Below are 72,089 nucleotides of genomic sequence, written 5' to 3' on the forward strand. Positions count from 1 at the left end.
CATTTAATCTTCTATAATATGTACTGTGATAGTTCGAGTGTTAATATACTTTTGAAAGAATCACATGTATATAAAAGTATCCGGCACATTCTTCAAAAGTTTGACTACATTCATTAAGTCATTAAGAGGAATGATATTAGTATTCTTAAAGGTTCATACAAATGATAATGTGGCTGACCCGTTCACGAAGCCCATGATGCACAACAAGCATGATGATCATGCTAGTAATATTGGACTTCGTTATGCTGCTGATCTTTTTCATTTGTAATTTAATATTTGGATATTTTTGGAACATTAAGCAGTTTTATATTAATGAACTGACATACTTGATATGGTCGTTTTCATTTATATCACTGTGTTCTATATTAGCATGTTTAATCCATGAATAATTGTTGATTATTCAAAATCTCCATAATCGGTCATGTTATGGGAATAACATGAATTAAGATTAATGTGAAATTTTGGTTATATTCATTGATGATGAATAGTTAACTTGTTGAGACCAAAATTCATATGTATTCATTGATGATGAATATTGGAATGACCCAACCATGAGATGTCACTACATGGATCGTAGTCAGTAGTGAATCTTTTAGTGATTATGTCTTTGTGTCCTTAGACTTGAGATGCACGCCCGTCTTGATGAGTGTAGCAATGTATTTTGATATGGTTAAACGCTGTCCTGAATAAGGCTGTTATAAAGGCCATTATTGGGTATAATGTAAAGCTCGTGATAGATACGTGTATGCAATATAGGATTTGTTCCTCTAAAATGTTTGGAGTTAGATACTTTTTGAGCTCCTCGATGAATGAATAAGATATTTGTGTGGCCGCACCCAGATGTAATTAAGATGATACTTAATTAATTTGGTGATCTAATTCAGTTCTAAGATCGATAAATAAAATTGTTAAACAAATGAGAATGACCGATGATCCATATCTCAAGTTTAACTAAAGTATCTGAAACAAAAGGACGAATGACATTTAACACTTACCATAAACAGTTTCGAGAAACTATCCTCACGTGAATTTGGGGACAATGACGTGTTGCTAGACGCTTATCATTGTTTGTATAGTTACTTGGTGTTGTGCCATGCACAAGTGGGAGTCTGTAGGATTAATGTGCAAGGTACAACATATAACTATATGGCCAACCTCATTTGAGCCTTCGGGGTCACACACATATACACCGAGACGTCAAATAAAATATATATATGATGTATATATATTACTCAAGTAACAAAATAGTAAATCGAAATTAATTCATTTACTATTCATGTGAATAGTAAATGAAATGAAATTAATTAATTTACTATTCAAATAAAAGTGACATGATAGAAATTATTAATTATAAGTTTCATAAACTACCCCTGAAGTATTTGTAAAATACGACTTTATGATATATAATTGATCTAATAATTTGGATTTACGTTTCATTTTCAAAAGGTGAATTGAAATTAATTAATTTACTATTCACATGAAAATGACATGATTGAAATTATTAATTATAAGTTTCATAAACTATCCCTAAAGTATTTGAGAAATACGACTTTTTAAAATATAGCATTGTATTTGAAAATGATCTTGATTTCTTTTGATTTGCTTTTTGCTATCAAACAAACGAATCTTGATTTCTTTTGATTTACTTTATGCTACCAAACAAATGGGATATATTATATATTCATATACGTGTATCATATTACGAAGTAATTTTTGAATCATTCTAATGCTTTCGATGAACTAAAAGGAAAAACACATATTACATATTTTGGGTTCATAATATTAATCAAAGGTTGATTGATTATTACTTGGGTTTGGACTAGCATCCATTGACGTTGTTTGAAGTGTAGTGTGGACTATCCAAAGAGACGGTCATATTTTTGATCGTAGGTTTCTCTCCTTCAATCAGTTTCTTCAAGAAAGGTATATCGTTTACTCATCTTATGATTTATATTCTTGACAATTATTATGGTGTAACTGGATTTTTGGGATCGTTAATCATGTGCATGTTTCATTAAATAAGTGAAAATTTAATCTTGTTAAATTTTGTTCATAAAATAATAAAAGATTATTATTTTAACTATCCGCTGCGTTAATCTGTTTTGGTAAAAGTACACACGATTTTCCAACAGTTTTTGCTACCTTTTCTGTTTTTTTTTTCTTTTAAAACCGGCGAAGCCTCCACCACCAAGACATCCTCCGGTCGCCGCAAACACTGCACAACCACCACACAACCACCATACAACCTGCAGCAAACACCGCACAATCCACCTGAACCACCCTTCGACCATCACCATTTCTACCGCTGCAGATCTGAACTAACCTGTGCCATTCAAATTAGCAAAACTACATTGTCTCATAGATCTAAAATTGAGGTCTCTGAAGATTCATCAAGCAAACCTTCAATGACGTCTGATTTCACTGTGACGTGTTCATGAACTTTAAAACAGATTAAAAAAACTAACTTCTTAATTTGCACATATTTATATTTCTTCTCGGTTCTTTTATGTAAGATATATGAAATGTTGATGTTGAACCTGAACTAGAATCAAACTTTTTATAATTTTGATTTTGTTTAATATATACTCCGTATAGTACTAATTATTAGTTTTATGTTTTATGTGCATAGAGTTTTTTTGTCTAACATGTCATACTTAAATATCACATATGCATACTTAGTATTATGAGGAGACTGGTTTCCACATCAGGTGCATAATCACAACCAGCATCACCTTCTTAATAATTAACGTCATCAAAATTCAAAAAACTGGATAAGCACATGTTTATTCAATTTCATACCAAATATGATAAAAATACACTGAAGTTAGAAATAAAGAAAGCTAAATGCAAATATGTATCATTTTCAACTGCAGAAAGAGAAATTTTCAGTAGGTAATTATTGAGTAATTTGAACAAAAGAATAACATCATGGAAGTTTCATAAGCATCGAACGACACAATTAATTTATTATAGTAGATAAACATACCTCATCATTAAGTCTGTAATTTGCAGGAATAACACCGTTTGTCGGATATGAAAATCTTAAAGGAAACACCATTTGTTTTTGTCTTTGGATGTTTGTTTAGGTTGTGAGCTCTTGCTAGGTTTTTCGTTTGTACTTGAGCTTTCAGATGTTTTCCTTTTTGTCGTTTCTATGTTTCTTTTGGGACTTTATTTTTTAGATGAAGTTAACCCTTTTTGGTTATAAAGTTTGATATTTTTTCGCTAAAAAAAACCTCATAAAAATGACATGTAACATGGCCTATTAAATAGTAAACGTCATAACCACGCAAAAGTTCACTATTTTAGTTGATGATTTAGAACAATCTGAATCTTTCTTTATGTCTCACACCAACTCAAAAAGAAACAAACATTAACAAATGTAAAAATGTTGTGTAAAAAGTGTAGATTGGCAGGGACACCTTAATCATGTGTTGCCTTTGACAACCCACCAAGCCAACCCCGTAATAGCCGGATGCCTGTAAAATACCTCCCCTCAATACCCAACAATTGCGTGCAAGCCGAGTGATTCGAACCTGCGCCCCATTTTTGTGTAAGGGGTAAACAACTGCGGGCCCGGGGATCATAAGCAACGGGTACCACTGAAGCACTGCTTCGTTGGTCAAATGTAAAAATGTTGGTACATCTTGCACTGGTGCCTTTGTGAGACCGACAGCTTTGTAATTTTCATCTATACTTTTCCTTATCAATGCCAAGTTCATCAACTTGTATTCGCAACACAGTTTACTAATTCAAAAATATTACCAAAATTTCAAATTTGTACATCGCCTCATCGGTGATGTTTTAAACATTAATACTTCTTTTTGCAAAATATACATTTCTATAATCACTGCCTACTGGGTTCGTTCACTCTTAAAGTAACGAATCTATTTACTTGAAGTTATTCACACTTCTAAAATACAACCATACTATTACTTGATGTATATCATCTAGCAAATTAATCATACATTTAACCTAGGAAAAAAATATTTGCATAGTAAACTTCATAAATAGAGTATTGGCATAAATGGAGATACCTGGATTAGAATCTATGGTTGTTCTTCACAAGCTTTTGATGTCAATCTTTAAACGACCACTTGCCTAAAAATGCCACCATCACGGCCTACGAATTTAGAACCCACACCAAAAATCACTTAAGTCGATTACCACAACTCATTGGTCAAACAATATATACTCCATTCTGTCCCATATTAGTAGTCCTGAACAAAAAACCCATAGTTTAAGAAATTCATTCATTTTGTTTATAATTAAATTATTTATAGTTGAATAGTTGATAATTGATTTATTCAATGAAATAAACTTTTTTACTTAAAGATTTGATTTCATTTACCTACAATGGGTTTTCCATTGTTTTTACCTAAATATACTCCTGAATATGTTTGTTTTGACTTGATACTCCTAGATTTATAAATTTATACTTAATGATTGTAAGTTTGGTTTTCCAATGTGTTTACCTAATTATGTTTAAGAATATAACTTCAATTATCTATTATTTTACTTGTGTTATGTTTATACACCTTTTACAAATAACCACATATGTATGTTAGTCAAAACATTTTTTAACTCCTACTTTTATTTCTTATAAACCAAGTATAGGAGCTATTTTGTACTTATCTGCTGTAAAGATAAGCATATACACTTCACACGATTCATTAAGGTCAAAAGCGTTGTTGACTGTGGAAAACATTTCTATTTACAGGGTTGTAATTGCCCATTTATGGGTGGTGACCGGAGCGGTAAGGACATGTGTCCAAAGCTAAAATAATTGTTGGAAAAAGAAGCTGCTGAGAAGGGAAAGTAATCCAATGATGGTGGAATGAAAAAAGAAAAGTACTAAAACCAGGGATCGTGCAAAAACCGGTGGACGTTCTGTTTTGGATGATAAAGCTTCCAACAAGTATTGTACTCCACCAAGGTGGACTATTGCTGAACTAAGCTTTCTTGTGACTTTACATGAGAAGAAAGCAGTTGCGGTAAACCCTTGCTTGAATGTGAACTTAGTGGAGAGGCTCTTAAGAACTAAGGACCGAGAGCTTGTGGATACTATGTTGAATTGTATTATGGATTAGAATGCGATATGTGGATACCTATCTACAGGCAAAAATGGGACTCGGGGGAAAAACCAACTACTTTGGAAAGATCAAGAAATCTGGTGACATCTCTTGAAAAGGTAAGCTGGTTAGTTGAGTTGGAGTTTTAATTTCAAAGAACGAATGGTTAGACTATTTTTTTTAAATTAAGTTTAAGTTTGATGGGATTTGAAACTGAAGTTAATTCTGGATGATTGTAATATTATTTGAATTTTTTATTATGTATGATATGGTTTTATTTTATCTTTAAAATGTTTGTATCATATCATACTTTGTTTATTTTCAAAGAATGTTATATTACTCGGAATTACTCGGCGAGTACTCGGTTTGGATTTTTTAAGGAGTACTCGAGAACCTCGGAATACTCTAATGTTGACCAAGTTTGACTTTGGCCGATTTTTCGAGTAATCCTTAGTTTGACCGAGTACTCGCCGAGTTATTCCGAGTAATACAACATTCTTTGAAATTAAACAGAGTATAATATGATGTAAACATTTTAAACATTAATTTAAACCATATCACACATAATGAAAGATTCAAATAATATTACAATCATCCGGAAATAACTTTAGTTTTAAATCCTATCAAACTTAAATTTAATTTTAAAAAACAGGCTAACATTCATTCTTTGAAATTAAAACTCCCAACTCAACCGACCACCGTAACCTTTCTGAGAGCTGCCACCAGATTTCTTGATCTTTTCAAAGTTGGTAAACCAGCTGTTTTTCCCTCGAGTCCCATTTCTGCCGGTAGATACGGTGTCCATCTAGCGCCTCCTGATCCACAATACGATTCAACATAGTATCCACTAGCCCTCAGTCCTTAGTTACTTAAGCGCCTCTCCCTTAAGCTCAAATCTAAGCATGGGTTTACTACGGTAGTCTTCTTCCCATGTAAAGCCACGAGAAGGCTCAGTTCAGCAGTGGTTTGATTAGCAATTATACCCTTTCGCATAAGGTTTGCTTTATGAATCTTCACATACCTCATTTTTACTGTAAAAATTCCAGTCGACATAAAAGATTAAATGTATGAGACAATGTCGTTTCGTCACTCTAAATTATTTGTTACGGAGTATGTAGAAAAAATTTATATTAAAATCACATAGTAAATAAGCTTTGATAAAAAAAAAACACTCTTCTTAAACTAAAAATACGAATGATAAAGTATTCAAATCAAGGTTGAAAGAGTCAATTGGGACGGCCGACGATTAGTCGGATCCGGTGACTAGGCCGACCTGATTTACATAAAAAGGTTTATAAAGTTCGTTAAAAATAAGGTCAAATCGGTCGAAGTCGTTCACCATTCCTCATGTAAGCAACAACAGATGACTTACCTGGTGCTTAAAAAGTTATCAATATGCTTAAAGGGTTGTAAAATGGCCAGAAAACGGAACAAGAAAAAGTAAGTGTCCGGCGTAATAAAAATTTATGGAGAGTAGCAGCGCCTGGAGGAGTTTCGGTTGTAGGAAATTGATGAAACTTTCAAGGTTTGTTTGAAAAAGCTAGACGATTCTTGTGGTGTTTGTGTTGTTACGTGATTTTGGAAAAACGGAGTAGATCTGAAATGTTAGGTTCCGGAGATATTTTGTGGATGCAAGATAGTTATAAGTGATGGAGGTGGAGGTGGAATTAGTGTCAGCCAAATGGGGGCGGAATTACCTTCGTGTGAAACAGCTTTGCCCCTTCCCTTATGATCTCGTACAACGTGAACTGAAACGTTATCCAAGTAAAAACTTCACACTCATATGAACGAATGTTTCAGAGTTTATAGATGGACTGGTTGGGTGTGTTAGCTAGTGATACAAACTAGGGTTGGGTTAGAATCGGTCAGTTCATTATGGGTCGAGATGGGTAGGTTGGGTTGGGTAAAGGGCTGAGCATGGGGCGGGTGGGGGCGAAACCCACCCCTATAACCAATAATTTAGTTAATTGAAAATTCTAAAAATTCGGTTTGGTTAATAACGGTTTGGTTAATTCGGTTAAATTGGTTAAAAAGTGGATATTAAACGGTTAATTTGGTCAACCATTGACCGACTAAAAAAAATTCATGGTATTGTGTCTAATACTATGTAAAACAGCATTACAATATAAAAGTATGTCTTGTCTCATATATTGAACCCAACATAAAAGTAAATCAAAATTTCATGTTACATAAACAAACGAATTTATAAAAATAGATCAAATAAGATAATAATATGATTTATAATGTAAGGATCGTATAGTCCAAACTCAATGTCCTGCAATATAAGCTCAAGGGTTCATCATTTTCTAATACCAATTGGTGATAGAGAGACTTCTCCTTAGACTTATTATATAAGTACATTTGTTTTGTCCCATGACCGATGGGGGACTTTGGTTTGCACCCTTACAAACCTCCCCTCAAACCCAAGTCCATTTGGGCCTCCCCTACAACGATAGTCCGGATCCAACATTTACCCCCGCCAACTCAGATTTCTCAACCTAGTCGGATGGCAGGGAGATTTCGATACAAGGCTTTCAGGATCAATTCATCGTGCCATGGTCCCCTCGAACGATAGCTGGATCCACTCATCGCTGACAACACCGAGGGGTGCGCCACGTCACACCGTGCGCTCAGCGGTGCGCCCTACTGCGTCGTCAACCACATTGGGACTATAGCTAGGGTTGTTCATCGGTTTGGTTTTCGGTTTTCGGGTTATTCGGTTCGGTTTTGAAACTGATAAAATCAAAACCGAAAACCAAACCGAAACCGAATTCAAATATCAAAACCGAAATCAACACCAAACCGAATTCAAATTCGGTTTTCAATTTGGTTTCGGTTATAACCGAATTTTTTGTTCCTTACGAGATGAATAAATATTATCGTATTAACTTTGTAATATAACATACGAAACTAATATATATAATCGAACGTATGTATACAAATTTACAAATACAATAAATTTATAATATATCATAATACATAATACAATACATATTATACCAAGAAAATAAACAAAATCAATAACTAAGAGAAAATCGATTTGAATTGGTTACATGTATAGGAATGTGGAGAGAAATAAACTTTGACTTGAAAAGGTAAATTATCTACTTAAATTCTATATCTAACACATGTATACAATACTATTAATAACTTTATATATATATATATATATATATATATATATATATATATATATATATATATATATATATATATATATATATATATATATATATATATATATATATATATAGTAACGTCCAAATTGAATTCAGTTTTCGGTTAACCAAATTTAGAAATTTCAAAACCAAGAAACCGAACCGAAAACCAAATTTGAATTCGGTTTTCGGTTTTCGGTTTCGCTCGATCCAAAAACCATTTTACAAATTCGGTTTGGATTTTTTCGGTTTGGTTTCGATTTGGTATTCGGGTTAAACGGTTTTAACCAAACCAATGAACACCCCTACTATAGCCTAGCTCTGATACCAGTTGTAAGGATCATATAACCCAAACACAATGTCCTGCAATATAAGCCCAATAGTCAATCCTTTTTAAAAATCAATTGGTGATAGAGAGACTTCCCCTTAGACTTATATACATATATTTGTTTTGTCTCATTACCGATGTGGGACTTTGGTTTGCACTCTTGCATATTACAGTGGTGAGAAATTGAGGACCACTCCTATCTATGATACAAATCATATAGTAACAAAGTTCAGTTATCTATTCATTAACGATAAAAATTTTGTATAGGTTGACATCGCATTTAAAACAACATAAATGATATATGCAAATGATATATACATGAAGTTATAATCCAACCAGTTTATATTATATATATACACAAAAAACATGAACTTAACAGACATATACATAATACATAATAGCATAATAGAACAGTAAACATACTTTAGTGAACTTGAAATCGTGATTAACTAGGAATCGTCGATGAACTTCGAAACGTTTTATTGAGAATATGATGAATACTATATTGAAGAATGGTGAGCAGAGGAGTCGTATGATTGAATATATACAAATTGATTTCTATTCATAATCAAGCTATAGAATTTTTGTATGTAATAGAAAATCAATATTCAATAGCAATTCTAATTATAAGCTGTATGAAATATACTAGTTTACTAAGTTTGTTGATCATATACACGCTTTTCTAATTTTGTAGATGATTGGTTTTTAATATAAAAAATCACAATCTGTAAAGGATTTGATCAAATGGTCATAAATGTAAATAACTAATTAATAATTGAGCGGATGAGGATGCGGTTAAAATGGTGCGGTTATTGCTTACTTCCACAACCGACCCACAATTTGCGGTTAATAAAAATATGTTAACCAAACCCGCGGTTAATTATTCTGTATGGTTAATTCGGTTCGGTTTTATCAGTTAATACGGATACGGTTCGGTTAATGCGGTTTTTTGCTCACCCCAAGTTGGGTTGACCCACAACTGTTTTTTTTTTTTTTTCATTTTCTTAAAGTTCTATATATATTTAATGAGATGTCAGATTTTTTTTTTCAACGAATAAACGAAGAACTTTTATAAATAGAAATGGATTTTGTCCAAAAGATGAAAACCCTTTAAAGCATACAAACGCAAGAACTTTCGAGCTTGACAAACCATAAACCAAACTAAAGCTCACAACTCTAAATAGGATACAGTAAAGAGCAAAGTGCTACAAATCAACCTAAAACCAACACATACAATAGAAACGAAAATAGTGGGTAACCAATCTTCAAGACGAGCACGAGATTTGAAACCATCTAGAACACCCAAAAAGCAAACAACATGAAATCTTCAATCTCGAACATCAAACATCCTTAATGAATTCACCAAATGTTTCTCTTTCGGTGCCTTGTACCGGTCTATACCTTTTCCTTTGCTTTCTAGAGTTAACCGTCTCCATAGGCGGATCACTTGAGCTAATTAGAGTTGCATTAATCAGTTCGGTCGCCATTTTTCACATCATCTCGTCGAATGCCGCGAACGCCTCTTTTGACATCGATTTTCATTTATCCGCTTCTTCAAACATGGGTTTCTTATCATTAGGTTTATACTTATGATAGCAAAAACAATAGTAAATACAGGTTTCTTACCAATTAGGTTTATACTTATGATAGCAAAAACAATACTCGTCGTAAATGCTACAAAATGAATCCGATTCACAGTTTAAATGATCTAGGAGTTTGTATGCATAAAAAATGCGTTGACTCCTATTACTTTTTGTCTAAATATTGATTTAATTTTTAAAAGTAAGTTGGTGTGTCTAATTTTGTGCAGTATTAAAATTTCTCACTTTCAGTAACTTAATGACCAAATTAACCCGTGTCTTAGGCTAATTTATTTTTGTTTACACGTTTGACTAGGGCTGTGCGTGGTCCATACCCGAACCGGGCCAGGCGATACCCGAACCGGACCGGAACCTAAATTTTTATGAAAATAGGAACCAAGGACCGGACCATAAATATATGGTTCGGTCCGGTCCGGTTTTAGCATTGGTCCAAACGGTTCGGGTAAAAACCCGGCCCGTTTTATCATTTTGAAAAAAGAATATATATATATATATATATATATATATATATATATATATATATATATATATATATATATATATATATATATATATATTATTTTATTCTCATATTTAAAATGCACTTCATATAATTATCAAAATATGACATACATAAATGACAAAACTTAACATATAGATAAAACTAATCCAAGTATAAAATCAAAATTGTAATCAGAACTTCAAAGGAGTATATCACGATAATAACTAATATAATAATTCTTGTTTACAATATGTACCCAATCACAATAACTAATATGTTATTTTTTTACAATTGTTATCACGTACAAGTTTTGATTATTTAAAACCTACTATGAACATAATGAGTATCGAATGAGGAAGAAAACAAGAAACACACGAATACAAGATACATGCATACTAAACGTAATATAGTATTAAGAAACCGTAGATTGTAATTCGCAATTGTATTGAAAAAAGAGAAGATATATAGTAACCTTAGAGTTTTTAATCGAGTATTAAAGCAAAGAAAATTAATTATACATAGTATGTTACAATATATATTTAGTACAAATTATTACAATATATATATATATATATATATATATATATATATATATATATATATATATATATATATATATATATATATATATAGAGAGAGAGAGAGAGAGAGAGAGAGAAAAGAAGAAGATTATGCACATATATATCGGTTCGGTCCAAAACCATGGTTTTTTCGGGTATGACCCGGACCGGACCGAAACCCAAAATAATCAAAATATATGGACCAAGGACCGGACCAAATATTCTAGGGTATTTCGGTTTCGGTTCGGTTCCTCCTCGGTCCTCGGTTCTTTTCGGTTCTACCCGAACCATGAACACCCCTACGTTTGACCGTTAGCGATTAAACATAAACCAAGTCTACCCATTAGTTAGCAAATTCAATCCAAACTTCTACCTCTAGATTTCCCTAAATCGTTACTAATAAGTAATAACCAACATTTTTATTACATAACTCTTGTTTTCAATGGAATTTTCAGATGCCGAGATCGTTCGGTGCAAGGAAGAGCCGATGAATATGGGAGCCTACCGTTACATTGCCCCTCCTCCTCTTGCTACCGCTATGAAAGCACTCGATATAGGTAATTTAGACATCATCAAATACGTGGGGCGGCCCCCATCTGCTGCTACGGCAACCAGTTTCTACACCGCTCACTGGAAAGAACAATCTTGAAAACGCCATAACATCCGATTCCCTCTCTAATCCCACAGTCAGCTAGAACCCGTTCGCCTGTACTTTGTCGATTTACACACCTGGTTGCACCTTTTTCGGTTTCCAGTTCTTGGTTTTCAAGTTTAGACTGTAGTTTTATATACCATCCGTGACTGGTTCTTAAGATTTAATGTAATACCATTTCGAACCATGCATGTGATATCACAAGCAGTGAGTGTACTTTTTGGTCAAAAAGTGGAATCTGTTTGTGACATGGCAAAGTCAGTTTCTAACCTTCGTAAACCTATATGTCAAATTTTTGTAGGGTGATTTGGTAAAATCTGATGGAGAAAAATAAATAAATAATAAAAATTTTAATCTTAAAAATCTGATTAGTTGGTATCTGTCTGACGAAATATATTGTTTTAAAATCTCAACTAACACCTTCAACTGACGCCAGATTAACGGGCATCAACTTCCGTCAATTCAGTCCAGCTTGACTCACGGTAGTTTTTGATGCTCCGAAATAAATGGTCCAAGCGCACAAACTATTTTACTTTTCTAGGAAAGTGAAAGCATAGTACCACTTGATCTTACTTTAAAAAGTTAAAATTAAACAATTGATTATTGCACACATACGTGACAAATAATTTTATATACCCAAGAAAACTTTGTTGGTAAATTTGAGACAAATCCATTTTCGTACTGTATAATGTAAAAAAAGGTAGAGAACTAGACATGATCAAAAAAGGGTAGAGATGATCATTTAAGAATAAAGAATATACTTAGAAATTAGAATCAACACAACTACACAATAGAACATTAAAAAAACGATTTAGTCATATTTCTACTTTTGTTTGACTCACAACACTTATCATTTAAATTTGACAAAATTACGCTACTTGTCTTTTCTTACCTTAAAAATCACTCGTCCTTTTCCCAATTTTTTTGACAATCCTCGTCCCTAATATATTAACGTTCAATGATTCTCATCCTTCCGTCCATTTTCATTCAATTTCAACATTTAAGTGCAGCCATGTGCCAAACATATAAGGAACTTTCGTCATTTTATATATTTCTTCTCCATTTTCATTCTCTTTCATCTTCTATTCTATTTTTTTCTTAAAACATTAACCATAACTAAATCAAATCCAAATTAACATATAATCCCTAACTAATTCAAATTCATATTAACAAATTAACTTTAACTTGCAACAAAACCCTCATCTTCACAAAGACTGGTATATATTATAAACCCAAAACGTAAAATGTAACGACCCGTCCTTATCCACCTGGACGAAGTCATTAACATTTGGTCCCATTGCGATGATCGACTCCAAGTAATGTCCTTAAAATGAGCAGATGCACAGCGGAAGACTTAATTCGTACCTGAGAATAAACATGCTTAAAAGTGTCAACCAAAAGGTTGGTGAGTTCATAGGTTTATCATAACAATCATTTCAATATATTAATAGACCACAAGATTTCATAATCATAAACATAATACACTCGCAAGTGTATGTAAAGCATTCTAAGTGGTTGAGCACTTGGTAACCATACTTAACATTTAATCAACGTCGCATATTCCCTTTATTATGAAATCTCACTACACCGTACCAAGTGTAGTCACGAAACGAAGTACTGTGCAACCGTTGAATACTGGTCGTCCAGTCCGGTTGGGGTTGTCAGGCCCGATAGATCTATCAACAGGATTCGTGTTTACAATACCACATGTAAATAGTAGTTACCAAGCTACAGGGAAGTATGCCAGTGGTACAACTCAACGTAGAATATATTTTTAAGTACTTGTGTCTATTTCGTAAACATTTATAAAAGCAGCGCATGTATTCTCAGCTCAAAAATATATATTGCAAAAGCAATTAAAAAGGGAGCAAATGAAACTCACGCATATAAATATTGTAAAACAGTTAATAAAGCATTTTGCATGTATTCTCAGTCCAAAAATGTAATGAATAAAAAGGGAGCAAATGAACTCACAATATTGTATTTTGTAGTAAAAATACATATGACGATATTGAACAAGTGCAGGGTTAGCCTCGGATTTATGAACCTATATCATTTATATATATATTAACACACATAATTGTAATCGAACAAATTTATATATTATTTTTAGTGATATATATATATATATATATATATATATATATATATATATATATATATATATATATATATATATATATATATATATATATATATATATACATATGTTATTTATGATTTATGTGTTCCTTTAATAATTTAAATATATTCATCTTCTATATTTTACTTAAAAATATATATATAAAAATAGAGTTAGATTATATGTATTAAATATATTAATATAGTTAAATATATTTTTATATAATATTATTCATTTTAAAATACTACTTATACTAAAATAATGATAATAATAATAATTCTAAAAATGATAATCTTAATAAAAATGTTATTTTTAATGAAAATAATAATTAAAAATGATAATTTTCGTAAAATTGATAATTTTAAAAATAATAGTTCTTTTAATAATATTAATGATAATCCTAATCTTCGGAATCAATTTCTAAACTTATGATTATATCTTTTATGATTTTTAATTCGTAATCATAACATACGAATCTCATATTTATATTAGTATCATAATTTTATCATTATCATTTATAATACTAATAATAATAATACTCTAACAATAATAATAATAAGTAGTATACTTATAATTATACCTCAACTTTAGTAAACATGTGTATGAATTTGTGTTTGGTTGATCTTGAAACCCAAGCCCAATTCAATGAGCCCGATCCCAAGTCTAAGAGTATAGATTCAACTTGTTGGCCCAAGTTATGGGAGTTGGATTTTTAACCAAAATCACTCGACAGGAAAACGAACACGTTCACATATTCATTCATCATCATCACAACATCAACATCATCTTCATAATATCATCTTAGAATCCCTTAATCCTCTTTATCATTATTATTCATATAACATCATCAATTTGTTTTAATCGTGTTATTATTACTATGACATAAACATTATCATCCATCATTATCACTTTTTATTATTATCACCATCATGTAAACCATTCATCATCATCATATTCATTATCGGTATATCATCATCTTTGATCAACATACATCATACATGACACCACAAACCGTATAATCACCATCGTCATGCATCATCTATCATCATTGTCATTCTCTCGGCTCATCATGAAGAGAGTTCTCGGCCCAAAATCAAATGGGTCTCGGCCCAACATCAAAAACCCAATTAAAAATCCAAACTATAAACAAATACGGCCCAAGCATATTATGCAAGATTCCATTTTTTGTTTCCATCTCGTTGAACTAGTAAGGAAAAAAAAAATCGTTTTCATGACCCCATCAAACTTTATTACTCCACCAACTATGTCAATCCTACTTTAACTTTAATAATTTAAACCCAAGATATTGCATCTTCATTTGCAACCGATAGAAAGAAAAGAAACAAGTGGGTTTTTGGAGCCTTGAATAAAATTTGACAGAAAAAGAACACGAAACAGGAAGAGCAACAACAAAACAATAAAAATAAACAAACTCGATGGTTATGGTGGTTGTCCATGGTGGTGGTTGCACGAAGGTAGAAGGTGGTAAGGATCATAGGTGGTGATGGAAGGTTGTGGTCTAGTGACGGTAGCCGTGAAACAGAAAACAAATCGTACTGCAGCAGCACAATACAGTGATGCACACTTAAATAAAAAAATGGCGTTTTGATTGTTTAAACAACTGAAATCATTTAGTGACCCAGCAGGCTGCAAATGTAATAGTAAAATGGTGTTGGGTTTGTTGGTGGTGGTCGTAAGAGAAAGAAATAAGCTAAGGTGATTTTGGTTGACGGTTTAAGCTAGGGTGGTGATTGTTTAGCAGTAGCCTGATGATATTTATTGTTCACAATGGAAAGAAAATAACACGTGTTTTGTTGGGGTTGTTTTCGGGTTTGAATAATAGAGATGGATAGAGAGAGGAAGTGAGTGGTTTTGGGTCATTAACCAAAACAGAAAAACGGAATATTAATCGTGGTAATGGCAGTCAATATGGGTTTTGTATTGGTGTTCATCAATAATAGAAAGATAATGGAAGGTGGTGGTCGTGAGTGGCTACGGTTAGTGGCGGATGGGGGTGGTGATGGAAGTTCTTGGTGAATATGGTGTTGTAGGGTGAAGGGGTCAAAGGTGGTTGCCGGTGGTCGACATGGTGATAACTAGTATGGCCGGAGGTGACAGGTGTTTTAGGGTGGCGGTGGCGTTTATAGGTTTTAGGGTGGACGAGCCTTGTGTCGGGCAAAAGAATTTATGTTCAATTGTTACCCGCTAGATTTTCTTTTTGTTGCCTCACAATCTTGGTGATGATATATATATATATATATATATATATATATATATATATATATATATATATATATATATATATATATATATATATATATATATATATATATATATATATATATATATATATATAATTAATAATAGCACTATTAAATTAAGTATAAGGTGGCAAAAGAAATGGTAACCAGCTGTTGTATTCTTGATCTATTCCCACCGACAGTTATATGGGTATTATATTGGGTTCCGTTGTAAATTAGTGGCGGATAAAATGTCCTCTGAAAAATCCCATATTTTTAAATTAAATGTCTTTATTTATTTCTGTCATTATGCTATAAAATTTGATTATTAATTGTTTAAAAATTAAATTAATCATCAGCCCCCAACTCCAAGTAAAATATCATATGTGTTAAAACTTATCAAATAGATTCTAGATTAATAAAGTTATAATTTATATGACTTCTTTTTGGATCACCATTTATTTAGAGATCACATAAGTTTCTTTTTAACTCGCTCACTGTCAATCAAATGACAGTTGAGTGTTACTTTCGTTTACTAAATAATTTCGAAATCATAAAATATATTTAATATACTTTTGTATCTACATATATAAATATAATAAATTTTATTATTTCTTATATTATTTTATAATTTAAATCATATATTAAATCAACTATATATCAAAGTATTATATATATTTATATATTTAAATATATATGTCTTTATTTATTTATATGTAATGGTTCGTGAATCGTCGGAAATAGTCAAAGAGTAATTGAATATATGAAACAGTTCAAAATTTTGAGACGCAACATAATGGATTTTACTTATCGTGTCAAAAGTATTACATCGTGTCGAGAGTTTGGTTTAAAATTAGTCAAAATTTTCCGGGTCGTGACAGTACCTACCCGTTAAAGAAATTTCGTCCTGAAATTTGAGTAAGGTGGTCATGGCTATCAATAAAAAAAAATGTTTTCATTGCGAATATGAGTTGATAAATAGAGTTTTATCAATATTGAGTAATATAGATAAAACGATTCGATTATGTGAAGCGTACGAGTGAAGCTGTCACAAAAGATTGAGATAGAGATTTAACTTTTGACATAGTATAGGTGGATTTACGGAATTCATGGAATTTAAGAAAATCTTCTTATCAGAGAGAAAATGTAATAACACGATTTATTAGCAACTGTTGGAATTACGGAGGAACCTAAATATCAAAGGAAATATTTTCGTGATATACTTAGAGCTTAAGTAGAATGAAAGAGTTACGTAACATGGCATATGATGAGGGTATGATCTGTAAATCATCATCACGTTCCATTAGAAATTTATCATGACTTACTGTAATATAACCACGTTGGCCCGGCGTCATTATATTATACTAACTCATGCTTCAATTCCCTACACTTCTCTAGAAACCATTCATAATTCATACTTAGATTTTACAGAAGTTTCCAATATAATGGAATACAGAAAACACTAAGAGGTAGATAATTTCGGACAAGAATATTTATGAAAATATCTTCAGAAATATCAAAGATATTTATGATGATATTTTGGAATTTCTAAGTTCGAAGGTTGATGAAGAAAAATTTTCCGCAAGATTTTAACATGACCTCGGAGCAAGATATTCGTTTTAAAGGTTTCAGCAGATACTGAATCATCTGGATTCGTTAAGTACAGGCTTAGTCTTTGTGATTTGTTCACAATCTCCTTCTTGGTTTTCTAAATCTTTTTTTTTTCAGTACCAATTTTCTATTGAGATTTTCCAACACTCCATTCTTTATCATCAAACTTTTGGTCATTAAGACCATCTACAACATGCTGCTTCGTCAGCATTTTCAAAGGTAACGGATCTGGGTCATCGGTTATCAACCGAGGTGGTTTCAGGAGAATTGTGTTTTTAGATGATTAAACGCTGATGGTAATATGGTGGAATATAAAAGGTTACCCGGTAACAATAAAGAGTACACATATATATATGTCAAGGTTATAATAAGGTTAGTCCGACTGAAAAGTTGAAGTTGACTTGCTGGAGCTGTGACAAAATTGGATACTTTGGAAAGGGATTGCAAAGTGATTTCCGGTAGTAATATCGCCAAAGGAGCTAGCACAAATACTTGTTAAACCTTTACTCAGGTTCCAAGAGTTTTTCAGGTGCGTAACTATATGCATAGATCTTTTCTTCCATAGATGAAGTGCGGTTGGTTCTTCTTCTCGATTGAGATGTTTTCAAGAATCATGAAAGGTTTGAACGCAAATTGTAATCGTCAAGATACGAATGAGGTTTAAGATGAAAATCAAGTGGCAAACTTGAAGAATTGTTTAGTTTCATATGTTAAAATCAATATTTTAATTCATTTTAATTGTCCAAAGTTAGCAGTCCAATAGTCCAATTGTCCAATAGTCCAATATATTCATATATAATTTAATATATAATATTCGAATTAATTAATACGTATCGTGACCCGTGTACCGGTCTCAGTATTGATCACAACTCAAACTATATATATATTTTGGAATCAACCTCAACCCTGTATAGCTAACTCTGTCATTTGCATATAGAGTGTCTATGGTTGTTCCAAGATAAATATATAGATGGGTCAATATGATATGTCGAAACCTTGTATACGTGTCCCATTATTTAAAGTGCGTAAAATAAATACAGAAATTAAATGACGATAAATAAAATTGCGAGAATGTAAATTGCGAGAATGTAAATTGCGATAATTAAATTGCGATAAATAAAATGTAACCAGTTAGCCAGGAACAGTTAGCTAGGAACAGTTAGCGTGGATTCTTAACAATATTTCAATTAGTTAGTTCGTTTGTTTCTAACAAATTTTACTTTGTCCAATGTTTTCTTCATTATGCCACTTGTTGAATTCTGATAGGTCAAAATCCAAATATGAAATTGAACGAAAATGGATTCTGTGATGAACGGATACGTATATCTATGGATATAAGTAGAGTAGTGACTGATTGTTGAATCAGAGTCGAAGAATGTACAGTGCAACTTATTAATGTGAAATCTAAATATTCCTTGGGTATTACCTACCCGTTAAAATATTTTCACCATTAACAGTTTGTACAAACAAATTTTTAATTACAATCTTTATGAAAATATACTTGCATATATATTTTCTTCAGATGTAATCATGGATTTAATGAGTTAATATGATATTAATCTCATTTGATTTACTGTTAGAACAAGAATATATAATCTCTAAAACATTAGAGATTACATAATCGTCATGTAGAATAAAGGTAATTGATATAGAACGATACATAGAACGAAAATAAAGTAGATAGGACGATACGTAGAACGATGATTATGCTCGAGGTACAGAATGAGATGTTGAGGCATGTGATGTTGAAACTTGGGTTGGTGATACTGGTGTTGATGCTGGTGGTACTGTTGGTGCCGGTGTTGACGGTGATGCCTGCAAGTTGTGCATCGTACTCTTCAAAGCTACTACTCGAGCATGAAGTTTGTTGACTTCTTCTATTATTCCGGGATGATTGTCGGTCGGAACGAGCGAATGAATAAGGTTTAGAATTGTGGATAGAATATAATTGTGGCAAGATATTCGGGCAACGAGAGTGAAAATAGTGTTTCGAACAGGTTCGCCGGTAAGTGATTCAGGTTCTTCGCCAAAAGGTGAATTCGGTTGGTGGAAGGGATCGCCTTTTTCTCGTCTCCATTGGTTAAGTCGACTACGAACACATCAGATGTATTGGGGATGGCTGATTGGTTGATTCATTCCGGTCACACTGCTTTCGGAGTTTGAGTGAAAATCCATATCGGAATAGTTGTCGGAATAACTATCGAAATCCGAGGAATTCGAACTGGTTGAGGGATTCATCTCATATGATCAGATGAAGGATTTTCGATAAGAAATAGATTATAGGATGTAGATTAGTACCCTGCAATACATAATTTACATATGCATATATAATACTAAAATCCCATAAGTTACGGAGGAATCTACGGAAGCTGTCAGACAAAGTCTACAGTAGCAGATACGCTAAGATATGAATTTTATCTATACACTATTCATGCAGTCAATGCAGTAAAACGTGTCTAGACTAAGAATGATAAGCAGGAAATTTTCGACACGGAATGATAATCAAAACTTTTGACATGCAGACACGGTCGAAGTTCAGACTCACTAATGCATCTAATCAACTATTAGTTAGACACACTAATGCAAGACCTGGTTCGCTAAGACCACCGCTCTGATACCACCTGTAATGAACCGTCCTTATCCACCTGGACGAAGTCATTAACATTTGGTCCCATTACGATGATCGACTCCAAGTAATGTCCTTAAAATGAGCAGATGCACAGCGGAAGACTTAATTCGTACCTGAGAATAAACATGCTTAAAAGTGTCAACCAAAAGGTTGGTGAGTTCATAGGTTTATCATAACAATCATTTCAATATATTAATAGACCACAAGATTTCATAATCATAAACATAATACACTCGCAAGTGTATGTAAAGCATTCTAAGTGGTTGAGCACTTGGTAACCATACTTAACATTTAATCAACGTCGCATATTCCCTTTATTATGAAATCTCACTACACCGTACCAAGTGTAGTCACGAAACGAAGTACTGTGCAACCGTTGAATACTGGTCGTCCAGTCCGGTTGGGGTTGTCAGGCCCGATAGATCTATCAACAGGATTCGCGTTTACAATACCACATGTAAATAGTAGTTACCAAGCTACAGGGAAGTATGCCAGTGGTACAACTCAACGTAGAATATATTTTTAAATACTTGTGTCTATTTCGTAAACATTTATAAAAGCAGCACATGTATTCTCAGCCCAAAAATATATATTGCAAAAGCAATTAAAAAGGGAGCAAATGAAACTCACGCATATAAATATTGTAAAACAGTTAATAAAGCATTTTGCATGTATTCTCAGTCCAAAAATGTAATGAATAAAAAGGGAGCAAATGAACTCACAATATTATATTTTGTAGTAAAAATACATATGACGATATTGAACAAGTGCAGGGTTAGCCTCGGATTTACGAACCTATATCATTTATATATATATTAACACACATAATTGTAATCGAACAAATTTATATATTATTTTTAGTGATATATATATATATATATATATATATATATATATATATATATATATATATATATATATATATATATATATATATATATATATATATATATATACATACATATGTTATTTATGATTTATGTGTTCCTTTAATAATTTAAATATATTCATCTTCTATATTTTACTTAAAAATATATATATAAAAATAGAGTTAGATTATATGTATTAAATATATTAATATAGTTAAATATATTTTTATATAATATTATTCATTTTAAAATACTACTTATACTAAAATAATGATAATAATAATAATTCTAAAAATGATAATCTTAATAAAAATGTTATTTTTAATGAAAATAATAATTAAAAATGATAATTTTAGTAAAATTGATAATTTTAAAAATAATAGTTCTTTTAATAATATTAATGATAATCCTAATCTTCGGAATCAATTTCTAAACTTATGATTATATCTTTTATGATTTTTAATTCGTAATCATAACATACGAATCTCATATTTATATTAGTATCATAATTTTATCATTATCATTTATAATACTAATAATAATAATAATACTCTAACAATAATAATAATAAGTAGTATACTTATAATTATACCTCAACTTTAGTAAACATGTGTATGAATTTGTGTTTGGTTGATCTTGAAACCCAAGCCCAATTCAATGAGCCCGATCCCAAGTCTAAGAGTATAGATTCAACTTGTTGGCCCAAGTTATGGGAGTTGGATTTTTAACCAAAATCACTCGACAGGAAAACGAACACGTTCACATCTTCATTCATCATCATCACAACATCAACATCATCTTCATAATATCATCTTATAATCCCTTAATCCTCTTTATCATTATTATTCATATAACATCATCAATTTGTTTTAATCGTGTTATTATTAATATGACATAAACATTATCATCCATCATTATCACTTTTTATTATTATCACCATCATGTAAACCATTCATCATCATCATATTCATTATCGGTATATCATCATCTTTGATCAACATACATCATACATGACACCACAAACCGTATAATCACCATCGTCATGCATCATCTATCATCATTGTCATTCTTTCGACTCATCATGAAGAGAGTTCTCGGCCCAAAATCAAATGGGTCTCGGCCCAACATCAAAAACCCAATTAAAAATCCAAACTATAAACAAATACGGCCCAAGCATATTATGCAAGATTCCATTTTTTGTTTCCATCTCGTTGAACTAGTAAGGAAAAAAAAATCGTTTTCATGACCCCATCAAACTTTGTTACTCCACCAACTATGTCAATCCTACTTTAACTTTAATTATTTAAACCCAAGATATTGCATCTTCATTTGCAACCGATAGAAAGAAAAGAAACAAGTGGGTTTTTGGAGCCTTGAATAAAATTGACAGAAAAAGAACACGAAACAGGAAGAGCAACAACAAAACAATAAAAATAAACAAACTCGATGGTTATGGTGGTTGTCCATGGTGGTGGTTGCACGAAGGTAGAAGGTGGTAGGGATCATAGGTGGTGATGGAAGGTTGTGGTCTAGTGACGGTAGCCGTGAAACAGAAAACAAATCGTACTGCAGCAGCACAATACAGTGATGCACACTTAAATAAAAAAAATGGCATTTTGATTGTTTAAACAACTGAAATCATTTAGTGACCCAGCAGGCTGCAAATGTAATAGTAAAATGGTGTTGGGTTTGTTGGTGGTGTTCGTAAGAGAAAGAAATGAGCTAAGGTGATTGTGGTTGACGGTTTAAGCTAGGGTGGTGATTGTTTAGCAGTAGCCTGATGATATTTATTGTTCACAATGGAAAGAAAATAACACGTGTTTTGTTGGGGTTGTTTTCGGGTTTGAATAATAGAGATGGATAGAGAGAGGGAGTGAGTGGTTTTGGGTCATTAACCAAAATAGAAAAACGGAATATTAATCGTGGTAATGGCAGTCAATATGGGTTTTGTATTGGTGTTCATCAATAATAGAAAGATAATGGAAGGTGGTGGTCGTGAGTGGCTACGGTTAGTGGCGGATGGGGGTGGTGATGGAAGTTCTTGGTGAATATGGTGTTGTAGGGTGAAGGGGTCAAAGGTGGTTGCCGGTGGTCGACATGGTGATAACTAGTATGGCCGGAGGTGACAGGTGTTTTAGGGTGGCAGTGGCGTTTATAGGTTTTAGGGTGGACGAGCCTTGTGTCGGGCAAAAGAATTTATGTTCAATTGTTACCCGCTAGATTTTCTTTTTGTTGCCTCACAATCTTGGTGATGATATATATATATATATATATATATATATATATATATATATATATATATATATATATATATATATATATATATATATATATATATAATTAATAATAGCACTATTAAATTAAGTATAAGGTGGCAAAAGAAATGGTAACCAGCTGTTGTATTCTTGATCTATTCCCACCGACAGTTATATGGGTATTATATTGGGTTCCGTTGTAAATTAGTGGCGGATAAAATGTCCTCTGAAAAATCTCATATTTTTAAATTAAATGTCTTTATTTATTTCTGTCATTATGCTATAAAATTTGATTATTAATTGTTTAAAAATTAAATTAATCATCAGCCCCCAACTCCAAGTAAAATATCATATGTGTTAAAACTTATCAAATAGATTCTAGATCAATAAAGTTATAATTTATATGACTTCTTTTTGGATCACCATTTATTTAGAGATCACATAAGTTTCTTTTTAACTCGCTCGCTGTCAATCAAATGACAGTTGAGTGTTACTTTCATTTACTAAATAATTTCGAAATCATAAAATATATTTAATATACTTTTGTATCTACATATATAAATATAATAAATTTTATTATTTCTTATATTATTTTATAATTTAAATCATATATTAAATCAACTATATATCAAAGTATTATATATATTTATATATTTAAATATATATGTCTTTATTTATTTATATGTAATGGTTCGTGAATCGTCGGAAATAGTCAAAGAGTAATTGAATATATGAAACAGTTCAAAATTTTGAGACGCAACATAATGAATTTTACTTATCGTGTCAAAAGTATTACATCGTGTCGAGAGTTTGGTTTAAAATTAGTCAAAATTTTCCGGGTCGTGACATAAAACATAAAACTTCCATCGTACATACATCAACCATGAACTATCGTATTCAATTCACAAGACATTGTAAACGATAAAATTGATATTAGTTTGTAGTTATCTATACCTCCTCGTTTATAGCTAATTATGTTGTATTTGTATTTTTCCAAATCATGCATCTGTACTATATATAGTTTAATCAATCGGATACCACAAACTGTGGGATTATTATTCATTATATGGCATCAGCCTAAACCCTAAACCTATTTTTTCCTTTTCGTCTATGTTCTCATCCTCACGATGACTACAACTTCTTCTTCAACGAATACCACCGATGGCTCTCTTTCTCAACACTGTTCTACATATGCTCACTATTAGTTGTCTGCTACCAATTATCTTCTTTAGAGGCATCAGATTCTGCCAATCTTAGCCTACCAAAAATTAACAGGTTACATTGACGTGACTCTTCTTCCACCACCGGCAACTATCGAAACTGATGGATCTTCATCAGTTAATCCAGCGTATACTACATGGCTAGATGGTGATCGGAAGACTTTGATTATTCTGCAATCCTCTTTATCAGAGGAATCAATGGCCATAATTATCAGACTCCACTGCTCGCATGATGTCTGGAACGCTCTCGAATTACATTATAGTTATGATTCAATTGAACGAACGCATACCCTTCGTGATGCACTTCGTCTTTTACAAAAGGGATCCTCGTCTGTCGTTGAATATGGTAACAAGAATTTAAATCCCTTTGTGATCAATTGGCTGCTATTGGACACTCAATTAATGATATCGATAAAACACATTGGTTTTTGTGTGGTCTTGGTAGCTCTTTCGAGACGTTTTCAACTACCCAACGTTCTATTACACCCATGCCTACTTTCCGTGAAAATATAGGCTCGAGCAGAAGGTCACGAGTTCTTTTAGCTTCTGTTCAGAACTCTGTTTCAACACCAACAACTTTTAATGCATAATCTTCACTGATGTGTGCGAGGTGTACTAGGAAATAGTATTAATTTTTACAAGGAAATACTATTAAATACGATACAATTTTACACAAGATATTTATTTATTTATAGAATGGATATACCTAAACCTTGCTACAACACTTATAGGCAGTGTACCTAATCGTACAGTTGTGGCGACCCGACCCAAAATCGTCATTGACGGCGTCGCTAACTGAGGTCCCGAAACGTGGTCGTAGTCCCTATATGAGACACGTTTGACCAAAATTATGTCGCATTCTTTTGAAACGTATCATGCTTGCAAAGTTTAGTTTACAAAACCGTTCGACAACAATTTTAAGTTTGCAAAAGTATAAATTATAAATGAGGTAACTTGCGACATAATTAGTTTAAAATCACGGTTGCTATAAATAGCGTAAGTATGTAAACAATATGTTTGAATCCAAAGGTGCTATCACTAGCGTATGTATGTATGTATGCTTGACCCCAAGCAAGAAATCAGAGTGTATGCATGCATGCTTGACTCCAAGCAAGTATGAGTGTACGCGGAAGCATGTATCAAATAGCCAAGTATGAACCTGAGAAACATATTGATAATGCTAAAAACGAACATATATTTCATAGCATTATTCCTCAAGAAAGACAAGCTTTTAGTTGCAATTGTTCTATTTACAAGAGATATTCGTTTAAATAATAAAAGGTGAAGACAAAAGACAGATTCGACGAATTGAAGACGCAAACGACCAAAAAGCTCAAAAGTACAAAAGACAATCAAAAAGGTTCCAATTATTGATAAGAAACGTCTCGAAATCACAAGAGTACAAGATTCAAAACGCAAAGTACAAGATATTAAATTGTACGCGAAGACGTTCGAAAATCCGGAACCGGGACTAGAGTCAACTCTTAACGCTCGACGCAACGGACTAAAAATTACAAGTTAACTATGTATATAAATATAATATAATATATAATTAATTATATTAATTATATATATATTATATATATATAATAAAAACCGTCGGCAGCAGGAAACTCCAAGGGTGTGAGCTGTAAATATCTCTCCGCGACTCGCGGAGTTTGAAGGGCATTTTGCCGCGAGTCGCGGAGCCCCAATTTTCAACCCTGGCTATAAAGCAACCCGAATTCTGATCAAAAAAACAGATCTTTTTCTCTTCCTCTTCATACGTAAATATATTTATATTTATAATTTATATTTTAATTTTAATTATAATTCTAATAATAAGGGTATGTTAGCGAATGTTGTAAGGGTGTAAGTCGAAATTCTGTCCGTGTAACGCTACGCTATTTTTAATCATTGTAAGTTATGTTCAACCTTTTTACATTAATGTCTCGTAGCTAAGTTATTATTATGCTTATTTAAAACGAAGTAATCATGATGTTGGGCTAATTACTAAAATTGGGTAATTGGGCTTTGTACCATAATTGGGGTTTGGACAAAAGAACGACACTTGTGGAAACTAGACTATGGGCTATTAATGGGCTTTATATTTGTTTAACTAAATGAAAGTTTGTTAATGTTAATATAAAGATTTACAATTGGGCGTCCCTATAATTTACCATATAAACTCGATCGGACACGATGGGCGGGGTATTTATATGTACGAATAATCGTTCATTTAACCGGACACGGGAATGGATTAATAGCCACTAGAATAATTAAAACAGGGGTGAAATTACATTCAAGGGTAATTGGTGTAATTGTTAACAAAGTAGTAAAACCTTGGTTTACACGCAGTCGATAACCTGGTGTATTCATTAAACAAAGTATTAAAACCTTGTTACAATTCGAATCCCCAATTAGTTGGAATATTTATCTTCGGGTATAATAATAATTTGACAAGGACACTTGCAATTTATATTTATGACTGATGGACTGTTATGGACAAAAACCAGACGGACATATTGAATAATCCAGGACAAAGGACAATTAACCCATGGGCATAAAACTAAAATCAACACGTCAAACATCATGATTACGGAAGTTTAAATAAGCATAATTCTTTTATTTCATATTTAATTTCCTTTATTTTATATTTAATTGCACTTCTAATTATCGCACTTTTATTTACTTTTATTGTTATTTAATCGCACTTTTAATTATCGTACCTTTTAATTATCGCAATTTAATTTTATCGCATTTTTATTATTCGCAATTTCATTATCGTTATTTACTTTACTCTTTAATTTAAAGTATTGTATTTATTTTATATTTTACATTAGGTTTTAACTGCGACTAAAGTTTTAAAATCGACAAACCGGTCATTAAACGGTAAAAACCCCCCTTTATAATAATAATATCACTTATATATATATTTGTATTTTTATAAAAGTAAACTAATATAGCGTTGAGCTTTGTTTAAAGATTTCCCTGTGGAACGAACCGGACTTACTAAAAACTACACTACTGTACGATTAGGTACACTGCCTATAAGTGTTGTAGCAAGGTTTAAGTATATCCATTCTATAAATAAATAAATATCTTGTGTAAAATTGTATCGTATTTAATAGTATTTCCTAGTAAAATATAAGCTATTTTATATACACCTCGTTCGACATCAAGTAATTTTGGCGCCGCTGCCGGGGACACTCTTAAAAGCCGGAAGCGCAACGCTAATATAAAGAAAAAAAAAAGATTTTTAGTTACTTTTATTAAAAGTCGTTTTTGTAAAAATACGTTTTAAATATTCGAAAATATAAAAAGAAAAACAAAAATATAAGTATTTTTAGGATTTTGTTAAATATTTAAGTTTTATAAGTTTCTTTATTTTTATTTTAGTTTATAAAAATATAAGTTTTAATTTTAATATCTTTTATTTAAAAAAAAAAACAGAAAACAAAAAAAAAAAAAAATAAAAAAAAAAAATAAAGAAAAACGCGTAAAAAGTAAAACCTGTCAGCTCAAATTCTGAACCCCGCGACTCGCGGGGTTTTCTTCTCTCTTTGCCGCGACTCGCGGAGGGCTTCTGACACACGGACAAAACCCTAATCAAGCATTGATTACGGGATTTTATTAATTATTATTATTATTAAAACCTAATTATTATTATTATTATTATTAGTTTTAATTCTAATTTTACTTTTTATTTATATATTTTAGTTAAATTAGTTTTATTAAATTGTAAAATTAGTAGTTTTATTAAATAAATAATATAAAAATAATATTTTTATAAAAAAATTGTACTTTTTACAACTTTTTGTATATTTTTATATTTTTTACCTTTTTAATCGTTGTAGCGTAATATTTGTATTTTTTAGCTCATATTTAATTTTAAACTTAGTTTTAGCTATAGTTATTTTTACTCCTAGATTTTTAGGCTTTGCCGTAGAATTCCTTAAGTGCTTTTTCTTTAAGACTAAGATTTAGGTGCTTTAGAATTTTGCGACGCCTTTTTAAGTTTTAGTTTCTTTTTAAGTTATTTCCATTTGGGATTTAGTTTTTCCTGTAAGCTTTAATATTTTTAGACACCTTTTACTATGTATCAATTATCATTCCAATTAGTAATTTCAATTTGCGATTATAATTTTAAGTTAGTTGTAGTAATAAGGTTAAATTAGTTAAGTATTTTTAAGTTTTGATAAGTTTCTTTTATTTTTCCGTCACCTTTTATTTTTCAACCATTTTTCTTTTTCGACCTTTTGCGACGAACTCTTTGTCTTTCTTATTTCTCGCCATTCTAGTTTTTAGGACTTAGATTTTTATTCTACTTCTTATCTAAATTTCTTAAAATTACGAAAATTTATTTTAAGTGGTTAAATTGATAGACATCAAAATTTTCTGGTTCGTAGTAATAGTTGGATTTGTACGTGGACCGGGTTATTGGAGCCAAACAGTCCTCAATTATATTGAGACCAAACGAATCCTGCCCCTCTGCTGCATCTTTTGGCTATTCGAAACGTGGGCAAAATCAGAAAAGTCTATTGATTGGATAACTTATTATAATTTTTCTTTCCTTTTTAAAAACTAATAGGATATTCAGTGAATGCACCGAGCAAGACGTTCATCACCTTTTGTACGTTCACCACCTGTAACTCGATCAAGACATCGTTTAACAAATATAACCGCCGTTGATTTTTCTTTAGAATCGTCATCCAGTCGACCAAGTACTTCAGTCCAAATTTCCGATAATCCATTTTTTGAACCCGACCTCACAATTGAGAATCCAGAAAATATTCAGGAACGGTTCATAGATCCTGAACCACTAAACTTTCCTCCGGAACCACCAATCATTCAAACAGAGATTGTTGAGGAACGAACTATTAAATCAGAACCATCTAGTGATACCGATTCAATAAATTCAATTATGGAGAATCTGGAACCTTTAAGTATGGAAGACCGAATGAGAGCTAAACGCACTGGCCAAGGTCACGCAATTACTCATCCAGACATTAATGCGCCAGATTATGAAATCAAAGGACAAATTCTACACATGGTGACTAATCAATGCCAATTTAGTGGTGCGCCGAAGGAAGATCCAAATGAACATCTACGTACCTTTAATAGGATCTGCACACTATTTAAAATCCGAGAAGTGGAGGATGAACAGATATATCTCATGTTATTTCCCTGGACTTTAAAGGGAGAAGCCAAAGATTGGTTGGAATCGTTACCTGAAGGGGCGATCGATACATGGGATGTTTTAGTTGACAAATTTCTTAAACAATTCTTTCCTGCATCTAAAGCCGTAAGACTTCAAGCAGAAATTGTTACGTTCACACAGAAGCCAAATGAAACTCTATATGAGGCGTGGACAAGATATGGAAAGTTGTTAAGAGGATGTCCGCAACATGGTTTAGACACCTGTCAAATAGTACAAATATTCTACCGAGGATGCGACATCACTACAAGAAAAGATATAGATATAGCAGCTGGTGGTTCGATTATGAAGAAAACCGAAACTGATGCTTACAAAATTATTGATAATACTGCTTCCCACTCACATGAGTGGCACCAAGAAAAAGATATCATTAGATCATCTAAAGCAGCTAGAGCCGATTCTAGCCATGACTTAGATTCCATTTCCGCAAAGATAGATGCTTTCGAGAGACGAATGGAAAAGATGACTAAGGATATTCACTCTATACGAATTAGTTGTGAGCAGTGTGGAGGACCACATTTGACAAAAGATTGTCTAAGTATTGAATTAACAATGGAACAAAGAGAGAATATTTCATACATAAACCAAAGGCCTGGAAATAATTATCAGAATAATTATCAACCGCCAAGACCGATTTACAATCAAAACCAGAATTATAACCGAAATATTCCATACAACAACCAACAAGGTCCTAGCAATCAACAAGTATCCAATAATACTTACAATCAGCAAAGACCTAATTTTCAAAACAAACCACCACAACAAACCGATGATAAAAAGCCAAATTTAGAAGATATGATGACGAAGCTAGTTGAAACTCAAACGCAGTTTTTCACATCTCAAAAACAAACCAATGAACAAAATGCTCAAGCATTTAGAAATCAACAAGCTTCTATTCAAAATCTGGAACAAGAAGTAAGTAACCTAGCAAGGTTAATAGGTGAAAGAAAACCGGGAAGTTTACCAAGCGATACAAATACTAACCCCCGGAATGAAACAGCTAAAGCCATTACCACAAGAAGTGGTACAACACTTAAACCACCTGAAATACCTGTAACTTCTGATGAAACTATTCCTACTCCACAAGAACCACAACCTGATCAAGATAAGGAAAAAGAACCAGTAGTTGAAAAGGTTAATGAAGATAACACAGTTAAGGATAAACCTTATGTTAAACCATACCAACCACCACTTCCTTATCCGAGTAAAATGAAGAAGGAAAAACTTGAAGCCGAGCAATCCAAATTCTTGGATATGTTTAAACAGATAAATGTAAATCTTCCTTTCATTGATGTGATTTCAGGAATGCCAAGATATGCTAAATTCTTGAAAGATCTAATCACGAATAGAAAGAAAATGGAAGAACTCTCGGCTGTTACTATGAATGCAAATTGTTCAGCAGTGCTGTTGAATAAGATACCAGAAAAACTATCTGATCCAGGAAGTTTCACAATTCCATGTTTTCTGGGTAGTCTTAGTTCAATAGAAGCATTGGCAGACTTAGGTGCTAGTATAAATCTAATGCCGTATTCACTATACGCTAAACTAGACCTTGGAGAATTGAAACCAACAAGAATAAGCATACAACTAGCCGATCGATCAATAAAATATCCTAGAGGGATAATGGAGAACATGCTAGTTAAAGTTGGTACTTTAGTATTTCCAGTAGATTTTGTTGTTTTGGACATGGAAGAAGATTCTCAAGTCCCTCTAATATTAGGAAGACCATTCTTAAACACGGCTAAAGCAATGATAGACGTGTTCGGTAAGAAACTGACCCTAAGTATAGAGGATGAGAGTGTTACCTTTTCAGTTGATAGAGCAATGCAACAACCACAATCTGCAGATGATACATGTTATTATATTCAAACTATAGATGCACATGCAGAATTATTAGAAGAATTTCCAGAATTACAAGGAACAGGAGAATGTTCTTTAGGAGAAGGTAATGAACCAATTGATGAAGCTGAAATGTTAGCTACACTTATAGCTAATGGATATGAACCAACAACAGAAGAAATTCAAATGCTAAAAGAAGAAGACAGATATCGATATAAATCATCGATAGAAGAACCTCCGAAATTAGAGTTAAAGCCACTTCCAAACCATTTGGAATACGCTTATTTACATGGTGAATCTGAATTACCTGTAATAATATCGTCTTCTCTTACTAAAAATGAGAAATCACAACTCATTTCTGTGTTGAAAGCTCATAAACCAGCCATTGCATGGAAGATTCATGATATTAAAGGAATAAGTCCTTCGTATTGCACACATAAAATCCTTATGGAAGAAGGTAATAAAACGTATGTGCAACGCCAACGAAGACTAAATCCTAATATGCAAGATGTAGTTAAGAAAGAGATTATTAAACTGCTAGATGCAGGTTTGATATATCCAATTTCTGATAGTCCATGGGTAAGCCCAGTTCAATGCGTGCCGAAGAAGGGTGGCATGACTGTCATTACAAATGAGAAAAATGAGCTTATTCCTACTAGGACTGTAACAGGATGGCGTATATGTATTGATTATAGAAAATTAAATGACGCCACCAGAAAAGATCACTTTCCCTTACCTTTCATAGATCAAATGTTGGAAAGATTAGCCGGAAATAGTTACTATTGTTTTCTAGATGGATTTTCCGGATATTTTCAAATTCCAATAGCACCCGAAGATCAAGAGAAAACCACATTCACGTGCCCTTATGGTACTTTTGCTTACAAACGCATGCCATTTGGACTTTGTAACGCCCCTGCAACCTTTCAAAGGTGCATGATGGCGATTTTTCACGACATGATAGAAGAATGCATGGAAGTATTCATGGATGACTTTTCAGTCTTCGGTGATACATTTAAATCATGTCTAGTTAATCTGGAACGAATGCTAATTAGATGCGAAAAATCAAATCTAGTACTTAATTGGGAGAAATGCCATTTCATGGTTAAAGAAGGCATCGTTCTTGGACATAAAATTTCAAAAGAAGGAATTGAAGTGGATAGAGCTAAAGTAGATGTAATTGCTAAACTTCCACATCCCACCAATGTTAGAGGAGTTAGGAGTTTTCTAGGGCATGCCGGTTTTTACCGACGTTTCATAAAAGATTTTTCTAAAATTGCCACTCCTATGAATAAACTCCTAGAAAAGGATGCGCCATTCATCTTTTCAGATGAGTGTATCAAATCTTTTAATATTCTTAAAGAAAAACTCACTAATGCGCCGATCATGATAACACCAAATTGGAATCTACCATTTGAACTAATGTGCGATGCAAGTGATTTTGCAATGGGAGCCGTTTTAGGACAAAGGATTGAAAAACGATTTCAACCTATATATTATGCTAGTAAGACGTTACAAGGAGCACAAACGAACTATACAACTACTGAAAAAGAACTCCTTGCTATTGTCTTTGCTTTTGACAAATTTCGATCATATCTCGTTCTAGCAAAAACGGTGGTCTATACCGACCATTCTGCTCTTAGATACCTATTTTCAAAACAAGATGCTAAACCAAGATTAATCCATTGGATCTTACTCTTACAAGAGTTTGATATTGAAATCCGAGATAAAAAGGGAGCAGAAAATCTCGCCGCTGATCATCTTTCTCGTCTTGAAAATCCCGAATTAGAAGTTCTGAATGAATCGGCCATACAAGACAACTTTCCTGATGAATATCTATTGAAGATAGATTATAAAGAAATCCCATGGTTTGCAGACTATGCAAACTACTTAGTTTGTGGATTCCTTGAAAAAGGATTATCGTACCAAAGACGAAAGAAATTCTTCAGTGATATAAAACACTATTTCTGGGAAGATCCACATCTGTTTAAAAGTTGTCCCGATGGAATAATACGCCGATGTGTATTTGGAGATGAAGCTAGTAAAATTTTAAACCATTGTCACACAGGACCAACAGGAGGGCATTATGGGCCTCAACTAACAGCAAGAAAAGTTTATGAAGCTGGATTCTATTGGCCTACAATTTATAAAGACGCACACCTTCTTTGCAAATCCTGTGATGCATGTCAAAGGGCCGGAAAAATAAGTCAACGTGATGAAATGCCACAAAATGTCATCCAAGTATGTGAAGTATTTGACATTTGGGGTATTGACTTTATGGGTCCATTTCCAAAATCTCATAATAATCTATATATACTCGTAGCCATTGATTATGTATCTAAATGGGCGGAAGCACAAGCTCTCCAAACTAACGATGCACGAGTTGTAGTCAACTTTTTAAAACGTCTTTTTGCAAGGTTTGGAACACCGAAAGCTTTAATAAGTGATCGGGGTACTCATTTCTGTAATAATCAACTTGAGAAAGTTCTTAAAAGATATGGAGTAACTCATAAAATCTCCACCGCATATCATCCACAAACAAGTGGACAAGTTGAAAATACCAACCGAGCTTTAAAACGTATTCTAGAGAAAACCGTAGGATCAAATCCAAAGGAATGGTCCATTAAATTGGAGGATGCACTCTGGGCTTTTAGAACAGCCTACAAAACTCCAATTGGAACCACACCTTTTAGACTTGTTTATGGAAAAGCATGTCATCTTCCAGTAGAAATTGAACACAAAGCATTTTGGGCTTTGAAAACATGTAATCTTGATTTACATGAAGCTGGACGTCTACGATTAAGTCAACTAAACGAATTAGAAGAATTAAGACATGAAGCATACGAAAATTCGTTAATCTATAAAGAAAGAACGAAGAAATGGCATGATAAAAGAATCAGAAGATCAAAAGAATTTAAAGAAGGAGACAGAGTTCTTCTTTTCAATTCACGATTCAAGCTATTTCCTGGAAAATTGAAATCAAGATGGTCTGGACCATTCATAGTCAAAAGAGTTTTCCCATACGGAACGATAGAATTGATGAATTCAAATGGGATTGAATTTAAAGTTAATGGTCACAGAGTTAAACATTACATACATGGTCCGGTGGAAGTCGACAACGAAGTTAATCACAATTTCGACACCACAGCTAACTAAGTGTGGGGAGAATCAAGTCTTTAAAGGATAATATGTATTTCTGTTAGAGTTAGATTGTCTGTTTTCGTGTAGTTCTCGAAAATGGAACACGTATGGTCTTTCCCTAGCAGACCCTAAAGAACTAGTCTTCTCCCCCCATTCTGAATTTTTATTTTTTTTAGGTTTTTACAAAATGAAGACTGCCTGTGAACTAAACCATGGTCTAATGCTACACGCTTTGATCACTAAACGTAATAATGACATACTACCGAGTGAAATAGTATCAGTAATCAGAGAAAGAATGGACGGAGTTAGAAAAGGATCCAGATGCGAAGATAATAAGTTACAATTTGGTAAAGGAAAATCAAAATCCGCAGCGAAAAGAAGAGCACGACACCTAGAAAAATGTCACAAATGCGGAAAATGGTCACATGGAGGTAAATGTTCAAATAATCAAACCTATTCAAATACCGAATTTGTTACTTTATGCAGAGACGGACCGTTCATATGTTTAGAAGAAAAGACAATGAATGCTAGAGGTTACGCCTATGCAGCCATGGAAGACCAATTAAACCGGCTATCTTATGAATATAATAGATCATATAACTAAGAAATCTATTTCACAGGTATGTCTGTACAGTTTTTATTTTTATTTTTATTTTTAACCTTTTGATAATAAACGCTAATTTGTTCGCTAAAAAGTATTAAATTGGTATTAAATAAAATTAGGTTTGGCGACCGAAATTATTGATATCATTCAAAAATTTATTACATCACTGCGAAATTTAACGTTTATTCTTAAGGTATAAATATCTTTAATCAATCAACCCAAAATATTTCAAAAATTCGTCATGAGTTAAATTAGGTCTTGGAACCGAAATTACTTTACCGAAAAGAGGGGCGCATATTTTTGATAATATTTGATTGATAAAAGTGGGATAAAAAGACAAAAAGATTTTTAATTTTATTTTTACCATGTTTTTAAAATTAATATTTAAATCTTAAATTAATATTGTAAACTTTGTAAAAACAATATTTTTAAAATTGTAAATATTTGAAAAATTAATATAAGTTTGGTGTGAATTTATAATATGAATTTTTAAATTAAGTTTGGTGTGAATTTTTAATTTTTAAAATATGAATTTTAATTTTATGCATTTTAAATTTTGAGTTTGGTGTGAATTTTTAATTTTAATTTTGAATTTTATATTTATGTTGTGTGAATTTAAAAACAAAAATTTACTTTATCTCATTAAGTTAAGAATAGGATTTTTAAAATTCGTCGTAAGTTGAAGACTAGGTCTTTGAACCGAAATTGCTTTACCCAAGGGAGGGACGAGAACTTTTATTATCATTATTTTTAATCTTATTGATTTAAAGTATGCCAAAAACATTAAAAAACACAAAAATCTTAGCTTTTAAAACAATCGCTACAAAAAGACAAATTTTAAAATTTTGTCGAAGGACGGACTAGGACATCGATCCGAAACGACCTCGTCCTAAATAACAAGGGAAACAAAATTTTAAAATTAATTTCTTAATTGTTTTATAAGTTAAAGATTATAAAAAAGATTATTAAAAAAAAAAAAAAAAAAAAAAAAAAAAAAAAGGGTAAACTCCGCGACTCGCGGAGTTTGCAGTGAAAAACCTCCGCGACTCGCGGAGGGACAAAATTACAGAAAAAAAATATAAGGAGCTGAACGATCAGTTCACTCCCACACAAAAACACTGCAATTTTAACAGCGAAAAAAGACCCCGAAAAACCCGAAAATCACCCCCAAAAATCTCAATTTTTAACCGTTAATCACCAAATTTTTTGCTAAAATCATGTTGAGAAGGATGATATCTAAGAACTACTCAAGAAAAACGGTAAATTTCTACACCTAAACACCATTTAATTCGAATTTTAGTGTTCTTGAGCTAATTTTTACCCAATTTGATTTTGATGCTTTTTAGTGTAATTAGACTTAAATTGTTTATGTATTATGCTTGTATAACCTAGATTGATGCTGTTTAACATGATTAGAAGCCTTAAACTTCAAATTTTGAATAATCTAGGGTTTGTGTTCTTGAGCAATTTGGGGCTTTTTGATATAAACAGGTTATGGCCGATTTTTGTCATGAATTGTTGCTAAATTGAGTAGTGTAACATGTCTAGGTAGTTAAATGATCCAAACTTTGAGCCTAAATATGATTTTGAGAATTAAAGTGGACTTTTTCAAGTCCAAAATTCATGAACTTGATTTTTGAAAGATAATGCCATTTGAGACTTGTTTATTTGCTAGTAATGATTATTTTGACATGTTATTTGAGTTGAATGTTTATGAACTTGGCGAAAATTTTCGTATATGCTTATTTGAAAAAGTGTAGATTTGATAAAAATGTGAAAATAAGCTTAAGTTTGATGTAAATTGATAATGTCATTGTAATTATTTTGATTGATGATTTTGCTGACACTAATGCATATTTGGATGCACAAAATTTGTGTTTGATGTGTTTTGCAGAATGAAAGGGGTGAATCTTCATCCCAAGCCCGCCATGCTCCTGCTGAGAACTTGGAACAACAGGAGGTAGATAACTACTACAAGCAGGATGTACCTCATCCAGTCATGACCTTTTCAGATATGCACTTGGAACAGTTGCACCCGAACCTGCGATTTGACAGACTTTGGATAGATTATCCAAAATATCAACGGGGTTTGCATACTCTTCATTCCAAGGTTGTTGAGGTACCGAGGGTCATAGAATGGGGACCCTTGGAAGCTGTAGAATTGGCCGGGCCAATTAGGGAATTACTGGTACAGAGGTATGGTAATTCTTCTTTTAATGACTGGATATGTTTATTCACCATACGCAGACCTGTATATAAAGTATGGTGTGAAGAGTTGTTATGTAGTATAGAGTTGAATGATCGGGTAGCTAGTTTAACCGATCGTTCTTTTATTAGATTTTTGTTAGGCGGTTCGATGCGCCACATGTCTTTACTGGACATGGCTCAGGCTTTACGTATATATACGCCTGAGGAATTAGCGTCTGCCGATTGTAGAGGATTGATACTAAACGGTAGAAAGATAGATGAGAATTTTGATACACACGGTGCGTGGAGTCAAATGACAAGCCATCACCGTTTTAAAGGGGGAAACTACTCTTATTTGGATATAGATAGAGCCGAATTAAGAGTAATACATAGGTTTTTAGCTAATTCGATTACACAAAGGGGTAAAAACAAAGAAAAGGTAAATGAACAAGATTTGTTTTACCATATGTGTATTCGAGACCCACACAGCGCTGTAAGTATACCATATTGTGTGGGTTATTATTTATCAGCTATGGTTCGGGGGATGCGTCCACATAGCATAATAGGAGGTGGTATTTTTATTACTTTGATTGGTGAATATCTCGGTGTGGATATAAGTCGGGGGGGATTATTAGTAGAAGAGCCGGAACCCCGCGACACTATAGGCTTAAATGTATACCATGGTGCGAAAGTTTTGAAGCGGCGAAATAACGCCGCAGTACGATACAATGGTAGACATCCACAGGTAGAGAGAAACCAGCAGCAAGGTAATATAGGAGGGGGGAATGAGATGCAAGAAATGCATAGGTTTATAGCTTCTCAGGAATACGAAAATGCTAGACAGAGAGCATTTGAAGATTGGCAAGTTCATCAGAACCAGATCATAGCGCATTGCCAACATATAGGTAGAAACTATATTCCTACACCGAAACCCGTCTTCCCTCCTTGGTCGATAGAGATGCAGCCACCATATCCTACGTATGACCCTGCCGAAGCATTCTATAGCACTTATGGTTATGCGTGGAACCCCTATTGGTACCAATATCATCCTTAGTTTATTTTTTATTTTTTTTATTATTTTGTAATTTGTAATTATTGATGCATTTAATATTTTTGTTAATATTGTAATCATTTTTATAATTATCTAACTTTTATTCTTAGATTTTAATAATTTTTGAATGTGGGGTAATAAACCAAACTTCAAAAATATGTATATATGTTTGCAGTTTATCTTATGTACAAAACAGGGTAAAACAACGCATTTTCAAAGACTGGCATTAAGTTCAGCAAAAGCAACTAATTTTGACGACAAGATGCAAAATACATGAGAAATATCAACAAGACGGAATGAACAAATGATGTGCACCATTTATCATTCAGCAAACAAACGCCAATATATTTGGAAACTTTGGTAAAAATTTAATCATTTTCACACAAATCACCCTCAATAATTTAAATTGTTACTGATTTCTTGCAAATGAGGGCATTGCAAGATCTTAAGTGTGGGAAGGGGTTAAATTCTTTCGGATTTTAAAATTTTTATATTAAACACTTGGTTACCATTAAAAATACTAGTAAAGCAGTAGTTGTATTAGAATCTAGTGCTCTCTGATAAAAAAGAACAGCCCTAGTCTTATATACTGACTACCCAATTCTAGTAAAATTTTTCAAAATTTTCAATTAAATGAATTCAAAATCATGTTTATACATATTTATGAACGATAAAACTAGGTTTTAACACCGAAATTATTGTTACCTCGGAAAGGACATAAATTGAGAAACAAACTAAAATGTTAAAATTCATTTAAAATGGAATAGAGGACGATAAAAAGGAAAATAAAAAGCCAAGTGTGGGAAAATTTACCAAGTTATTTTAAACATATATTTGTAACAAATAACTGAAAATACTTTTGCTTTGAACTAAACTAAACTGTTTTACCCGATGAAAGAAAAGAAGAGATGGATCTACACGATGAATCAATTCCATCATTAAAAGGAAGTAAAGTCTTCCGAAAAAGACACGCGCTTCTTGATTTAGGTCATGAAGTTGTCGTCCAGACCAGCTGTAGGTTGACGAAAAATCTAGAAAAGTCATCACTAAAATCAGCAGGAAATCCACGGACCTCAGCATTAAACAGGGTCGCCAAGTGGTCAGATTTATCCTAACCATGAGAAGGATTTATCTCGTACAATGGGGGGGCACCATGCAAATTAGCTGGATAAGACTAATGAATCAGATCCCCAGAAAGGATAATCTCCTTAAAGATTAAAAATCAGCTTTTAAGACTGATATTACTCAATCCTAGAGATTGACCTTAAAGATTGAGAATTACAAACTCATGGAATTCGATGATATCTAAACTCGAGCTTAAACGAGAAAATATTTTGATCAAAATTACAAACCGATTTGTTTTCTGAAAACCCTAATTTCAATGCGTTCATTACCATTGAACGTAAAATCCTAGGAATTCACCTGGAATTCATTAGGTCACCTGAACTAAATCGGGTGTCAACCGTAAGAACGGTGGTTGCATAGCATGGTCAAAGACAGGACCTTGTGCCAGACCGACAAATTATAAGGGTGAGCTTTACTATTGCTCCTACCAAGGATAGTAATTGCGTCCGACACGTTATAGACCATAATCAAAAGCATGTCACGGGACATTGCCTTAACAGTTGCTTGTTCAACGCTTTCCTTTCAACCGGATGGTAGTTTGCCGAAAGGTAATATACGGAACAAGTAAACTGGACGTGTTGCTTTCCAAATACAAGGTTAGCAAGTGGGTGACACAAAACCGCAAGTTTTGAGCTAAAATTTTCAAATCTGAAACCCACCAAACCCACAAAAATATTTTGCAAACACCGGTAAAGGGTTATTCCGGAAAACTTATCTAGGGTAAAAACTAGATTTAATTTTCAAAAGATCAAATGTTTTCATAAAGATCCAATTTCCTTAATGGATCTAAATTTTTATAGTCATGTGGGACTGTAAACCATATCGTTACTACCATTGTTTATACCGCCGTATAGAAATCACTGATGTACAAAGTGTGAAGAATAAAAAAGTGATTCTAGTATTTCAAGACGATATTGCTTGAGGACAAGCAACGCTCAAGTGTGGGAATATTTGATAATGCTAAAAACGAACATATATTTCATAGCATTATTCCTCAAGAAAGACAAGCTTTTAGTTGCAATTGTTCTATTTACAAGAGATATTCGTTTAAATAATAAAAGGTGAAGACAAAAGACAGATTCGACGAATTGAAGACGCAAACGACCAAAAAGCTCAAAAGTACAAAAGACAATCAAAAAGGTTCCAATTATTGATAAGAAACGTCTCGAAATCACAAGAGTACAAGATTCAAAACGCAAAGTACAAGATATTAAATTGTACGCGAAGACGTTCGAAAATCCGGAACCGGGACTAGAGTCAACTCTTAACGCTCGACGCAACGGACTAAAAATTACAAGTTAACTATGTATATAAATATAATATAATATATAATTAATTATATTAATTATATATATATTATATATATATAATAAAAACCGTCGGCAGCAGGAAACTCCAAGGGTGTGAGCTGTAAATATCTCTCCGCGACTCGCGGAGTTTGAAGGGCATTTTGCCGCGAGTCGCGGAGCCCCAATTTTCAACCCTGGCTATAAAGCAACCCGAATTCTGATCAAAAAAACAGATCTTTTTCTCTTCCTCTTCATACGTAAATATATTTATATTTATAATTTATATTTTAATTTTAATTATAATTCTAATAATAAGGGTATGTTAGCGAATGTTGTAAGGGTGTAAGTCGAAATTCTGTCCGTGTAACGCTACGCTATTTTTAATCATTGTAAGTTATGTTCAACCTTTTTACATTAATGTCTCGTAGCTAAGTTATTATTATGCTTATTTAAAACGAAGTAATCATGATGTTGGGCTAATTACTAAAATTGGGTAATTGGGCTTTGTACCATAATTGGGGTTTGGACAAAAGAACGACACTTGTGGAAACTAGACTATGGGCTATTAATGGGCTTTATATTTGTTTAACTAAATGAAAGTTTGTTAATGTTAATATAAAGATTTACAATTGGGCGTCCCTATAATTTACCATATAAACTCGATCGGACACGATGGGCGGGGTATTTATACGTACGAATAATCGTTCATTTAACCGGACACGGGAATGGATTAATAGCCACTAGAATAATTAAAACAGGGGTGAAATTACATTCAAGGGTAATTGGTGTAATTGTTAACAAAGTAGTAAAACCTTGGTTTACACGCAGTCGATAACCTGGTGTATTCATTAAACAAAGTATTAAAACCTTGTTACAATTCGAATCCCCAATTAGTTGGAATATTTATCTTCGGGTATAATAATAATTTGACAAGGACACTTGCAATTTATATTTATGACTGATGGACTGTTATGGACAAAAACCAGACGGACATATTGAATAATCCAGGACAAAGGACAATTAACCCATGGGCATAAAACTAAAATCAACACGTCAAACATCATGATTACGGAAGTTTAAATAAGCATAATTCTTTTATTTCATATTTAATTTCCTTTATTTTATATTTAATTGCACTTCTAATTATCGCACTTTTATTTACTTTTATTGTTATTTAATCGCACTTTTAATTATCGTACCTTTTAATTATCGCAATTTAATTTTATCGCATTTTTATTATTCGCAATTTCATTATCGTTATTTACTTTACTCTTTAATTTAAAGTATTGTATTTATTTTATATTTTACATTAGGTTTTAACTGCGACTAAAGTTTTAAAATCGACAAACCGGTCATTAAACGGTAAAAACCCCCCTTTATAATAATAATATCACTTATATATATATTTGTATTTTTATAAAAGTAAACTAATATAGCGTTGAGCTTTGTTTAAAGATTTCCCTGTGGAACGAACCGGACTTACTAAAAACTACACTACTGTACGATTAGGTACACTGCCTATAAGTGTTGTAGCAAGGTTTAAGTATATCCATTCTATAAATAAATAAATATCTTGTGTAAAATTGTATCGTATTTAATAGTATTTCCTAGTAAAATATAAGCTATTTTATATACACCTCGTTCGACATCACATATAGAAAACTGTCAATGAAAAACGTTGGTGAAATCATAGGTGTTTTAGTAAACGTTGTATTTGAACCACAAGATTTAGTATAAGATGATTATCAAAATCATTTGCATTCCAAAGTTGTTGTTTGTATCCCGGGCACCCAATTATCAAACTTAACTGTTTTGCACCCTTTGCGTAGTGTTAGAACATACACTAGACCCGAAAATATATTTCATCCGCTAACGGTAGCGAACCGTCCGAATGAGACTCGTCAAGCCCATGTGATCACATAATATAAGTTCACGTTTACACCCTGCAAGTGTAACTAATGATAATTGAATTGAGGCTTTTTGTTCAAACCCGTACGTGGAATGTTCGTTTTCGTACTTGTGTTCAATGTATAAAAGTATGATACGTATATGTTTCTCATCCCATAGTTTAAAGCATAAAAGTTGTTTGAAAGATGGGACTATGATCTCACCTCGAGTGCACGAGAATAAAAGTACTTCACAAAGTAAACGTGTGCATGATAGTTGCTTAGCCTTGACCTAAACAAGTAAGTTGTATTAATTAACCGGTTACGTCACAAGGTCGGGCGAAATGTGTTCAATTAGTCCTATGGCTCGTTACGACTCGAATATGTAGCATGTGAGTCACGTTATCAAGTTTCATGCAAGAATCAAGTATGAAAGCATGTTAGAGCGATTGCATAAGTGTTTTGTTAAGTTTGACTAAAAGTCAAACTTGGTCAAAGTCAACGAAAAAGTCAACGGGGTCGGGTCGGGTCCCGAACTATTTTCCTAAGCTTAGAAATCATATATGAGCATGTTGTCCAAGTTTCATGTTGATCGGGGGTGCGTAGCATAGCAAACATTATTCAAAAATCGACAAAGTTGGACAGACCACTTTGGCGCGCCGCGCGGGTATATGGCACGCCGCGCCATTACCCGTGCAGAGAATTCTGGCAGTTTTTAAGTTTTATGCACGAATCCAACTTCAAATACCCATAAATCCTAAACCGTAAACATCCAAAACAAGTATCTTATATCATTGGAAAGGTATTTTGACAAGGAATACAACTAACCACTTTTCATCAAGCAAAAAACATCATTTACGATAGCGGAAATCTCGTCAAGTGGTCATTAAATGTTCAAAACCATCGTTTCAAGTTTACAAAAAGTATTTTAAGATTCGGGAATGCAATTCACACATATGATATGCCGTTTTGAAGGTAATAAAACATACAATACAACTAATCACTAACTTATAACATTTCATGGCATTCAAAGCATCAAAATTTCCTTTTAGAGTTCATCAAACCCTAATCAAGAATCACAAAACCAATAATCATGTTAATGATGTTTTCCAAATCAACCTACACATCAAATTGATGCTGAAGATGCTAGTAACACTTTTAAAACATAAACTCTAATAATTTAACAACATTAACTCATCCAAAATTAAGGATTAAGCACACCCATTTCAAATGTTCAAACTAGTTACTCAAAACAACGAATCGAGCAAACAAAACATATATTCATGTTATACACGAGCCATAGACACTAACTAACACCATTTCAAGTCAAAAACACGAATTTAGAGAAATCTAGAGTTTTTAGAAACCTTACCCCAAGCTATGAAATTGGTACCAAATCGAAGAGGATGAAGAGAGGATTCCAAATATGTAATTTGTTTTGATGTTTGCTTGCTAAATCCGATTTAGATGATGAATGTGTGATGAAGATCAAAAGGATTGAAGTTTGGGAGTAAAAATGGAGAGAAAAAGGAAAATGAAAAGAAAATAATAAATGGTGGGGAGGAGGTGGTTGACTAGTCAACCACTAGTTACTTCTTTGCCCACTTGACACCAATAGTCCCTCGAGTTTAAGAGCGGGTGCGGGAATTAACCGAACGAATATTTTAAAAACACTCGAGTAAACGAGTGATGTTATAATTAAATAACGGGAAAATTAAGAACGTTGGTCAATGGAAACTACGAATTTAAATAACGAAAGGTATTATTTAAAAAAAAGATAGTGTTAAAAAATAAATTTAACGGAAAAATGCGGGATGTTACATTACCTACACCTTAAAAGAAATTTCGTCCCGAAATTTAGTTGGAAGTAGTAGTCGTTGTTTCTTCCTCGAGATCTTGCGTTGTCGGTTCTACGAATAAGTGAAGGTACTCCCTCGGGTATTTCAACGAACTTTGACAGTCGCGATTTTACGTTGGTTTAAAGTTTGGTTCCACGATTTATAGTTTCAACCGGTCCTCCTTGGAAGTGAGGTTTATCGTTGATAGTAAGTTCATCGAAGACGATAACAAGTTCTTGTCTCGCAAGACACACCTTTAAGTTTGATACACAGAATGTAGGATGAACGGAATTTGTTTGAGTCGGAAGTTCGAAGCGGTAAGCAACGGGCACAACACACCCCAAAATTTCAAAAGGACTAAAAATATCGCGGATTTAGCTTTCTACGTTTCTGTAACAACCCAAACCAACCCGCGATTAAACCGTGTAAAATTACAACAACAAAAAAAAAAATTTGCTGAACTGCCACCTGGCTCGGCGCGCCATATAGGCCGCGCGGCGCGCCAAACCTGACTGTCCGGAAAGTCTTTAAATGCGAAAATGTTTGACTAGTTCCCGACATATTTAGGCGTAACGCTTTTAACCCCATGTTCTATATATAAAAACTAGCACGTTCTATTAATAAAATTATGTTTACGAAGCGGGGCCCACATCGACCCAAATTACCCCTTAAGTATCAAAATACAATTTTCGACCATAAGACTTTTAATACAAAACAAAGCCGAGCATGGCGATTGGGGATACGCTACCCAATCCTAATAAATCCAAAAGCAAGCCTTCTACGCAAACTATGCAAGTCCTCTAATCCTCGCGCTTACCCGAGCCACCATCCGCATGCAATCTATAAAAAGAGTCAACAACGAGAGGGTAAGCTAACGCTTAGTGAATGATAATATACTACATACATATATATGTATAAAATGGACACGCCACAAAATAACAAATACCGCATACCGAGGCATCCATATAAGGCACTACACTAAGCATACCGTACGATCTCTAAGCAACGAGCTAAAGATACAACAACAATATAAGTTCACCAACGACGATGTGAACAACGCAAAATAGCTACACCCGGAGGGTTAGCTACAACACAACAATACATTAATATATAACAATATAAACGAACAAGGATAACACCTTAACCCGATACCGAGAACCAAATATCACAATGAAGATTGGCCGAACTACACGAGCCTTAGTAATCCGAAACCACACGAGATTACTATCTTCACAACATCGAGGTTGGCCGAACTACACGAGCCTTAGTAATCCGAAACCACACGAGATTACTACCTCAATAAGATGACCGAACTACACGAGTCACCATGAATCCGAACTACACGAGATTCATTTTGATAAGATGACCGAACTACACGAGTCACCATGAATCCGAACTACACGAGATTCATTTTGATAAGATGACCGAACTACACGCGTCATCGTGAATCCGAACTACACGCGATTCACTTCTCCAACTCAAAACCCTACGCCATTGGGGTTATATCATCCACATCACAACCACGTGTGATAGTGTACACACAAAACGTGTACCTCGCCAAATATGGTCAACCAAAACGCACAACCGTGCCAATTGGATCTAAACGCAAGTCTATCAAATCCACCTATATGTGAAGTGAGCTCTATAACCGAGAACCACTTCACCCGACCCGCACCCATCCTACACATACATATGTACATAGGATAATATCACTCACCTTGAAGTCTTGAAGAATGCTTCCAAGTAATCTGCAACTCGTCAATGGAAAGTACCTATTCCATTATCACAAATTCAACAACACACTTAGATTGGATTTACAAACCAACCCAATTCGACACTTAGTGCAATTTTGACCCAAATGCACTACCAAGTACAAACCGCGCCCAAACTAACCAATAATCACTCACACAAGTGAGAATGGTCCTAATATGCCAAATAAACCCGAACTCAAGTGTTAAACAAGTGTCATACCCATTTTGACACTAAAACCCTAGTTTTGACCCATTAAGTCAAAATCTCACCATTTACAAGTTTTAACACCAAAACACATTTAACTTGGTTTTATACTTCAACTTAATCCATTTCAAGTTTATAAACCGCATTAGATCGCCAATTGGGTCATAATCACCACCAAACCCTAATTTGACCCAAAGTCAAAGTTAGTCAACAAAATAACCTTAAATGGGTTTCAATACTTCAATAATCACTATACCTAGTGATTAAACTCCAAACCAAAGCCTAATCAAGGCCAAATCGTCATCCAACCCAAAACCCGCCAAGTGACAAAAATAACTAGTCACCATAAACCCATTTCATCACCTAAAAGGGTTACACAACAATTTAACTCAAAACCCTAACTTGAATATCAAATCAAATAAATGAAATTCGGAGTTTGAGCTTACCAATACCACAACAACATAGCTAGGAACGAAAGGAACAACTTTAAAACCCAAGACTTTGAACGATTCGAGCTTCTTCCTCGCCAAAACCTTCAATCTCTCTCTAAGTCTCTCTCTCTCTCTCTCTCTCTCTCTCTCTAAGAATGGATGAAGATGATGAGTGGATGTGAATGGGATCCAAAACTGATCCAAACTAGCTCATAAGCCTCACAAATCCGGCCCCATGTGATTTTACCCTTTTACCCCTCATTAAAGCAATTAAAAATAAAGAGGGTTCTGTCAGCAGCAATCGGCGCGACGCGCCCCAACCCTGCGCGGCGCGCAACACAGCTGAACCAGATTCCTTTGCATATTAATTCCATATAAATATTAAACGAAGCCCGTTCTCGTATGTCTTTTATAAAGAAGTATACAAAATAAATATTCGGGTCTTACAACTCTCCCCCACTTAAACTCGATCACGTCCTCGTGATCCTCGTCACTTAACCAAACGGACCCTACTTACGGTCCTAAACATAAGTTTCAACCCGACTTTCCTAGACAACTATTCTCATTGAAGCACCTTTAACACTAAAATCGTCATCCGCAATTTTCTCAAATCCACAATCCGAGCACTAAAACCATGCTCCTTCCCTAACATCGGGAAAACTCAACCAATCTCGTACCGAGATATAAATCCCTTAGCGTACTATTACCGAGTACAACGCTAAAAGCACCCAAGTCCCAACCTAAGGTCAACAACCCGAACCGATGAAGACCGATCCAAACGAACCCTTACGGATTACACCAATCACTAAACATCCCTTGTAGTGCGCCATACGACCAATACACAACTACCGTAACATCATAATCCAACAGCTAGAACCGATAGCGCCCAAAACGACTATGGAAACACAAAACCCAAGGTTTACGAAATCAACCATCGTCACACCCGTAACAAACATGTGAGCGAAACACGGCTATCGCCTCACTAATCCCACAACATGGTCCTCACGACCCCACCATCGATGTATAAAACGACCGATAGTTCCCGCAACATGGTCCTTACGACCCTACCATTGGTGTATCAAACAACCAATAGATCACACGACACGAAGGCTGGCCGAAAACACACGCGCCCTAGTGAATCCGAACTATACGCGACTCACTACCTTCACCACAACAACAATCGGGAATGGCCGAACTACACGTGCCATAGTGAATCCGAACTACACGAGAGTCACTATCCCGGAGGAATGACCGAACTACACGAGTCATTTGTGAATTCGAACTACACGAGACTCACTCCTCAATACAATGACCGAAACCACACGAGTCATTTGTGAATCCGAACTACACGAGATTCACTTCCACAACATTGAGGTTGGCCGAACTACACGAGCCTTAGTAATCCGAAACCACACGAGATTACTACCTCAATAAGATGACCGAACTACACGAGTCACCATGAATCCGAACTACACGAGATTCATTTAGTTAAGATGACCGAAACCACACGCGTCATCGTGAATCCGAAACCACACGCGATTCACAATCTCAACATAGGAATGGTACTAGCATTTCCCACCGGTACTTCGCATTTCCCGATAGTGTTACACCATACCGACATAACACTACTCCCTTGATGAAGTCAGCGGACCCCGAAGGTCATGCTCCACCAATCACAACACCGGATGAAGTCAGCGGACTCGAAGATCATGCTTCACCGATATAACATCACGCTCATGATGAAGTCAGCGGACCCCGAAGGTCATGCTCCACCAATCACGTATTCCTATGATGAAGTCAGCGGACCCTAAAGATCATGCTTCATCAAACAACCATACCATAATCGAGCAAGAACCACCTATACCAAACATAGGTACCAAACAATAATTCTCCACAAGAGAACCCGACACACACCTCCCTTAACCGGAGGATTTCACCTTGCTCGCCAAATACGTCCATTATCCCTCAACGAGATTTACCACATTACCACCTTGGTGATAATTCAAATCCAAAATCATAAGTACAATTTATCCAAAATTGTGCTCTACCACAAATCGACCCAACCAGGTCTCGACAGCATTTTCCGGATCTACCAATAGCATCATCCGAAATCTCACACTAAAACTTCCTCGTGCGGGAGTGTAACTCCCCCACTTAGAACCACGTTCCATATCCACAACTCGTACAACCGCACAATGCTACCACAGGTAGACTTTACCAACAATTGGGCTCACACGACCCATTACCACATCTTGCTCCAACCTTGAGCACACGAAGGATTTTAACCAACCCTTAAACACTTTGTACGAAAAGTGTACCGCAACACAATCGGAGTCGAACACCACGCTAGTAGGTATAAAAGAGGCACCTAATGTCGCGTCATAAAGACTCCATTACCAACACACATCGAGATTTAAAACACTCGATCTCAAGGGTTCCAACCGACCGACGAACCTCATGATTCGTCACTTCAACATAAAAGCGAACACGCGCTTAACAACCAAACACCAAAACCATTTCCGTGGCTTGGTAGAAACATTTCCCAAATACTAAGGAATGCTTGGTTGCACCAAGTCTTACGCCCTTCGCCCGTCAATCAAACATCAACATAGGGTACTTCCATTAGGAACGTCACCCATAGCATAACATGCACAACAAAGGCACGCAACTCAAACTCAAACGGCATTTAATAAATAATCAAAAGACATATTTATCAAAATTAAACGTACCTTAACATCTCCTGGCCGCACCCGTCCCCGCTAACTTGGGACATTCCGACTTACGATGTCCTTCTTTTTGGCAATTGAAGCACACCATACCATCACCCTTTGGTACCGAACATTCCCAAGACTTGTGACCCCTCACGCCACAATTGTAACATCTAGCCGCACTAGAATCCGACATACCCGCTCGCGTACCACCCGTACTCACACTCGGACCCTTAGCCCTCTTACTCGGAGCACCATAAGAAACGACCCTTCGCTCACTTGAAGGTTCACCCTTTTTCGATCGTGAATACGACTCGGAACCTCTAGCCAAGTGGAATAATTCCGAAAACAATTTCGCTTGACCCCGGCTAATTTTACTTTTCAAGTCATCATTCAAGGTCCGATAGAAATCTCCCATCAACAAACGATCATTCCCCAAATACTCAGGACAAAAACGAGCCTTCGCCATAAAGGTCGTCTTGAGAGTACTCAAATCCATAGATCCTTGTCGCAAATTTCGCAACTCATTACGCAATTCCCACAAATCGGCCGAAGTCCGGAACTCCTCGAAGAATTCCTCCTTAAAGTCGTCCCACGATAAAGCCATAAACGTCTCGCCACCGACAAGATCAATCTTACCATCCAACCAATCCCTTGCCCTACCCCGCAACAAACTCGTAGCGAGTCTCGTCTTTCTCTCGGGAGGGCAATCAATAGTACGGAAACACCCTTCGACGTCCGAAATCCAAGTTGTGCTTACCAAAGGATCCGGCTTTCCATCATACATCGGGGGTTTAGTCCTCATGAAGCTCTTAAGATAACGCTCCATTTCACCACTACTTTGAAGTTCGGAATACCTCCTTTCCATTCTTTCTTCTAACGCACCCATTTGCTCCAGAACGGCGGCCGCAACCCTAGTGTTAAACTCCGCGTCATTCGCTTCGGTCTCGTTTCGCGTCGTCATTCTAAAGAATGCAAAACGATTAGTCCACGAACGTGTAAAACCGTACGCACGACGCAGCCCCATCTTGCTAAACACTCATCGTACATCACTTGTTAGACACGATTTGCACCCGTAATAAGGTTTGCAAGTTCTTATTACGCACACATGCCGCATCGACTCGTTAGTACAACGACCGTCTCGCTCGATGATATACACAAACACAACCAAAATTCTACGCGGTACAAACACACGCGAGAATTATTATCACAACACAACAACATATTAATAATATCCGCATTACTAATATAAACGTTAGTCAACCTGTAGCCCAGGCACTAACCAAACCCAATCCGACCCGTAATCCTACCAGTCCCGCAACAATTTAAGCACACACAAGTCTAAGTCTAGGCACCTATCTCAAGTCACCTAAATCCCTTAGACCATGCTCTGATACCACTTGTAACAACCCAAACCAACCCGCGATTAAACCGTGTAAAATTACAACAACAAAAAAAAAAAAAAAATTGCTGAACTGCCACCTGGCGCGGCGCGCCATATAGGCCGCGCGGCGCGCCAAACCTGACTGTCCGGAAAGTCTTTAAATGCGAAAATGTTTGACTAGTTCCCGACATATTTAGGCGTAATGCTTTTAACCCCATGTTCTATATATAAAAACTAGCACGTTCTATTAATAAAATTATGTTTATGAAGCGGGGCCCACATCGACCCAAATTACCCCTTAAGTATCAAAATACAATTTTCGACCATAAGACTTTTAATACAAAACAAAGCCGAGCATGGCGATTGGGGATACGCTACCCAATCCTAATAAATCCAAAAGCAAGCCTTCTACGCAAACTATGCAAGTCCTCTAATCCTCGCGCTTACCCGAGCCACCATCCGCATGCAATCTATAAAAAGAGTCAACAACGAGAGGGTAAGCTAACGCTTAGTGAATGATAATATACTACATACATATATATGTATAAAATGGACACGCCACAAAATAACAAATACCGCATACCGAGGCATCCATATAAGGCACTACACTAAGCATACCGTACGATCTCTAAGCAACGAGCTAAAGATACAACAACAATATAAGTTCACCAACGACGATGTGAACAACGCCAAATAGCTACACCCGGAGGGTTAGCTACAACACAACAATACATTAATATATAACAATATAAACGAACAAGGTTAACACCTTAACCCGATACCGAGAACCAAATATCACAATGAAGATTGGCCGAACTACACGAGCCTTAGTAATCCGAAACCACACGAGATTACTATCTTCACAACATCGAGGTTGGCCGAACTACACGAGCCTTAGTAATCCGAAACCACACGAGATTACTACCTCAATAAGATGACCGAACTACACGAGTCACCATGAATCCGAACTACACGAGATTCATTTTGATAAGATGACCGAACTACACGAGTCACCATGAATCCGAACTACACAAGATTCATTTTGATAAGATGACCGAACTACACGCGTCATCGTGAATCCGAACTACACGCGATTCACTTCTCCAACTCAAAACCCTTCGCCATTGGGGTTATATCATCCACATCACAACCACGTGTGATAGTGTACACACAAAACGTGTACCTCGCCAAATATGGTCAACCAAAACGCACAACCGTGCCAATTGGATCTAAACGCAAGTCTATCAAATCCACCTATATGTGAAGTGAGCTCTATAACCGAGAACCACTTCACCCGACCCGCACCCATCCTACACATACATATGTACATAGGATAATATCACTCACCTTGAAGTCTTGAAGAATGCTTCCAAGTAATCTGCAACTCGTCAATGGAAAGTACCTATTCCATTATCACAAATTCAACAACACACTTAGATTGGATTTACAAACCAACCCAATTCGACACTTAGTGCAATTTTGACCCAAATGCACTACCAAGTACAAACCGCGCCCAAACTAACCAATAATCACTCACACAAGTGAGAATGGTCCTAATATGCCAAATAAACCCGAACTCAAGTGTTAAACACGTGTCATACCCATTTTGACACTAAAACCCTAGTTTTGACCCATTAAGTCAAAATCTCACCATTTACAAGTTTTAACACCAAAACACATTTAACTTGGTTTTATACTTCAACTTAATCCATTTCAAGTTTATAAACCGCATTAGATCACCAATTGGGTCATAATCACCACCAAACCCTAATTTGACCCAAAGTCAAAGTTAGTCAACAAAATAACCTTAAATGGGTTTCAATACTTCAATAATCACTATACCTAGTGATTAAACTCCAAACCAAAGCCTAATCAAGGCCAAATCGTCATCCAACCCAAAACCCGCCAAGTGACAAAAATAACTAGTCACCATAAACCCATTTCATCACCTAAAAGGGTTACACAACAATTTAACTCAAAACCCTAACTTGAATATCAAATCAAATAAATGAAATTCGGAGTTCGAGCTTACCAATACCACCACAACGTAGCTAGGAATGAAAGGAACAACTTTAAAACCCGAGACTTTGGACGATTCGAGCTTCTTCCTCGCCAAAACCTTCAATCTCTCTCTAAGTCTCTCTCTCTCTCTCTCTCTAAGAATGGATGAAGATGATGAGTGGATGTGAATGGGATCCAAAACTGATCCAAACTAGCTCATAAGCCTCACAAATCCGGCCCCATGTGATTTTACCCTTTTACCCCTCATTAAAGCAATTAAAAATAAAGAGGGTTCTGTCAGCAGCAATCGGCGCGGCGCGCCCCAACCCTGCGCGGCGCGCAACACAGCTGAACCAGATTCCTTTGCATATTAATTCCATATAAATATTAAACGAAGCCCGTTCTCGTATGTCTTTTATAAACAAGTATACAAAATAAATATTCGGGTCTTACAGTTTCCGAAACGGACTACACCTTTTCAAGGTGCGACTTTTAACGTTACGTGGTTTCCCACTTGGAATTCGAGAGGTTTACGTTTAACCCTTGTATGGCTCTTTTGGCGACTACGGGCTGTCTTGAGCCTTTCCTGGAATTGAAAAATTTTCCGGTTGTTTCATGAATGAGTTCGGGTCCGGTGGTTCGCTTATCACCTACTTCGGTTCAACAATTTAAGAAAATGACATTCACGGCTATACGGGTCCTCGAAAAGTGTGACGTTAATACTCGAATGAAAATTATTGTAGTAAGAGAATTTGACTAAAGGCAAGTACTTTTCTCAAGTAAATTTGAAGTCGATAACACGAATTCGTTTTATGATTTCCATGGTTTGAATCGTATGTTTGTTTGGCCCTTCGAGATGCGTTGATGTGTTGTACTCATGTTTAAACGTGGTCCCGAGGCTTTTCGAAAAGCACTCCGAAATCTAGAAGTGAAACAAGAATCTCGATCTGAAATGAGGTACATTTCTGTAAGGTATGTTTGAACGGGTACATCAGGACTCGAAAACCTTAGTTAGAACAAATTTCTCAAGAAATTTGCGTCGCGAAAGATTTATCTGTTTTTCGAAAATGTTCGTTAGGACTATTCACCCTCGTGGCGAATGCTTGTATAGTGTGAAGAGTCTCTCTCTCCATTGAGAATTTAGGTAGAAGGTTTCTTTATACGAAAGTACGAGTGTAATGCGGGAGAAGTTTCCGCCTCGATATGAGCATAACAAGCATATCGTAGTTCGTCGATAAAACTGTGCGAAAACGAGATAGTATACACGTGTAACATATGTTTGAAAATGAAAGAATTTGTCATTCCTTCGGAAGCATGGGTATGGTTCGACAATAATCGAAGATGTGTCCCTGGTATGGTTGTTATCAACATTCTCGGAGTTTTTGGATATTCAAACAAGAAAAATGAAGTCATGTACATGGCACATGGTGGTGATTAGGTTGATCGAGTCCAATCACCATCACGAGTCATTAGAACTTTGGTATGGCTTACCGTAATATAACCACGTTGATCGAGTGTCGTTATATTATGCTAACTCATACCTCCATTCCCACATCACTCCATAACATCAAGTTCGTGTAACTGTGAAGATCTAGAATGAACTAAGTGTAACGACGTCTCAAACGTGACTCGTATTAAATCGAAAGAATTTCTGCAACTCTAAAGAAGCGTTCCCCGAGGGAAGTGTATAAATGTTTGTTCACGTCAATGCGGTTCGAGTCAGACAATAATGTATTCAGGTATGAAAAGAGTAACGAGTCATGATAACGAGTAGCATGCAACCGTAGCGATAAATGTTGATGACGATACTCACCTAGAGTAGTGATGGTAGTAACACCAAAAAGTAGATAGTAAGAAACACCAGTGGGAAACCAGTAGTAAGTTGAAACGGTGGCAAATAACAATCCGGGAGACAGAGTTCCCGAACAAGTGTGACTAATGAAGTCGTCGTCATCCATACGTGTATGAATCTTGAATTTATGTGTGTTACCAGAAAGTGGCAGAATACGGATTCGTATGATGAAAGCTTGGTACCATCAAGAAGTTTGCCTAAGAATGACTCAAGTATAATGCACAAGTAGTCAAGTAAGTGCTGTCTATAGCAAATGTATGTCAGAATGCAATGGCTAACTATCCGGTTGTAGTCTAGATTCACTAATGCGTCCCAACGACTCTGTCAGACACACTAATGCACATCCTAGTTCCCTACAACCAACGCTCTGATACCATCTGTGGCAACCCGACCCAAAATCTTCATTGACGGCGTCGCTAACTGAGGTCCCGAAACATGGTCATAGTCCCTATATGAGACTCGTTTGACCAAAATTATGTCGCATTCTTTTGAAACGTATCATGCTTGCAAAGTTTAGTTTACAAAACCGTTCGACAACAATTTTAAGTTTGCAAAAGTATAAATTATAAATGAGGTAACTTGCGACATAATTAGTTTAAAATCACGGTTGCTATAAATAGCGTAAGTATGTAAACAATATGTTTGAATCCAAAGGTGCTATCACTAGCGTATGTATGTATGTATGCATGACCCCAAGCAAGAAATCAGAGTGTATGCATGCATGCTTGACTCCAAGCAAGTATGAGTGTACGCGGAAGCATGTATCAAATAGCCAAGTATGAACCTGAGAAACATATAGAAAACTGTCAACGAAAAACGTTGGTGAAATCATAGGTGTTTTAGTAAACGTTGTATATGAACCACAAGATTTAGTATAAGATGATTATCAAAATCATTTGCATTCCAAAGTTGTTGTTTGTATCCCGGGCACCCAATTATCAAACTTAACTGTTTTGCACCCTTTGCGTAGTGTTAGAACATACACTAGACCCGAAAATATATTTCATCCGCTAACGGTAGCGAACCGTCCGAATGAGGCTCGTCAAGCCCATGTGATCACATAATATAAGTTCACGTTTACACCCTGCAAGTGTAACTAATGATAATTGAATTGAGGCTTTTTGTTTAAACCCGTACGTGGAATATTCATTTTCGTACTTGTGTTCAATGTATAAAAGTATGATACGTATATGTTTCTCATCCCATAGTTTAAAGCATAAAAGTTGTTTGAAAGATGGGACTATGATCTCACCTCGAGTGCACGAGTATAAAAGTACTTCACAAAGTAAACATGTGCATGATAGTTGCTTAGCCTTGACCTAAACAAGTAAGTTGTATTAATTAACCGGTTACGTCACAAGGTCGGGCGAAATGTGTTCAATTAGTCCTATGGCTCGTTACGACTCCAATATGTAGCATGTGAGTCACGTTATCAAGTTTCATGCAAGAATCAAGTATGAAAGCATGTTAGAGCGATTGCATAAGTGTTTTGTTAAGTTTGACTAAAAGTCAAACTTGGTCAAAGTCAACGAAAAAGTCAACGGGGTCGGGTCGGGTCCCGAACTATTTTCCTAAGCTTAGAAATCATATATGAGCATGTTGTCCAAGTTTCATGTTGATCGGGGGTGCGTAGCATAGCAAACATTATTCAAAAATCGACAAAGTTGGACAGACCACTTTGGCGCGCCGCGCGGGTATATGGCGCGCCGCGCCATTACCTGTGCAGAGAATTCTGGCAGTTTTTAAGTTTTATGCACGAATCCAACTTCAAATACCCATAAATCCTAAAACGTAAACATCCAAAACAAGTATCTTATATCGTTGGAAAGGTATTTTGACAAGGAATACAACTAACCACTTTTCATCAAGAAAAAAAATCATTTACAATAGCCGAAATCTCGTCAAGTGGTCATTAAATGTTCAAAACCATCGTTTCAAGTTTACAAAACGCATTTTAAGATTCGGGAATTCAATTCACACATATGATATGCCGTTTTGAAGGTAATGAAACATACAATACAACTAATCACTAACTAATAACATTTCATGGCATTCAAAGCATCAAAATTTCCTTTTAGAGTTCATCAAACCCTAATCAAGAATCACAAAACCAATAATCATGTTAATGATGTTTTCCAAATCAACCTAAACATCAAATTGATGCTAAAGATGCTAGTAACACTTTTAAAACATAACCTCTAACAATTTAACAACATTAACTCATCCAAAATTAAGGATTAAGCACACCCATTTCAAATGTTCAAACTAGTTACTCAAAACAACGAATCGAGCAAACAAAACATATATTCATGTTATACACGAGCCATAGACACTAACTAACACCATTTCAAGTCAAAAACACGAATTTAGAGAAATCTAGAGTTTTTAGAATCCTTACCCCAAGCTATGAAATTGGTACCAAATCGAAGAGGATGAAGAGAGGATTCCAAATATGTAATTTGTTTTGATGTTTGCTTGCTAAATCTGATTTAGATGATGAATGTGTGATGAAGATCAAAAGGATTGAAGTTTGAGAGTAAAAATGGATAGAAAAAGGAAAATGAAAAGAAAATAATAAATGGTGGGGAGGAGGTGGTTGACTAGTCAACCACTAGTTACTTCTTTGCCCACTTGACACCAATAGTCCCTCGAGTTTAAGAGCGGGTGCGGGAATTAACCGAACGAATATTTTAAAAACGCTCGAGTAAACAAGTGATGTTATAATTAAATAACGGAAAAATTAAGAACGTTGGTCAACGGAAACTACGAATTTAAATAACGAAAGGTATTATTTAAAAAAAAAAGATAGTGTTAAAAAATAAATTTAACGGAAAAACGCGGGATGTTACAACAGTAGTGTAGTTTTTAGTAAGTCCGGTTCGTTCCACAGGGAAAAATCTTTAAACAAAGCTTAACGCTATATTAGTTTTAATTTATAAAAATACAAATATATAAATAAGTAATATTATTATTATAAAGGGGGGTTTTTACCGTTTTAATGACCGGTTTGTCGATTTTAAAACTTTAGTCGCGGTTAAAACCTAATGTAAAATATTAAAAATAAATACAACTTAATTTAAAGCTTAAAGTAAATAACGATAATGAAATTGCGATAAATAAAAGTGCGATAAAATAAAATTGCGATAATTAAAAAGTACGATAATTAAAAGTGCAATTAAATAACAATAAATAAAAGTGCGATAATTAGAAGTGCAATTAAATATAAAATAAAGGAAATTAAATATGAAATAAAAGAATTATGCTTATTTAAACTTCCGTAATCATGATGTTTGACGTGTTGATTTTAGTTTTATGCACTTGGGTTAATTGTCCTTTGTCCTGGATTATTTAATATGTCCGTCTGGTTTTTGTCCATAACAGTCCATCAGTCATAAATATAAAGTGCGAGTGTTCTCGTCAAATTATCCTTATTCCCGAAGTTAAATATTCCAACTAATTGGCTACTTAAACTGTAACAAGGTTTTAATACTTTGTTTAATAATTACACCAGGATATCGACTGTGTGTAACCCAAGGTTTTAATACTTTGTTATCAATTATGCCAAGTGTCCTTGTACATAATTTCACCCCTATTTTAATAATTTCATAGACTATTAATTCATTCCCGTGTCCGGTTAAATGAACGATTATTCGTACATATAAATATTCAGCCCATCGTGTCCGATCGAGTGTATATGGTTATTTATAGGGACGTCCAATTGTAAATCTTTATATTAAAATTAACAAACTATCATTTAGTTAAACAAATATAAAGCCGATTAATAGCCCATAGTCTAATTTCCACAAGTGTCGTTCTTTTGTCTAAACCCCAATTATGGTACAAAGCCCAATTACCCAATTTTATTAATTAGCCCAACATCATGATTACTTTGGATTAAATAAGCATAATAATAACTTAGCTACGAGACATTAAATTAAAAAGGTTGATTATAACTTACAATGATTAAAAATAGCGTAGCGTTACACGGACAGAATTTCGACTTGCACCCTTACAACATTCGCTAACATACCATATATATATATATATATATATATATATATATATATATATATATATATATATATATATATATATATATATATATATATATATATATATATAATACGTTTGATAGAGAGAAAGAAAGATGTATATTGATGAACCAAACACTCGTTTTTATAGGGCATGTGGGCTGGAAAAGGTGCTCATGCGATCGCATGAGCTTTACCCTTCAGGCTCATGCGATCGCATGGCCAGCTGGGGAGGCTCAAAAGTCTACAAAAACGTGGCCTGCTTATTTATTTATTATATAATATAATATATATAATTAAATTTAATTATATATATATTATATTATATTCTTGTACTCCGTTGACTTGTAATTTTTAGTCCGTTGCGTCGAGCATTGAGAGTTGACTCTGGTCCCAGTTCCGAATTTTCGAACGTCCTTGCGTATAATTTAATATCTTGTACTTTGCGTTTTGAATCTTGTACTCTTGTAATTTCGAGACGTTTCTTATCAATAATTGGAACCTCTTTGATTGTATTTTTTATTTTTGAGCTTTTTGGTCGTTTGCGTCTTCAATTCATCGAATCTGTCTTTTGTCTTTACCTTTTATTATTTAAACGAATATCACTTGTAAATAGAACAATTGCAACTAAAAGCTTGTCTTTCTTGAGGAATAATGCTATGAAATATATGTTCGTTTTTAGCATTATCAAATATTCCCACACTTGAGCGTTGCTTGTCCTCAAGCAATATAGTCTTGAAATACTAGAATCACTTCTTTATTCTTCACACTTTGTACATCAGTGATTTCTTTACGGCGATATAAACAATGGTAGTAACGATGTGGTTTACAGTCCCACATGACTTATAAAAATTTAGATCCTTAAAGAAATAGGATCTTTATGAAAACATTTGATCTTTTGAAAATTTCATTCTAGCTTTTACCCTAGATAAGTTTTTCGGAATAACCCTTCACCGGTGTTTGCAAATTCTTTTTGTAGGTTTGGTGGGTTTCAGATTTGAAAACTTTAGCTCAAAACTTGTGGTTTTGTGTCACCCACTTGCTAACCTTGTATTGGGAAAGCAACACGTCCAGTTTACTTGTCCCGAATATTACCTTTCGGTAAACTACCGTCCGGTTGTAAAGGAAAGCGTTGAACAAGCAACTGTTAAGGCAATGTCCCCTGACATGCTTTTAATTATGGTCTTATAACGTGTCGGACGCAATTACTATCCTTGGTAGGAGCAATAGTAAAGCTCACCCTTATAATTTTTCGGTCTGGCACAAGGTCCTGTCTTTGACCATGCTATGCAACCACCGTTCTTACGGTTGACAAACGATTTGGTTCAGGTGACCTAATGAATTCCAGGTGAATTCCTAGGATTTTACGTTCAATGGTAATGAATGCATTGAAAATGGGTTTTTAGAAAACAAATCGGTTTGTAATTTTGATCAAAATATTTTCTCGTTCAAGCTCGAGTTTAGATATCATTGAATTCCATGAGTTTGTAATTCTCAATCTTTAAGGTCAATCTCTAGGATTGAGTAATATCAGTCTTAAAAGCTGATTTTTGATCTTTAAAGAGATTATCCTTTCTGGGGATCTGATTCATTAGTCTTATCAAGCTAATTTGCACGGCGTCCTCCCCATTTTACCAGACAGATCCTCTCATGGTTAGGATAAGTCTGACCACTTGGCGACCCTGTTTGATGCTGAGGTCCGTGGATTTCCTGCTGATTTTAGAGATGACTTTTCTAGATTTTTCGTCAACCTACAGCTGGTCTGGACGACAACTTCATGACCTAAATCAAGAAGCGCGTTTCGTTTTCGGAAGACTTTACTTCCTTTTAATGATGGAATTGATTCATCGTGTAGATACATCTTGCTTACAGTAAATCGGGTAAAACTGATTAGATTAGTCCAAAGCAAAAGTATCTTCAATTATTTGTTACAGAAATATGTGACATATGTTTTAAATAACTTGGTAATTTTTCTCACACTTGACTTTTATTTTCCTTTATTTGCCTTTTTATTGTCCTCTATTCCATTTTAAATGAATTCTAACATTTTGGTTTGTTTCTCAATTTATGTCCTTTCCGAGGTAACAATAATTTCGGTGTTAACACCTAGTTTTATCGTTCATAAATATGTATAAACATGATTTTGAGTTCATTTAATTGAAAATTTTGAAAATTTTTACTAGAATTGGGTAGTCAGTATATAAGACTAGGGCTGTTCTTTATTATCAGAGAGCACTAGATTCTAATACAACTACTGTGTTACTAGTATTTTTAATGGTAACCAAGTGTTTAAGTTAAAAATTTTAAAAATCCGAAAGAATTTAACCCCTTCCCACACTTAAGATCTTGCAATGCCCTCATTTGCAAGAAATCAGTAAAAATTTAAATTATTAAGGGTGATTAGCGTAGAAAAATGATTAAATTTTACCAAAGTTTCCAAACATATTGGCGTTTGTTTGTTAAATGATAAATGGTGCACATCATTTGTTCATTCCGTCTTGTTGTTATATCACATTTGTTTTTCATTTTTTTTTTATTTATAAAACCATACACTTTTAGAACATATAATTAATTAAATTTAAAATTTTATTTCTTTTCAGGATGAGGGTGTTTCGGAACAATGTCCTAGTCCGTCCCTAGACAAAATTTTAAAATTTGTCAATTCAAAGCGCGGTTTTAAAAGTAAAGATTTTTGGGTTTTTTAATGTTTTTGGCATACTTTAATTCAATAAGATTAAAAATAATGATAATAAAAGTTCTCGTCCCTCCCTTGGTTAAAGCAATTTCGGTTCAAAGACCTAGTCTTCAACTCACGACGAATTTTAAAAATCATATTTTTAACTTAGCGAAATAAAGTAAATTTTTGTTTTTAAATTCACACCAATCTTAAATTATATTTTTGTTTTTATACATACAAACTTATATTAAAAATATTAATTTTTCAAATATTTACAATTTTAAATATATTGATTTAAAAAGTTTACAATATTATTTTAATATTAATATATTAATTTTAAAAACAAAGTAAAAATAAAATTAAAAATCTTTTTGGCTTTTATCCCACTTTAATCAATCAAATATTATCAAAAACATACGCCCCTCTTTTCGGTAAAGTAATTTCGGTTTCATAACCTAATTTAACTCATGACGAATTTTTGAAATATTTTGGGTTGATTGATTAAAGATATTTATACCTTACGAATAAACGGTAAATTTCGCAGTGATGTAATAAATTTTTGTATGATATCAATAATTTCGGTTACGCATACCTAATTTTATCGAATACCAATTTAATACTTTATAGCGAACAAATTAGCATTTATTATCAAAAGGTTAAAAATAAAAATAAAACTAAAAACTGTACAAACTTACCTGTGAAATAGTATTCTTAGTGATATGCTCTAGCCCACTCATAAGATAGTCGAACTAATTGATTTTCCATGGCTACATAGGCGTAACCTCGAGCATTTAATTTTTTTTCTTCTAAACATATGAACGGTCCATCTCTGCATAAAGTAACGAATTCGGTATTGGAATATGTCTGATTCGTCAAACATTTTCCTTCGTGTGACCATTTTCCGCATTTGTGACATCTTTCAAGGTGTCGTGCTCTTCTTTTCGCTGCGGATTTTGATTTTCCTTTACCAAATTGTAACTTATTATTTTCGCATCTGGATTCTTTTCTTACTCCGTTCAATTTTTCTCTGATTACTGATACCAGTTCACTTGGAAGTGTGTCATTATTACGTTTAGTAATCAAAGCGTGTAGCATTAGACCATGGTTTAGTTCACAGGAAGTCTTCATCTCGTAAAACCTAAAAAAAAAATAAAAATTCAGAATGGGGGGAGAAGACTAGTTCTTTAGGGTCTGCTAGGGAAAGACCATTCGGGCTCCATTTTCGAGAACTACACGAAAACAGAAAATCTAACTAATGTGTTGCGAGTAGGGTATGAAATACTATTATATTTTACTACAAAATACGACTAAATATTACACAAGTTTTATTAATTTAACGGATGGGTATACCTAAACCTTGCTACAACACTATAGGCAGTGTACCTAATCGTAGAGTAGTATAGTTTTAAGTAAGTCCGGTTCGTTCCACAGGGAGACGACTTATTTTACACTATATTTTTAAACAATTATATTTGTACAAAATATATATAATTATATATAATAATATATAAAAGGGGGTTTACCATTTAATGACCGGTTTGTCGATTTTATATTTTAAGCGAAGCGTAAAGTAAATTTAATTAACAAAATAAAATAAATAACAAAAAAAATATAAATGACGAATAACTAAAGGTGCGATGAAATATAAAATAAAATAATTATGCTTATTTAAACTTCCGTAATCATAATGTTTGACGCGTTGATTTTAGTTTTATGCCCATGGGTTAATTGTCTTTTGTCCTGGATTATTTAATATGTCCGTCTGGTTTTTGTCCATAACAGTCCATCAGTCATAAATATAAAGTACGAGTGTCCTCGTCAAATTATTCTTATACCCGAAGTCAAATATTCCAACTAATTGGGGACTTAAACTGTAACAAGGTTTTATTACTTTGTTTAATAATTACACCAGGATATCGACTGCGTGTAATCCAAGGTTTTAATACTTTATTAACAATTATGCCAAGTGTCCTTGTACATAATTTCACCCTTGTTTTAATAATTCCATAGACTATTAATCCATTCCCGTATCCGGTTAAATGAACGATTATTCGTACATATAAATACCCCGCCCATCGTGTCCGATCGAGTGTAAATGGTTATTTATATGTACGTTCAATTGTAAATCTTTATATTAAAATTAACAAACTATCATTTAGTTAAACAAATATAAAGCCCATTAATAGCCCATAGTCTAATTTCCACAAGTGTCGTTCTTTTGTCCAAACTCCAATTATGGTACAAAGCCCAATTACCCAATTTTTAATATTTTAGCCCAACATCATGATTACTTCGATTTAAATAAGCATAATGATAACTTAGTTACAAGACATTAATTTAAAAAGGAGAACATAACTTACATTGAGTATTTATCGCATAGCTTTACACGGACAGAATTTCGACTTTAAAACCCGTAAAATAACTTTTACATAACCCAAACTAACTAATATAAAACTACCCTATACTATATATATATATATATATATATATATATATATATATATATATATATATATATATATATATATATATATATATATATTTATTATTATTACAGAGGAGTATGATATATATATATATATATATATATATATATATATATATATATATATATATATATATATATATATATATATATATATATATATATATATATATATATATATATATATATATATATATGTTTTTTACTCGTCGAATTCATTGGTTATTTATAGATGTGGCCAGGATTTTGGCCCCATGCGATCGCATGGCTTTTTGCCTTCCAGGCCATGCGATCGCATGGCCAGCTGGATCCTGCCACATTTGCTTGTTTTCTTCTTTGTCGACATCATATATAAATATATATAATATATATATATAATTTATATAATTATATATATATTATATTATATTCTTGTGCATAGTAGACTCATAATTTTTGGTCCGTTGCGTCGCGCGTTGATAGTTGGCTCGGGTACCGGTTCCGGATTTTCGAACGTCCTTTCGTATAATTTAATATCTTGTACTTTGCATTTCGCGATTTGTAACTTTGCACAAAAATTATTTTCCTTAACTTCCAAAATCCGTGCGAGTCTTTTACTCACTTTTTAGTGGCACTTTTGAGTGCACTATGGCTTTAGTGGCACTTTTCCAGCTTTAGTGGCACTTTCTCTCCAATTCTTTAATCTTCATGCTTTTCGTTTCGTAATTTGTACTCTTGTCAATTTTAGACGTTTCTCATCATTAAATTGAACCACTTGGATTGTATCTTGTACATTTGAGCTTTTTGGACATTTGCGTCTTCAATTCTTCGTTTTCGCCTTTTGTCTTCGCACTTATTTAATATAAATGATTACAACTTAAAATAGGACAATTACAACTAAATAATTTACATATTGGGAGGATATTGCTGCAAAATATATATTCATTTGGAGCACTATCAAATATCCCCACACTTGAACGTTGCTTGTCCTCAAGCAATACAGAACTTGAAATTAAATCACACGAATCATTTCTTTATTCTTCACACTTTATACATCAGTGATTTTGATACGGCGGTATAAACAATGATAGTAATGATGTGGTTTACAGTCCCACATGACTATGAAAATTTAGATCCTTTAAGGAAATTGGATCTTTATGAAAACATTTGATCTTTTTGAAAATTCATTCTAGCTTTTATCCTAGAGAAGTTTTCTGGAATAACCCTTTACCGGTGTTTGCAAAATATTTTTGTGGGTTTTGTGGGTTTCAGATTTTAAAATTTTAGCTCAAAACTTATGGTTTTGTGTCACCCACTTGCTAACCTTGTATTAGGAAAGCAACACGTTCAGTATACTTGCTCCGTATATTACCTTTCGGTAAACTACCATCCGTTTGTAAAGGAAAGCGTTGAACAAGTAACTGTTAGGGCGATGTCTAATGACATGCAGATGTTCATGGTCTACAACGTGTTGGATGCAATTACTATCCTTTGAAGGAGCAATAGTAAAGATCACCCTATAATTTTTTTTTCGGTCTGGCACAAGGTCCTGTCTTCGACCATGCTATGCAACCACCGTTCTTACGGTTGACACCCGAATTGGTTCAGGTGACCTAATGAATTCCAGGTGAATTCCTAGGATTTTACGTTCAATGGTAATGAACGCATTGAAAATGGGTTTTCAGAAAACAAATCGGTTTTAATTTGATCAAAATATTTTCTCGTTCAAGCTCGAGTTTAGATATCATTGAATTCCATGAGTTTGTAATTCTCAATCTTTAAGGTCAATCTCTAGGATTGAGTAATATCAGTCTTAAAAGCTGATTTTTGATCTTTTAAGGAGATTATCCTTTCTGGGGGTCTGATTCATTAGTCTTATCCAGCTAATTTGCACGGTGTCCTCCCTATTTTACGAGACAGATCCTCTCATGGTTAGGATAACTCTGACTACTTGGCGACCCTGTTTGATGCTGAGGTCCGTGGATTTTCTGCTGATTTTAGAGATGACTTTTCTAGATTTTTCGTCAACCTACAGCTGGTCTGGACGACAACTTCTTGACCTAAATCAAGAAGCGCGTGTCTTTTTCAGAAGACTTTACTTCCTTTTAATGATGGAATTGATTCATCGTGTAGATCCATCTTTTCTTTCAAAAGTATTACAATAAATCGGGTAAAACAGTTAATTTAGTCCAAAACAAAAGCACCTGCAATAAACTTTATAGAAACATGTGATAGATAGTTTTTTATTGAATAACTTGGTACATTCTCCCCACACTTAGCTTTTTTCATGCGTCTTTTTATATCTTAATAAATAAATTCAAGCGTTTTAGTTGTTTCTCAATTTATGTCATTTCCGAGGTAACAATAATTTCGGCATTAACACCTAGTTTTATCGTTCATAATTATGTATAAACATGATTTTTAATTCATTTAGTTGAAAATTTTTCAAATTTTCATAAAATTTAGAAAATAAGCCAAGTATAAACCCGAGAGAATTTATAACCCTTCCCCACACTTGAGATTATGCAATGCCCTCATTTGCATGAAATCAGACTCTAATTATAAATTCATGAGGGTGATTAGTGTAGAAAAGTGATTAATAATACCCAGTTTGTAATTACAAAGCTCGCCGAATGATAGATGGTGCACCTCATCGTTCATTCCTTCTTGTTTTATCACACATATTTTTCTTCAAAAACGGTTGCTTTTCTGAACTGTTTGCTAATTTTTGAAAATGCGTCTTTTACCCTAATCGTGCATTTTTATTAACGAGTTATGCACTAACCCGAACCCCTAATTTAACGTTAAGTGGGGTTAGACTTCCCCACACTTAGCTGACGACATGTGAAGTCGGTAGAATAAGTTCCACGAATTAGAATAGTGAGCCAGTTATTTACATCTCGGGTGGTGTATAATATATCAATGGGTTTAAAGTTTAGAACCCCCCGATCGTCACTACTTAATTCTTTTTTTAGTGTAGCTTTTAGTAAATGGAAATGTCTCTTTTCTGGTTCTTGGTCAAATGGATCGATATACACCGACATACTTATTTCTATAGGGTGGACAATTCCTAAAATTTCTTTCCGTTCATTCTCAGGATCAAAGGTTTCACCTCTATTACCCAATTGGGTGAAATCCGAGGTGTCATTATCTATTACAGCTCGTAGTTCATCTTCAGTAGATGACTCGTCTATTGAGAATATTGGATTGGAAGGTTGTGGAATGGTGAATTTCGGGATCGAAGCAAATTCTTCTTCATTAATGGTACTTATCGGTCCCACCACTTTGGTCTCGGGAGTAAAATTTTCAACGTTATCGTTTTCCCAAGAGTACCAATTTGTCACCCTTACTTCTTTTTCATCTATTGATAGTAAGAAACACCAGTGGGAAACCAGTAGTAAGTTGAAACGGTGGCAAATAACAATCCGGGAGACAGAGTTCCCGAACAAGTGTGACTAATGAAGTCGTCGTCATCCATACGTGTATGAATATTGAATTTATGTGTGTTACCAGAAAGTGGTAGAATACGGATTCGTATGATGAAAGCTTGGTACCATCAAGAAGTTTGCCTAAGAATGATTCAAGTATAATGCACAAGTAGTCAAGTAAGTGCTGTCTATAGCAAATGTATGTCAGAATGCAATGGCTAACTATCCGGTTGTAGTCTAGATTCACTAATGCGTCCCAACGACTCTGTCAGACACACTAATGCACATCCTAGTTCCCTACAACCAACGCTCTGATACCATCTGTGGCAACCCGACCCAAAATCTTCATTGACGGCGTCGCTAACTGAGGTCCCGAAACGTGGTCATAGTCCCTATATGAGACTCGTTTGACCAAAATTATGTCGCATTCTTTTGAAACGTATCATGCTTGCAAAGTTTAGTTTACAAAACCGTTCGACAACAATTTTAAGTTTACAAAAGTATAAATTATAAATGAGGTAACTTGTGACATAATTAGTTTAAAATCACGGTTGCTATAAATAGCGTAAGTATGTAAACAATATGTTTGAATCCAAAGGTGCTATCACTAGCGTATGTATGTATGTATGCATGACCCCAAGCAAGAAATCAGAGTGTATGCATGCATGCTTGACTCCAAGCAAGTATGAGTGTACGCGGAAGCATGTATCAAATAGCCAAGTATGAACCTGAGAAACATATAGAAAACTGTCAACGAAAAACGTTGGTGAAATCATAGGTGTTTTAGTAAACGTTGTATATGAACCACAAGATTTAGTATAAGATGATTATCAAAATCATTTGCATTCCAAAGTTGTTGTTTGTATCCCGGGCACCCAATTATCAAACTTAACTGTTTTGCACCCTTTGCGTAGTGTTAGAACATACACTAGACCCGAAAATATATTTCATCCGCTAACGGTAGCGAACCATCCGAATGAGGCTCGTCAAGCCCATGTGATCACATAATATAAATTCACGTTTACACCCTGCAAGTGTAACTAATGATAATTGAATTGAGGCTTTTTGTTTAAACCCGTACGTGGAATATTCATTTTCGTACTTGTGTTCAATGTATAAAAGTATGATACGTATATGTTTCTCATCCCATAGTTTAAAGCATAAAAGTTGTTTGAAAGATGGGACTATGATCTCACCTCGAGTGCACGAGTATAAAAGTACTTCACAAAGTAAACGTGTGCATGATAGTTGCTTAGCCTTGACCTAAACAAGTAAGTTGTATTAATTAACCGGTTACGTCACAAGGTCGGGCGAAATGTGTTCAATTAGTCCTATGGCTCGTTACGACTCCAATATGTAGCATGTGAGTCACGTTATCAAGTTTCATGCAAGAATCAAGTATGAAAGCATGTTAGAGCGATTGCATAAGTGTTTTGTTAAGTTTGACTAAAAGTCAAACTTGGTCAAAGTCAACGAAAAAGTCAACGGGGTCGGGTCGGGTCCCGAACTATTTTCCTAAGCTTAGAAATCATATATGAGCATGTTGTCCAAGTTTCATGTTGATCGGGGGTGCGTAGCATAGCAAACATTATTCAAAAATCGACAAAGTTGGACAGACCACTTTGGCGCGCCGCGCGGGTATATGGCGCGCCGCGCCATTACCTGTGCAGAGAATTCTGGCAGTTTTTAAGTTTTATGCACGAATCCAACTTCAAATACCCATAAATCCTAAAACGTAAACATCCAAAACAAGTATCTTATATCGTTGGAAAGGTATTTTGACAAGGAATACAACTAACCACTTTTCATCAAGCAAAAAAATCATTTACAATAGCCGAAATCTCGTCAAGTGGTCATTAAATGTTCAAAACCATCGTTTCAAGTTTACAAAACGCATTTTAAGATTCGGGAATGCAATTCACACATATGATATGCCGTTTTGAAGGTAATGAAACATACAATACAACTAATCACTAACTAATAACATTTCATGGCATTCAAAGCATCAAAATTTCCTTTTAGAGTTCATCAAACCCTAATCAAGAATCACAAAACCAATAATCATGTTAATGATGTTTTCCAAATCAACCTAAACATCAAATTGATGCTAAAGATGCTAGTAACACTTTTAAAACATAACCTCTAACAATTTAACAACATTAACTCATCCAAAATTAAGGATTAAGCACACCCATTTCAAATGTTCAAACTAGTTACTCAAAACAACGAATCGAGCAAACAAAACATATATTCATGTTATACACGAGCCATAGACACTAACTAACACCATTTCAAGTCAAAAACACGAATTTAGAGAAATCTAGAGTTTTTAGAATCCTTACCCCAAGCTATGAAATTGGTACCAAATCGAAGAGGATGAAGAGAGGATTCCAAATATGTAATTTGTTTTGATGTTTGCTTGCTAAATCTGATTTAGATGATGAATGTGTGATGAAGATCAAAAGGATTGAAGTTTGAGAGTAAAAATGGATAGAAAAAGGAAAATGAAAAGAAAATAATAAATGGTGGGGAGGAGGTGGTTGACTAGTCAACCACTAGTTACTTCTTTGCCCACTTGACACCAATAGTCCCTCGAGTTTAAGAGCGGGTGCGGGAATTAACCGAACGAATATTTTAAAAACGCTCGAGTAAACAAGTGATGTTATAATTAAATAACGGAAAAATTAAGAACGTTGGTCAACGGAAACTACGAATTTAAATAACGAAAGGTATTATTTAAAAAAAAAAGATAGTGTTAAAAAATAAATTTAACGGAAAAACGCGGGATGTTACAACAGTTGTGTAGTTTTTAGTAAGTCCGGTTCGTTCCACAGGGAAAAATCTTTAAACAAAGCTTAACGCTATATTAGTTTTAATTTATAAAAATACAAATATATAAATAAGTAATATTATTATTATAAAGGGGGGTTTTTACTGTTTTAATGACCGGTTTGTCGATTTTAAAACTTTAGTCGCGGTTAAAACCTAATGTAAAATATTAAAAATAAATACAACTTAATTTAAAGCTTAAAGTAAATAACGATAATGAAATTGCGATAAATAAAAGTGCGATAAAATAAAATTGCGATAATTAAAAAGTACGATAATTAAAAGTGCAATTAAATAACAATAAATAAAAGTGCGATAATTAGAAGTGCAATTAAATATAAAATAAAGGAAATTAAATATGAAATAAAAGAATTATGCTTATTTAAACTTCCGTAATCATGATGTTTGACGTGTTGATTTTAGTTTTATGCACTTGGGTTAATTGTCCTTTGTCCTGGATTATTTAATATGTCCGTCTGGTTTTTGTCCATAACAGTCCATCAGTCATAAATATAAAGTGCGAGTGTTCTCGTCAAATTATCCTTATTCCCGAAGTTAAATATTCCAACTAATTGGCTACTTAAACTGTAACAAGGTTTTAATACTTTGTTTAATAATTACACCAGGATATCGACTGTGTGTAACCCAAGGTTTTAATACTTTGTTATCAATTATGCCAAGTGTCCTTGTACATAATTTCACCCCTATTTTAATAATTTCATAGACTATTAATTCATTCCCGTGTCCGGTTAAATGAACGATTATTCGTACATATAAATATTCAGCCCATCGTGTCCGATCGAGTGTATATGGTTATTTATAGGGACGTCCAATTGTAAATCTTTATATTAAAATTAACAAACTATCATTTAGTTAAACAAATATAAAGCCCATTAATAGCCCATAGTCTAATTTCCACAAGTGTCGTTCTTTTGTCCAAACCCCAATTATGGTACAAAGCCCAATTACCCAATTTTAGTAATTAGCCCAACATCATGATTACTTTGGATTAAATAAGCATAATAATAACTTAGCTACGAGATATTAAATTAAAAAGGTTGATTATAACTTACAATGATTAAAAATAGCGTAGCGTTACACGGACAGAATTTCGACTTACACCCTTACAACATTCGTTAACATACCATATATATATATATATATATATATATATATATATATATATATATATATATATATATATATATATATAATACGTTTGATAGAGAGAAAGAAAGATGTATATTGATGAACCAAACACTCGTTTTTATAGGGCATGTGGGCTGGAAAAGGTGCTCATGCGATCGCATGAGCTTTACCCTTCAGGCTCATGCGATCTCATGGCCAGCTGGGGAGGCTCAAAAGTCTATAAAAAA

Source organism: Rutidosis leptorrhynchoides, chromosome 3, assembly GCF_046630445.1.
Source record: "Rutidosis leptorrhynchoides isolate AG116_Rl617_1_P2 chromosome 3, CSIRO_AGI_Rlap_v1, whole genome shotgun sequence".
Lineage (NCBI taxonomy): Eukaryota > Viridiplantae > Streptophyta > Magnoliopsida > Asterales > Asteraceae > Rutidosis > Rutidosis leptorrhynchoides.